Below are 70195 nucleotides of genomic sequence, written 5' to 3' on the forward strand. Positions count from 1 at the left end.
CAGCTGCCCTGAAGGGCCCGGGAGGAGTCCAGGCAGGTTCTGGTTCCCGACGATGGACTGGCACTGCCCGCGCCTGCTCTCCTCTCTTCTTTCCCGCGACGCTGTGATGAGGTCGCTGTGGTATTCTGTATTTTGTGTTCCAGGTGTGCAGCATCACGATCTGAGGTCTGCACGCGCTGCAGCGCCATCACCCCACAAGCCTGGCCGCCACCTCCTCCATCCGACCACCCCTCCCCCACACCCAGCGCCGGGTGGGGGGGCACAGGCCCCAGCAGAGCGGGGGCACCAGGTGGGGGGCACAGGCCCCAGGAGAGCAGGGGCACCAGGTGGGGGGTGGGGGGTGGGGGGCACAGGTCCCAGCAGAGCGGGGCCACCGGGTGGAAGGTGGAGGGTGGGGGGCTTGGCGCCCACCAGCAGCTCCCATGTCACTGTGCAGATATAACCTCAGTGGAGAAGCCAGTGACACCCTGATGTTCTTGGGGAAGGAGTCTGGCCCAGGGGCTCGGGGACCTCTGGACTCACGGGGCCTCGCTTGGGCTACTGTTGGTCTGAAGGAAGGTCTTTCCGCATGCAGGAGGTGGGGCGCGGTGTCCTGGGCAGTGAGTGGGGGTGAGCGGGCACTGAAGGGGCGACAGTTAAGTGAAGGCCACCTTCGCAGGAGAAGTGGCCACGTAAAGGCCCTGAGCAGAAGGGCACAGGCCTGTGGGGGGTCAGGGAGCCTGCAGTGAGGCGGGGGCCCTCAGACCCAGGGCTGCAAGCCCACCGTCAGGTTCCAAGGAGCACCTCTGACCCGCTGCTGGGGCCTGGAGGCCGGGGATGGTGCAGGGAGCCGTGGGTGCCGGGGGCCGGGTGGACAGAGCGCTGGGCGCGGCGACGCGGCGGCAGGTCACCAGCAGCGGCTCTCGGGGGCCTGCACCGTGAGTCCACCTCCGCTCGGAGAGGCTAGATTTTACACAACCGCCGTTCACTCCCATCGTGACGTGCTGGGTTTCACGCTTGGTGTTGGCACTTGGCCACATCTTCATCATCTTCATCTCGGTGGGTGACCACCAGAGGGACTTAAAAAAAATCAGCTGGGCATGGAATCTTCCAGAAAGATAGGACTTACTAAGGCTTCATTTACTTTGTTTTTAATTACAGTAAAAATATGCATAGGGCTTGCCACGGTACCGTTTTAGGTGCGCAGCTCCGCGGCATTAAGTACACTCCTGTTGTTGTTTGACCTTCACCTGCATCGCCTCTGTTACTGACCTTGGACATGGGGCACCTCCTCTTGGCCGCTCACCGGAATGGGCTGTGAGGAGATTCCCCTCGTCCAAGATCAGGAGCAGCGACGGCGCTTTGCTGGAGCAGCTGTGAAGAGACACCCCACGTCCAGGGTAAGAGAAACCCCAGTAAGATGGCAGGCACTGTGAGAGGGCATCAGAGGGCAGACAGACTGGAACCACAATTACAGACAGCAGGCCAATCTGATCACATGGACCGCAGCTTGTCTAACTCAATGAAACTAAGCCATGCCATGTGGGGCCACCCAAGACGGACGGGTCATGGTGAAGAGGTCTGACAGAATGTGGTTCACCAGAGAAGGGAATGGCAAACCACTTCAGTATTCTTGCCTTGAGAGCCCCATGAACAGTATGAAAAGGCAAAAAGATAGGACACTGAAAGATGAACTCCCCAGGTCAGTAGGTGCCCAATACGCTACTGGAGATCAGTGGAGAAATAACTCCAGAAAGGATGAAGGGATGGAGCCAAAGCAAAAAAAATATCCAGTTGTGGATGTGACTGGTGATAGAAGCAAGGTCCAATGCTGTAAAGAGCAATATTGCATAGGAACCTGGAATGTCAGGTCCATGAATCAAGGCAAATTGGAAGTGGTCAAACAGGAGATGGCAAGAGTGAACGTCGACATTCTAGGAATCAGTGAACTGAAATGGACTGGAATGGGGGAATTTAACTCAGATGACCATTATATCTACTACTGTGGGCAGGAATCCCTCAGAAGAAATGGAGTGGCCATCATGGTCAACAAAAGAGTCCGTAATGCAGTACTTGGATGCAATCTCAAAAATGACAGAATGATCTCTGTTCGTTTCCAAGGCAAACCATTCAATATCACAGTAATCCAAGTCTATGCCCCAACCAGTAACACTGAAGAAGCTGAAGTTAAATGGTTCTATGAAGACCTACAAGACCTTTTAGAACTAACACCCAAAAATGATGTCCTTTTCATTATAGGGGACTGGAATGCAAAAGTAGGAAGTCAAGAAACATCTGGAGTAACAGGCAAATTTGGCCTTGGAATACGGAATGAAGCAGGGCAAAGACTAATAGAGTTTTGCCAAGAGAACGCACTGGTCATAGCAAACACCCTCTTCCAACAACACAAGAGAAGACTCTACACATGGACATCACCAGATGGGCAACACCGAAATCAGATTGATTATATTCTTTGCAGCCAAAGATGGAGAAGCTCTATACAGTCAACAAAAACAAGACTGGGAACTGACTGTGGCTCAGATCATGAACTCCTTATTGTCAAATTCAGACTGAAATTGAAGAAAGTGGGGAAACCACTAGACCATTCGGTATGACCTAAACCAAATCCCTTAGGATTATACAGTGGAAGTGAGAAATAGATTTAAGGGACTAGATTGAGAGCCTGATGAACTATGGACAGAGGTTCGTGACATTGTACAGGAGACAGGGATCAAGACCATCCCCAAGAAAAAGGAATGCAAAAAGCAAAATGGCTGTCTGAGGAGGCCTTACAAACAGCTGTGAAATGAATAAAAGCGGAAAGCAAAGGAGAAAAGGAAAGAAAAACCCATTTGAATGCAGAGTTCCAAAGAATAGCAAAGAGAGATAAGAAAGCCTTCCTCAGTGATCAGTGCGAAGAAATAGAGGAAAACAATAGAATGGGAAAGACTAGAGATCTCTTCAAGAAAATTAGAGATATCAAGGGAACATTTCATGTAAAGATGGGCTCAATAAAGGACATAAATGGTAGGCACCTAACAGAAGCAGAAGATATTAAGAAGAGGTGGCAAGAATACACAGAAGCACTGTACAAAAAAGATCTTCATGACCCAGATAATCACGATGGTGTGATCACTGACCTAGAGCCAGACATCCTGGAACGTGAAGTCAAATGGGCCTTAGGAAGCATCACTACGAACAAAGCTAGTGGAGGCGATGGAATTCCAGTTGAGCTATTTCAAATCCTAAAAGATGCTGCAAAAGTGTTGCACTCAACATGCCAGCAAATTTGGAAAACTCAGCAGTGGCCACAGGACTGGAAAAGGTCAGTTTTCATTCCAATCCCAAAGAGAGGCAATGCCAAAGAATGCTCAAACTACTGCACAATTGCACTCATCTCATATGCTAGCAAAGTAATGCTCAAAATTCTCCAAGCCAGGCTTCAGCAATACATGAACTCTGAACTTCCAGATGTTCAAGCTGGTTTTAGAAAAGGCAGAGGAACCAGAGATCAAATTGCCAACATCTGTTGGATCATAGAAAAAGCAAGAGAGTTCCAGAAAAACATCTACTTCTGCTTCATTGACTATGCCAAAGCCTTTGACTGTGTGGATCACAACAAACTGTGGAAAATTCTGAAAGAGATGGGACTACCAGAGCACCTCACCTGCCTCTTGAGAAATCTGTATGCAGGTCAGGAAGCAACAGTTAGAACTGGACATGGAACAACAGACTGGTTCCAAATAGGAAAAAGAGTACGTCAAGGATGTATATTGTCACCCTGCTTGATTAACTTCTATGAAGAGTACATCATGAGAAACGCTGGACTGGAGGAAGCACAAGCTGGAATCAAGATTGCCAGGAGAAATATCAATAACCTCAGATATGCAGATGACACCACCCTTATGGCAGAAAGCAAAGAAGAACGAAAGGGCTTCTTGATGAAAGTGAAAGAGGAGAGTGAAAAAGTTGGCTTAAAGCTCAACATTCAGAAAACAAAGATCATGGCATCTGGTCCCATCACTTCATGACAAATAGATGGGGAAACAATGGAAACAGTGTCAGACTTTATTTTCTTGGACTCCAAAATCACTGCAGATGGTGACTGCAATCATGAAATTAAAAGACGCTTGGTCCTTGGAAGGAAAGTTATGACCAACCTAGATAGCATATTCAAAAGCAGAGACATTACTTGGCCAACAAAGGTCCATCTAGTCAGGGCTATGGTTTTTCCAGTGGTCATGTATGGATGTGAAAGTTGGACTATAAGGAAAGCTGAGTGCCGAAGCTTTTGAACTGTGGTGTTGGAGAAGACTCTTTCTCAAGACTCTTGAGAGTCCCTTGGACTGCAAGAAGATCCAACAAGTCCATCCTAAAGGAGATCAGTCCTAGGTGTTCATTGGAGGGACTGATGTTAAAACTGAAACTCCAACTTTGGCCACCTGATTCGAATAGCTGACTCATTTGAAAAGACCCTCATGCTGGGAAAGATTGAAGGCGGGAGGAGAAGGGGACAACAGAGGATGAGACGGTTGGATGGCATCACCGACTCCACGGACATGAGTTTGGGTGAACTCCAGGAGTCAGGGATGGACAGGGAGGCCTAGTGTACTGCAGTCCATGGGGTGGCAAAGAGTCAGACATGACTGAGCGACTGAATTGAACACATCATCTCCAGAACTTTTCCATCTTCCCATACTGGAGCTCTGGGTTCAGTTCAGTTCAGTTCAGTCCCTCAGTCGTGTCTGGCTCTTTGCCACTCCATGGACTGCAGCTCGCCAGGCCTCCTTGTCCACCCCTGACTCCCGGAGTTTAATGAAACCCATGTCCATGGAGTTGGTGATGCCATCCAACCATCTCGTCATCTGTCGTCCCCTTCTCCTCCTGCCCTCAATCTTTCCCAGCATCAGGGTCTTTTCAAATGAGTCAGCTCTTTACATCAGGTGGCCAAAGTTGGAGTTTCAGCTTCAACATCAGTCCTTCAATGACTATTCAGGACTGATTTCCTTTAGAATGGACTGGTTGGATCTCCTTGCAGTCCAAGGGACTCTCAAGAGTCTTCTCCAACAGCATAGGTGAAAAGCATCAATTCTTTGGCGCTGAGCTTTCCTTATAGTCCAACTCAGGGCCAAGTTCCTCATCTCCTGTTCACATCACCCCTCCCACCCCCCACTTCCCAGTTCCTCCAGGTGGAACACACCCATGCTGTCTGCACGCCCATTTCTCCCCACCCCCACCCCCACCACATCCAGCCAGCCTAACCACACAGAACCAGCCTAACCAGAAGCAACCACTCCCAACCACACCCAGCTACACCCAACCACTCCCAACAGACTCAGCAGCCTAACCACGTTCCCCTGTGTCATGGTGTTCCACCCAGAGCATGGGAGGGCTGCGTCTAGAACCACCCCGGTCAGATCTGGGCAGAAGAGGCCCCCTGAGGCTGAGTCCCAGAGTGCCCGCTGCCCCAGAGAGAGGCAGGGGCGGGACTTCCCAGACCTGGGGCCTTGGTGCTCGGTCACCCAAGACGCTTCTGGAAGTCAGCATGACGGCCGAGGATGCCGGAGCACATTCATTTATCCAGGTGGCCTCTTCAACTGTTCTTCAAATGGGAAAAACTGCGGGCACTTTTCTGCCTCTTTCCTGGGAAACACCTGACTGAAAGGTGGTGGATATTCGCCTCCCAGTCTGCTGTTTCTCATTAAAATATTTTATTCTTGCTTTTGTTTTCAAGCCCACAATGTTAAACACACAAATTAAAAATGTTTATTGACATTTACTATAAAAGCCCTCAACGGTGAAGCGGAAATGAATATTGTGGGTTAATTTAGCATATATTCCTGCAGACGCTCTGAGGAGAGACCCATCTGCAATCATGATTTACGAGGTGCGCTGGAAGGACCAGCTGATGAAATCTGATAGGAGGAGGGCGGGAGGCCTGCTGATCGCGCGAGCCTGGGAGTGAAGCTGGAGTGCGCTCACTGATTACCAATCACAGGGAAGTCACTTACTCTCTACCGTCCGGAGCCTGTTTAGGTTTTGCTGGCAGGGTTTGCAGGATGCTGCTGCAGACAGATCTAAGGCCGCGGGGAACAGGGAGTGTCTCCCGTGGGCAGACATGTCAGCGGGTCGATTTGCTGGGAGCGTGAGGCCCTGCTCCAAGCAGACAGGATGTGTGTATACAGACAGCGAAGAGGACCCTGCGAGTGCCTCCCGGCAGCTGTTCTCGCGCTTTGCCTTGAGGGGCGGGGGGCTCCCTCAGCAGGCGTTGCTTCGGGTGCCTCGGGGTGGGGGCCAGGCGGATTGTCCCGACCCCAGCAGCTGGTCCACTGAAGCTCTGCGGAGAGGCAGGCCTGGGGGCAGGGGGCAGCCACAGCTGTCCTGATTGTGCCCATGGGGACCGGGGCTCTGGGCTCCGCACCGCGCCCACCGGTGGGGCGATGACCCCAGAAGGGCTCCCAGGGCCCACGGTCTGGCCCGTCGCCTTGCAGCCGCCCAGGGCCATGCAGTCTGCACCCCCGTTCATGACAGCTGGGCTCAGGCCTTGTTTACTTGCAGCAGGGCACAGCAGCTCTGGGCCGGGGCAGCCTGCTGGACGGCCAGACGCCGGTGTCCCGGCCAGGCCTTCCCAGAGCAGCCTGCCACCCGCCGAGCCCCAGACATGGGGCAGGGTCAGCTGTGGGGGGCAGGGTCAGCTGTGGACAGCAGGGCTGTAAGTTCCCACTCACAGCTGACCCCACTCACAGCTGACCACCCCCCACAGCTGACCACCCCCACAGCTGACCCCCACTCACAGCTGACCCCACTCACAGCTAAACACCGCCAAGCTGACCCCCACTCACAGCTGACCCCACTCACAGCTAAACACCGCCAAGCTGACCCCCACTCACAGCTGACCCCACTCACAGCTAACCACCGCCAAGCTGACTCCCACTCACAGCTGACCCCACTCACAGCTGACCCCATTCACAGCTGACCACCCCTCACAGCTGACCCCACTCACAGCTGACCACCCCCCACAGCTGACCCCACTCACAGCTGACCACCCCCACAGCTGACCACCCCCAAGCTGACCCCCACTCACAGCTGACCACTTCCCACAGCTGACCCCCACTCACAGCTGACCCCACTCACAGCTGACCCCATTCACAGCTGACCCCACTCACAGATGACCCCACTCACAGCTGATCCCACTCACAGCTGACCCCCAGTCACAGCTGATCACCCCCCACAGCTGACCCCCAGTCACAGCTGACCTCAGTCACAGCTGACCCCACTCACAGCTGACCACCCCCCACAGCTGACCCCACTCACAGTTGACCACCCCCCACAGCTGACCCCACTCACAGCTGACCACCCCCCACAGCTGACCCCACTCACAGCTGACCACCCCTCACAGCTGACCCCACTCACAGCTGACCACCCCCACAGCTGACCACCCCCAAGCTGACCCCCACTCTTAGCTGACCCCACTCACAGCTGACCACCGCCAAGCTGACCCCCACTCACAGCTGACCCCACTCACAGCTGACCCCACTCACAGCTGACCTCCCCCACAGCTGACCACCCCCACAGCTGACCCCCACTCACAGCTGACCCCACTCACAGCTGACCACCCCCCATAGCTGACCCCCACTCACAGCTGACCCCACTCACAGCTGACCCTCACTCACAGCTGACCCCACTCACAGCTGACCCCACTCACAGCTGACCAACCCCCACAGCTGACCCCCACTCACAGCTGACCCCACTCACAGCTGACCCCATTCACAGCTGACCAACCCCCACAGCTGACCACCCCCACAGCTGACCCCACTCACAGCTGACCCCACTCACAGCTGACCCCATTCACAGCTGACCAACCCCCACAGCTGACCCCCACTCACAGCTGACCCCACTCACAGCTGACCCCACTCACAGCTGACCCCACTCACAGCTGACCACCCCCCACAGCTGACCCCACTCACAGCTGACCACCCCCACAGCTGACCACCCCCAAGCTGACCCCCACTCACAGCTGACCACTTCCCACAGCTGACCCCCACTCACAGCTGACCCCACTCACAGCTGACCCCATTCACAGCTGACCCCACTCACAGATGACCCCACTCACAGCTGATCCCACTCACAGCTGACCCCCAGTCACAGCTGATCACCCCCCACAGCTGACCCCCAGTCACAGCTGACCTCAGTCACAGCTGACCCCACTCACAGCTGACCACCCCCCACAGCTGACCCCACTCACAGTTGACCACCCCCCACAGCTGACCCCACTCACAGCTGACCACCCCCCACAGCTGACCCCACTCACAGCTGACCACCCCTCACAGCTGACCCCACTCACAGCTGACCACCCCCACAGCTGACCACCCCCAAGCTGACCCCCACTCTTAGCTGACCCCACTCACAGCTGACCACCGCCAAGCTGACCCCCACTCACAGCTGACCCCACTCACAGCTGACCCCACTCACAGCTGACCTCCCCCACAGCTGACCACCCCCACAGCTGACCCCCACTCACAGCTGACCCCACTCACAGCTGACCACCCCCCATAGCTGACCCCCACTCACAGCTGACCCCACTCACAGCTGACCCTCACTCACAGCTGACCCCACTCACAGCTGACCCCACTCACAGCTGACCAACCCCCACAGCTGACCCCCACTCACAGCTGACCCCACTCACAGCTGACCCCATTCACAGCTGACCAACCCCCACAGCTGACCACCCCCACAGCTGACCCCACTCACAGCTGACCCCACTCACAGCTGACCCCATTCACAGCTGACCAACCCCCACAGCTGACCCCCACTCACAGCTGACCCCACTCACAGCTGACCCCCACTCACAGCTGACCCCACTCACAGCTGACCCTCACTCACAGCTGACCCCCACTCACAGCTGACCACCCCCCATAGCTGACCCCCACTCACAGCTGACCCTCACTCACAGCTGACCCCACTCACAGCTGACCCCATTCACAGCTGACCAACCCCCACAGCTTACCCCCACTCACAGCTGACCCCATTCACAGCTGACCAACCCCCACAGCTTACCCCCACTCACAGCTGACCCTCACTCACAGCTGACCCCACTCACAGCTGACCCCACTCACAGCTGACCAACCCCCACAGCTGACCCCCACTCACAGCTGACCCCACTCAAAGCTGATCCTCACTCACAGCTGACCCCACTCACAGCTGACCAACCCCCACAGCTGACCCCCACTCACAGCTGACCCCACTCACAGCTGACCCCATTCACAGCTGACCAACCCCCACAGCTGACCCCCACTCACAGCTGACCCCACTCACAGCTGACCACCCCCCATAGCTGACCCCCACTCACAGCTGACCCCACTCACAGCTGACCCCCACTCACAGCTGACCCCACTCACAGCTGACCCTCACTCACAGCTGACCCCACTCACAGCTGACCCCACTCACAGCTGACCACCCCCCAGAGCTGACCCCCACTCATAGATGACCCCACTCACAGCTGACCCCACTTACAGCTGACCACCCCCCACAGCTGACCCCCACTCACAGCTGACTCCATTCACAGCTGACCCCCACTAACAGCTGACCCCACTCACGCTGACCCCACTCACAGCTGACCCCCCCACATGAGCAGAGCAGCCTGTAGCCCCTCTGGCTCCTGAGCAGCGGGGCACTTCAAGCTGCTGAGTTGGGGTGTTTGTTTGCTTTGCAGTGACAGGAAGTGATCCGACCCCCAGCCCAGGGGACCCTGGTCTGCAGGGTGCACTCTCCAGAGTGCACCCGGGGGAGGACAGGAAGGGAGAGGCCAGGAGGGCGGTCTGGTCCGGGACGGGCTGGGAGTGGCTCCCTCCACCTGGCTGTCTCCGCTGGGTGCCCCGCGGCTGGGTCTCCGCCATGTGGACCGAGGGCTAGGTGCCTTGGATGCTGGATGCCCGAGCATCAGCGAGATTCCTGTCAGATGCTGGCAGCAGGGGGGGAGCCCGAAATTGCAATTTGGAAATTTAATTATGTCTCTGGAAGACATGTATGCTCCTTAGAATGATTGTATTTAAAGAGCCCTCAAAAAAATAGAGCCTATTTTTTTCCCATCTTGTGATTAATTCAAACCAAATAAAAGGCACCAGTGCACCTCACTGACAGCCTACGGGTAGTTTTCATTTGCAGTATCTGTAAACCTTGAAATCTCAATTTGTGTCAAATAAGCTCCTACAGGTACAGTCCTGGGTTCCAGGGCTGCGTGTCACATTTTGTTCCGTTTAAGTAAATTACATACGCGGCCACTGCAGTGTTATTCCAGCTTCTAATCAAATTGCCAATCTGTGGAGCGCGGGGCTGCGCGTCCCCTGGGGGCAGGCTGCTCACGCTGACGGACGCGCTTGGCCCCCAGAATGAAGTCAGGATGTAAGCACAGCTGTAAAGGAGGGGGTCGGCCCTCAGCCCCAGGCGATGGGTGCTCCTCACCTCTTTAAGGGGCTCAGCTACTTCTTCCATTACAGGCCAGATTCGCTTTCCTGCCTCTAGAAGCAACAAGTGTGAGCCTGTGTGCAATGGCTGGTAGGGAGCAGCCCCGTGGGGACACGAGTGCCCGTCGGCGTGGGGGTGCATCCAAGCACAGAGGCTGCTGACCTGCCCGTGGACTTGTGCACGCATGTACCTGAGTGCAAGTGTGTGTGGACGCATTTGTACACGTGTGTGTTTATGTGTTTATGTGGCATGTATGTGTCTTTGTGGGTGTGTGTGTGCATAGTTAGCTATGCACATGGATGTGTGTGTTATGTTGTATGAAAACACGTGTGGTATGCATCAGTGTGGGCGTCCCTGAGGCTCAGAGAGTAAAGAACCCACCTGCCGATGCAGGAGACCCAGGTATGATCCCTGTGTTGGGCAGATCCCCTGGAGGAGGAAATGGCAACCCACTCCAGTATTCTTGCCTGGAGAATCCCACGGAGTGAGGAGCCTGGTGGGCTACAGTCCATGGGGTTGCAAAGAGTTGGACACGACTGAGCCGCAAGCACAGACGCAGATGTGAGTGTGCGTGTCAGTGTCTCTGTGCGTCAGTGTGCAGATGTGAGTGTGCGTGTTTATATGGCAGTGTGTGCACGTGTGTCTGTGTCCATGTGTGCAGGCGTCTGATGCACGTGTGTGTGACCGTGTCTGTGTGTCTGGGGATCAGCGCTGTTATCTTCCACTGGCTTCGCCTCCACCGGGGTCCTCGTCCCGTCTGGGTCTAGTTTGGAGGTGGTGTCTGCAGTCCCTGCAGTTCTTGGGCCCAGCCATGGGCCACGTCAGAGAGGGGCCCCCGAGGAGCCCATGGTGATGCTCTCTGGGCACTGGGCACCCACCATGTGCCACGCCTGCCACCCCCACCAGCACTCGGGGGACACAGAATCACCCCCACTTTACCCTCAAGGGAGCTGACGCTTAGATAGGGTGCGTGACTCCCAGAAAGCAGGGAGTGGGCAGAGGGAGCTGCAGGAGACCCTGGGGACATGGGGGTGGGGTCATGTGGTCGTGTGACTGTGGTGGGGGTCATAGGGTCATGTGACCGTGGTGGGGGGCATAGGGTCATGTGACTGAGCAGGGACATGTTTGAGACCCAGCCTTGCCCAGGTTGGAGGGCCGAGCAAGGCTGGGGGTCAGGCCCCCACGGACAGCTTCCGGACCCTCGGGGACTCCCCTCCTCCCTGGCTGAGCGTCCTGCAGGAGCCCTGCACACGGGCTTGTTTCCCTGCCCTATGCCCAGCACAACACCCTGCTGGTGGCTGAGCCTGTGACCCGAGGCCGTGGAGCCCCGTCTCTGCCCCGTGGTGCCTGTGAGGAGACGGCCCCGTGTCCTGCCCACCCCAGACCCTCCTGGACAGTTGCGTGGAGGCTCAGTGCACTCAGGGTGGATGAGGACTCTGTCTGGGCCGAGCTGGGGGCTGGGTCCTGGGGACCTAGAAGTGGACACCCAGGTGGGCCCTGCCCGTGGGGAAACGGGGGATCAGAAGCACCTCTTGTCACTTGCTCAGTGAGAAGTGACCTAAGGAGAGGCCGGCCCACCAGGTGATGGACGGAGGCTGGCGTCCTCGGGGTAGGAGGGTGGCTGAGCCCTCCGATCCAGCCCGCGCCACGCTCCCGTGTCCAACGGACCATCCAGGTGCTCTGATCTCTGTGCTGTGAGGTGATTTAGTATGACAGCAACACTTGGCATTCAAAGAGAAAGATCGTGAAACTAGAGAGAAGACCATTGTAAACACAAAAGACAAAACCCACGTATTGGAACAACAACAGCAGAAACCACATCTGAAAACACAAGTGGCTCAAATAGCTGCTAAAAAGTAGCCAGGACCCCAGTAGGACAGCGGGCAAAGGCCTCAGGAGCCTCTGCTGCTGCTGCTTCTAAGTTGCTTCAGTTGTGTCCGACTCTGTGCGACCCCATAGACGGCAGCCCAACAGGCTTCTCCGTCCCTGGGGTTCTCTAGGCAAGAACGCTGGAGTGGGTTGCCATTTCCTTCTCCAATGCATGAAAGTGAAAAGTGAAAGTGAAGTCGCTCAGTCGTGTCCGACTCTTATCGACCCCATGGACTGCAGCCCACCAGGCTCCTCCGTCCATGGGATTTTCCAGGCAAGAGTACTGGAGTGGGGTGCCATCGCCTTCTCCTCAAGACCCTCTACGGGGAGGGAAATCGTGACCATGATAAGCCCCCAGGTGAGCCGCCCAGCCCGGCTCCACTGTCCAGAAAAGCGGGCTCTGGGTCCCAGGGTCCCAGCTGGCCCCTGGGAGGAGGAGCGTATGCCTCACTTGGTTTCGTGTCCTCTCCGCCACTTCTGACTCACTCTCATGGCTGAGACTGTTTTCCCTGAGTTCTCGGTATTTCACGTAAGATTCATCAGATTTACTCTTTAGAAGTCCTTTATCTCTGGGCCTGGTGCTTGAAGATTCAACTAAAAGTAGGTTTGTTAAGCAGGTCCTGAAACATCCAGAGCCCACTCTGGTTAGAGGTTTGCCCTTCTTAATAGGATTTGTGCCTTTAGCAGAGCCTGATTTCAAGCGCTCAGGAACATCTGTGCATTCACACCTGCAGACCGAGGGCCCTGGGTGCCGGGGCTGAGCCACGCTGGGGACCCAGCACGCTGGGGACGCAGCAGGGCGGTGGGCGTCTGGGCCTGGGGCCGTGGGTGGGGGTGAGTTCTCTAGCGTAGGGCTCAACAGTGCCCAGATGAGGGAAAGTCTTGGATCTTGTAACACTGACTGACACAGTGACTTTTTCTTGGCCTCAATTAAAAACATGTAAAGATATAATATACAAGTGATGCGTGCTTATGTAACAGAATTTGAAAAACACTTAAAATTAGAAAGGATTAAAAAAGTTATTTATAGCTCCATCCACAAAAGATAGCTTCTGCTATAATTTCGTCTGTTTCATCCTGATATTTTCTTCTACAAACATTTTAAAAAACATAGTCCTCGTTATGTTCTAAAGGCATCGTGCAATTTTTAACATTTTGCCATTAGCCTGGCTCTGCTATTTTCCTTCCACGGGACTTTTAGTGTGTATGTGGTCAAATGGATGGATATGTGATTATTTACCTTTTTCCTTTTGCTGATATTGATGTTATATCTGAGTTTTCATTTCATAAACGATACTGCAGTTGTTATCTTTGAGCCCAAGCTTGTAGTTTGGGACATTCACTTTAAAAAATGGGTTAATGGAATTCCTCGGTGGTCCAGTGGTTAGGGTCTGGGGTTCCATCCCTGCTCTGGGAACTAAGATCCCACAAGCCTCACGGTGCGGCCAGAATAAAAGTGGATTAAGGGGCACACAGATGTGCTTGACTGATGCCGCCAGAGCACCTGGCTTGCCCCCGGCCCCTGCCAGGTGGGACGCGCCACCTGCTCCCCGGTGTCTCCCAGGTGGGCGGGGCGGGCTGGGTCCCTGCCCGGGGCTGAGGCAGGCTCTCCTCTCCTCGCTTCTCCCAGGGTCTTTCCCTCGCTGTCTCTGAGCAGAGAACACGCTTTCTGCCTCCAGGTCTGACGCTCCTATCTTCTGTCTCCTCTTATTTCCCCTGGAGCATCTTCGTGGTCTTGGGCCACCTGCCTCTGAAGGCCCGGAGAGGGTGCTGTGCTGAGGATCCCTGAGGCTGCTGCTCACCGGGAGCCCCCGCCAGAGGGGCAGGGAGCAGGAGAACCCCCTTTCCTGAACTTTCCAGCCCCGCCCCCCACCCACCAGAGCATCCTCTGTCAAAATCAGCAACCTGGAATCTGCTCATTGCTTGAAATTAGGGCACAGTGTTCTTAGATTCACTTGGAAAAACTGAAAATACGACCATGGGGGAAATACAGCCAGGTGGGAAACACAGCCGTGAGAAACACCACAGCAAAGGATGGACAGGATGCAGGGTCCTGGGGGAGGGGCAGGCATCCGGAGGGCTCCATGGGCCTCTGCCGGCCCTTCAGGTGGACGCCTGCGCTTCACCCGGACTTGTCATCAGGGGAAAGAGGTGCCTCATTCTTTCTTTCCTCAAAGGCCCGCTCCCCTCTGCTGGCGGGCAGCCCTGTGCCCCGAGGGCTCTGACCCCCACCTTGAGGCTTGACTCCAGGCTCTGGGCAGAGCACCTACTGTGCGGGGTCCTGGGGGCCTTTCACCTGCCCCTGCGCCAGGACAGAGGGTGGGCGGCGCCTCTGCTGCCCTTAGCCGCCCTGGTGCCTGGCGGGCCTCGAGTGGCAGGCAGTGGCTGCAGGCTCAGGAGGGAGCCATTGACCCTGGAGGAGACGCAGGCCCACCGCGAGGTGGGCGCAGGGCCAGGGGCTTCGTGGGAGGACCTCCTCTCTCTGCAGCCCTCCCCCCGCCTGCCCCAGAACTGGAGCAGACTGCGGCCCGCCGGGCGGGGAGCGGCCATTCCTGCTGACTGCTCTCCCCCGAACCCCCTCCAACCTCAGGAGCCGCCGGCGACTGGCAGGGCGGTGGGCACAGGCCGTGAGGACAGGACAGAGGAGCTGCTGGATCCGTGGCCGAGCCCACCCGCTGCGGCGGCGTCCCTGGCATCACGGCTGGTGGAGGGGTGTCCAGGCGGAGGGCGGAGAGGGCGGGGCTCAGGGGACTCCCTGGCGGCCACTCCGCCTCCCAGGGCTCGGGCCAGTGGCCAGTCTCCCGGGACTGACCGGGACCCTGGGCTCCTGTTCCTCCCACCCCCGCGGGACGGGTGCCCTCGAGGTGGGGCCGGGCCCTCCCCGGGACCACCTGTGACCCCGCGGCCCGTCTGGCCGCTCCCGGAAGGTGGGCCGGGCCGTCGGTCGCCCTGCAGCGGGGGCATCTGTGCCTGGTGGTCCTGCTGTTTTCGGGAGATCCTGGAGGCTGTATTCGGGCGTGAAGACCCGAGGGCCCCCCAGTGGGCGCCGAGCCTGCGGGGGGCTGGAGGGCGCATCAGGGGCCGCTGGTCCCGGGAGGGCGGGGCCCCGCCGAAGCCGCTGGGAGGGCGGGCTCTGCGGGTCTCTGTCCCCACCCCGCCGTCCGTGTAACCCCGCCGCCCAGGGGTCCCCACTGATGGTGCTTCCAGGGCAAGCCCCCAGTGGACACGGTGGGGCCTGACCCTCCGTGTACCGCTCAGGGCGCGCTGAGCTCTACCCCGGGGCGGGGCGCTGCGGGCACTTTCGTCCTGGGCTTTGGGACGGGGATCCGGCCGGGTGTGGGGTGAAGGCAGGGCCGGGCTGAGGGCGGGGCACACACGACGCAGGACTAAGCCCTGGGGTCCAGCCGACAGAGGAGCGGTGAGCAGCTCCTGGGGGCTGGTTCAGGGCAGGGGCGTCCCGGGCTGCAGTAGGGGTGCCGGACGGGGAGAGGAGGCCCCAGCCCGGAGCCCAGGGGGGCTCAGGGGCCGCGTTGAGGGCCTTCTGGGGAGGTGATCAGAGTGCCCCCACCTCCATCAGGGGCCCCGTGACCCCGCTGGACCCGGTGAGCCTGGCTGTGGGCTTGACAGCTGTGTGTGGAGGGGTCAGTGCAGTGAGCTTGGGGCGGCGGGGAGCTGGGGGTACTGGAGGTCCGCTTTGTCTGCATGTGTGGAGTTGGGTAGACGGACAGCCATCGTGGCCTGCGAGAACCGAGCTCTAATGGGCCTCAGACGCTGACCCCCACGCTGGGCTGGGCGGGGGTCACAACAGGCCTGCGAACAGTGTGCTTCCCTGACTGCAGCTGCCCCCGCGTGGATGGACTGGGAGGACGAGCACCTCACTTACTGGCCAAGGGACCCCCCTGGAGAGGATGGAGGCCCCTGAGTCTTGCTGGGGAAGTGGTCCCAGCAAGGGGACGCCGCCCACAACCAAGCCTCTCCTTTGTTCCCGCCCTGCAGCAGCCACGGCCGCTCTCAGCTCCATGGATGCGCTGGCCAGGTGACCAGGAGCCTCCCTCCCCTGAGCTCATCACCAGCAGTGGGTGGGCAGTGGGTGGGGCTCAACTGCCTTTGGGGATGGCTGCTCCCAGGGGGGAGGCTGTGGGGGTGGGGGGTGGGAGGCCGGTCCCTGCTGCCCAGGCTCCGGCTCACAGGGCTCCCTCCCACTTTCAGGGGAAGGCCTGGTGGAGGCCTGCTCGGGGCCCGGAAGGGACCGTCTCCGGGACTCGAGCCCTGTGGGACCCCAGGGTGTCCACCTTCCAAACATGTGCCCACAGATGCCCCCACATGCAGCCGGGCCCCGGCCTCCCTTCAGGTGCCCCCTGGGTCCTCCTCAGGACTTCAGTGGCTAAAATTAGATCCCCCACCCCTAGTCTCGTCTCCCGGGGTGGGGAGGCTTTTAAAAAATACAGTGTTTTCTGTAAGTAATTGATATGTAGGTTAAAAATTGTGTTTAGTTATACTCAGAACAGAAGTCACAATTCTCCATAGAAATACATTTTGGTGCATAAACAAAGCAAACCACCCCACGCGAGAGAGTGGCTGGAACAGGGGGTGCGTGTCTTGCCAAGGAGCCTGGGATCCCGGGGTGATGAGGGAGTGTCCTGATTATTGGGGCTGTGATGACATTGTTTCACTGAGAAGTTGTGACAGTACCGTGAGTGCCGACTTGTGACTCATAAAGGATCTCCACCTCTCAAGCCGTTGTGGGGTTGAGTTGCACGATGCGTCCTCCTGGGGAGAATTCAGATGAGCAGCTGACAGCTCCAGGCCCGGCAGAGGCGCTGGGGCGGGGCTGGCTGCCGCAGGACCGGGCTGACCCAGCTGCTTGGAGGCCGTGGGTGCTGCGTGGGCATCCCAGCGGTCACTCACACCCTTCTCCAAGCACTGTTTTGGACTCCAGGCCCCCAGGCCGTGAGTCCTGTGACCCCCCCGAGCTTCGGAGAGCACAGGCCCTGGCCCAGCCTCCAGGGCTCAATGGGCCCTTGTGTCCAGCCCAGCCCTCCAGCCCACTCCCCGCAGGCCTCCTGCACGGCCCGAGGGGGGCCTGGAGCCTGGGAGCGCCTCCCCTTGCAGGAAGACGCTGGCCTCTCAGCCTTCCTGGGTGTCGGGGGGGGGGGGGGGGCGCGAGTGCTCCAGCTCGCTGAGGACAGGGCACTCAGCATCGCCTGGTGTGCCGTCGGCTGGGGTGTTACGCGCCTGTTTCATAAGAAAGCAAGACCCAGCTCTCTGGAGGCTGGAGAAGGATGAGAGACCGCCACCCCTTCCTGGCCCCTCCCCTACTGGGGACCACCCTGACAGAGCACCCGCGGCCGGTCACTGGCAGACCAGAGGCCCCAGGGTCCCGGAGGACAGGGAGGAGGAGGGCCAGGCCGCTTGACCCAGAGCTCGGCCCCTTAGGCGGGGTTCCTGGGGGAGGGGTGTGGGGGGGACGGGGCTCAGAGTTTTCTAGTTTCAGTTTGCTGTAGTAGCAGAAGCCACTCTTCAAAGCAAAGGGAACAGTCGGTTAGACGGTGAGAAACCCCGAATGTTGTGCCCTTGATGGGGGCGGGGCGCAGGCAGAAGGGGCTGCAGACCCTTGCTTGGCCCCCTGCCCCGCCCTGTCGGCTGTCCGCCTACACTGCTTGTGGCCACTGTGACATCTCCAGGGCCACAGCCCCATCAGCTCCCTGGACGTCCCACCAGGAAACGTCGCTGACCTCCAGGGGCAGAGCGGGGTCTCCTCCAGGGGCAGAGCCGGGGCTCCTCCAGGAGCACGATGGGGGCTCCTCCAGGTGCAGAGCCGGGGCTCCTCCGGGGGCACAGCAGGGGCCCATGGCACCATGGTATGTGCACGCTTGTGCACTCGCGTGTGCACACGTGTTTCCAGATCGTGTTCCATGAGCACATGGGGGTGTCTCATGCAGATTGCTCCAGGGGCTTCGCTTGGCCCATGCTGCGGGTGGCCCCTGGGCTGGGCTCCAGCTCTGGGTGCCTGGGTGATCTCGCCCTTCCCTGGGCCCACGGGGTGTCCGCCAGGACCTCCCCTGCCTGGCACCTCTGCCCCGAGCTGAGGGCTGGGTGAGAGGGTGGGACAGGAGCAGCTGCTGCAGGACTGGGGGCACCCTGGGGGGCGCTCTCTGAAGGTCACTCATCACTTGGGGCTCCCTGCCCTGTGGATGGACATCGTCACCCCTGATTCCTGGAGACCTTGACCCCAGGGAGCCTCTGCCGTCCACCTTGACCGTGGCCTGAGGTCCTGGCCTGGGTGGCCGAGAGCCGGGTCTGGGGGAGAAGGTGGGCTTCCAGACCGTGGTGTGGAGGCGATGGCCCAGATGTGGACGCAGGGTCTGGGGCCTCCCACGCCGCCCAGCCTCCATCCTCCAGCCTCCCCTGCAGTTCGGGGTTGCATTAGCATCTCAAAGCCTTCCCTCTGGGTTTTCAAAAGCACCTCTTTCCGCCTTGGAGGGCTAACCCTTGTTATCGTTTCTGGCCAGAAATCGATCTCTCCTTTAATTGTGCTCCCTAGTGAGACAGCCTCCTGACAGCGGCCTGCGACTGCCCTTCTGGTGTTAGGCTATCGCACCTGAGCTCTCTGGGGGGTAGGGGGATGGCGATCAGGGGGCTTGGGGAACAGGGTCGGGGGAGCACGTCTGAACTGTCCGGTCGGGATGACCACGGCCTGCGCTGGGGCTCCTGGGGGAGGGCGCCTCGGAGAGGAAGGGCGTGCTGCCCCGGGGTCTGGGCGGTCGTGGGTGAGGGCAGAGCTGCCCGTGTTTGGGCCCAGGGCCTTTGGGGGGTGCCATGGGGGCAGAGCACTGACGGTCACGCAGGGTCCTGGGAGGCTGGTCCTGGCTTTGGGTAGAGACTTCCAGCTTCATGATCCCAACCTGCTGGGATCTGACCTAGGTGACCCCAGGCTTCAGGAGTCGGCACCTCCTCCTGACCGCCTTTGGGTGACCCTGAGCTGCGCGAGGGTGAGGATGGGTGTCGAGGTGGCCGGGTCCAGCCCTCTGTGTGCCCAGAGCGTCGCTCTTTCCAGCGTGTCCCCGTCACGCCAGGGGGACCCCAAGGAACCACACTAAGCAGCACTGGGGCCTCGGCCCCCGGACGCCAGGCGCCCCCCAGGCTGGGCGTCAGAAGCAGAAAGGTGTCCCGGGGGAGTCCTGCTCCTTGGGATCCTGCTGCTCAGTCACTGCGGCCAGTGGCTGCACGGCCTGCTGACCACTCTGGGTGAATGGCCTGGGCCCAGCATGACCCAAGCGCGAGACTGCATGAGGGCTCTGAGGGTCCAACTGGGGGCCTCACAGACACACACAAACACATGTACACCCATGGTTGCAGGTCACACACAGTCACAGGTCCACACACACAACACATGCAGTCACACCAGCGTGCTCCAGACACTGCACACACGTACACACGTGTGCACGAGGCATACCTCAAATGCACAGACATGCACACACACACTAACACATATGCGTAAACATGCAGGCTCATGGATGGACTAATACACTCGCACACACACACACACACACATGCACGCAGACACACACACACGCACACACACGCACACGCACACACACACACCCCCCTGAGTCTCTCTCTGCTCCTCACAGGGGCTCTTGTCACAGCTCTGAGAAGGCTAAGGAGATGGGGCCAAGTGGACGGCATGTCCTGGGTGAGTCCCTGACCTGGCCCTGCTGATCCCTCCCAGGGGCCTGTCCCTTCACCTGTGTGTGGTCCTGGGGGACAAGGAGGCCCGGGACAGCTCAGGTGAGTGGCTGGGTCCTGGTAGACGAGCTCAGCCATCTGGCATGTCCTGCTCTCCAGCCCATCTGCCTGCCGCCCGGGAACCCCCTAGGACCCCACCAGCATGCCCTGGCACCCCTGGGAGCCACTGTCTTTGGGCAGGGATATGGAAATTTCATCATTTCCATGAAGAAAGGAGGTTGATTTTCCAGCTTCTGGAGAAACTTCTGATTGAGTTTGTGGCCTGTGTTTCCCACAGATGCCTGCTCAGACACTCTCCCCTCTTTTTAGCAACTTTCCTGTTTGTGGGAGGAGAGCTAGAGGCTCTCATAGAGGGAAAAGAGGGGAGCAGTGAATGGTGTCTGGACAGACGCTAGACAAAGGTCTCCCCAGAGTGAAGCAAGCATCCTCTGCTCCTTGAGTGAGTGAAAGCAGACATGCACCTCGATCATGTTGACATGAAATGGTAGAACATTAGAGATGCGTGCACACACATCCACACCCACCCACATATATACACACGTGTGCACACACATCCACACCCACACATCCCCACCCACACACACACAGACCCACACACACACCCATCCATACACACACCCACATACATACACAGACAGGCACCTGCATGCCTCCACACCACATCTGTCCACCCACACACACACGCACACCCCCATCCATATCTGTCCATACACACACCCACACATATACATACAGACACATGCACACACACCCATCTACACACAACCATGAAATAAAGATACCTGTTTCTTGGAAGAAAAGCTATGACGAACGTAGACAATGTATTAAAAAGCAGAGACATTACTTTGCTTATAAATGTCTGTCTAGTCAAACTGTGGTTTTTCCAGTAGTCATGTATGGATGTGAGAGTTGGACCATTAAGAAGGCTGTGCACTGAAGAGCTGGTGCTTTTGAACTGTGGAGTTGGAGAAGACTCTTGAGAGTCCCTTGGACTGTAAACAGACAAAACCAGTCAATCCTAAAGGAAATCAACCCTGAATGTACATTGGAAGGACTGATGCTGAAGCTGAAGCTCCAGTAACTTTGCCACCTGATCCAAACGGCCGACTCATTGGAAAAGACCCTGATGCTGGGAAAGGTTCAAGGCAGGAGGAGAAGGGGGTGACAGAGGATGAGCTGGTCGGATGGCATCGCCGACTCAATGGGCATGAGTTTGAGCAAACTCGGAGACAGTGAAGGACAGAGAAGCCTGGTGTGCTGCAGTCCGTGGGGTTGGCTGCAAAGAGTTGGACAGGATTGAGTGGCTGAACAACAGTCCGTCCACATCCATCCATACAAACATGCACACACACACATACACACACACACAAGGCAAATTCACAGATGTACACACCCACACACACAAATGCATAAAATATACTTCACCAGAGAGTGAGAATGTTACCGTCCAAAGAAAGAGAGGTAATCAGAAAGGCTTGCATCAGCAGTAGTGCAGCTGAGGGCAGTGGGCTACCTCGTATGTGCTGACAGAAAGTCACCGTCGGTCCAGATTCTATACCCAGCTAAAATGCTCAAAACTGACAGTCTGAGGCCAAGACCAGGAACTTGCTTTCACTGGAGGAACTCAACAGGGTGTATTTCAGGATGAAATGCCAGAAAAGACTGTGATCAATCTGGCGTTGTGATTGAACCGGCAAACCTGATATGAAGTCTGAATGACAGTGCCGGGTGAGGAGGTGGCTGATTCAGGGGTTTATCCCAGTGCCGTGTAAGGAGGTGGCTGATTCCGGGGTTTATCCCAGTGCCGTGTGAGGAGGTGGCTGATTCAGGGGTTTATCCCAGTGCCGGGTGAGGAGGTGGCTGATTCAGGGGTTTATCCCAGTGCCGGGTAAGGAGGTGGTTGATTCAGGGGTTTATCCCACTTCTGGATGTCCACACCCGGCCGTGTGGCTAATAACGCCCTGAATATAATCTGACCACAAACAACGATAAATGCCACAGGCCATCTGTGTGAAGCTTCTTTTCATCACATCACTGGACTATCAGGCAAGTAAGGAGGCCTCCTCTGGAGGAGGACATGGCAACCCACTCCAGTATTCTTGCCTAGAGCATCCCCGTGGACAGAGGAGCCTGGCGGGCTACAGTCCATGGTGTTGCAAAGAGCTGGACATGGCTGAGCAATGAGCACAGCACAGTAAGGAGACTTCAGAGGCCACTGCGCGGAGAAAGTGCAAATCGTGGGTGATGAGATTTTACTGTGGGTGCAGAGGAGCCCTGGCGGCCGAACTTCACTCCTGACAATGTGGAGAGTCTGAGGAGGAAGTGATGATGTAATGTGTGAAGTAACGTGTGATATATGTGGGATGTAGTATCTGCGTGATGTGATATGTGTGGGATGTAGTATCTGCGTGATGTGATATATGTGGGATATAATATCTGTGTGATGTAATATGTGTGTGATTTCTGTTAATAACAGAGATGGCCTTGCCCCTCAGTGGGGAAAGGAGGTGTTTAGTAATTGATGCTGGAGAAATTGGTTAAAATCTTGAAAAAGAAAGCAAAGGGGCTCTTACCTCACTCCACACATAAAAATCAGTTTCGGAGGGATTAAGCACTTAATGGTAATATAAATGCTTGTAACACTTTCATGAGACAATACAGGAGAACATACCATGACCACCGACTAAGAAATTGTTTATTAAAACCGCAGAAGTGAAACAAAAGGGAAGGACTGACAAATTCTGCTCCATTAAAATTCATCAACAGCGGCATAAATAAGTGGACACAGGAGCCACCAACTGGGAGGAGATGTTTTCAATGCATTCAGCTGACAAAGGATTAGTGTCCAGAATGTGTAACTAACTTCCAAATCAGTCAGGAACAGACAGATAACAAGATAAAAATGAGCGAAGGATTTGAGCCTGGACGAGAAACAGGAGCGCTGAGTGGAGAAGCTCCCGGTGCTCAGTGAGAGCAAATTAAAACTGTAATTAAGAACGCTTCCCACACCTGTCCACAGTCTGATGCCATGGCGCACTGGTGCGGCGGCAGGAGGCTGGACTGGGGTGTAAACTGAGGGGGGATCTTTGAGAGAGACTCTGTGAAAAGGAGCAGGCTTGAGATGCGGACCCACGCAAGTGACATCCAGACTCCCCGTCGTGGCCCGCGTGGACGAGCGTGCACGTGAAGTGAGCGGCAGGGCACCACGCCTCAGCCCCCCGGGCACCCGGAGGAACCCTGAGCTGGGGCGGGTGTTGGACTCGTCCTCGCGGTGACATCTGTAATTCTGCAAACTGCCTGGCATGGTGGAGTGGACAAGCCAGGTGTGACAGGCTCAGACAGTGGGGACACTCAGCTGTGAGGGCGGGCGGGTGAGTGGCCGGGAGCGTGGGTCCAGAGCCTCCCTCGGGCTTCCTTGCAGGTGTGGGGAAAGGACTTGAAATTCCAAAGAGCAGGAAACACAGAACTCAGGGTGACGTTTCACCCAGGGGTGGGTTTGAAGAAGGTCACTCAGGGGGCTTCAGAAATTGTTTTTTTTTTTTTAGCCTGGGTGGTAGATAATCCAGGGTTTACTGATGGTTAATACTTGTATCTTACATATAGTCTGAACAGTCTTCTTATCTACTGAGTAAAAAAGGAAGCACACCCACCCAAGTCCCACGTCCCTTGTATCAGTTAGCCTCTGCTGCGTAACAGATGGGTCCCAAAGCTTCCCAGCTTCAAGTGGCTCATGCTACCCAGTGCCTGCAGACCTAGTGGGCACCACTGATGGGCACTGGCCTTTACAACCTTCGAGATGGGGCATCCGCTGGGACCTGTGTGGTCTGAACTCAGCTTCACCTTTACAGCCTTGGGGGCCTTCCCTCCTCAGCGTGTCCTCCTCCCACTGTGGGCCTGCATGGTGGGGACCGTGCATGGTGGGGACCCTGCGTGGTGGGGACCCTGCGTGGTGGGGACCCTGGGTGATGGGGACCCTGCATGGTGGGGACCCTGTGTGGTGGGGAGCCTGCGTGGTGGGGACCCTGTGTGGTGGGGACCCTGCGTGGTGGGGACCCTGGGTGATGGGGACCCTGCGTGGTGGGGACCCGTGTGGTGGGGACCCTGCATGGTGGGGACCCTGCGTGGTGGGGACCCTGCGTGGTGGGGACCCATGTGGTGGGGACCCTGCATGGTGGGGACCCTGTGTGGTGGGGAGCCTGCGTGGTGGGGACCTGCGTGGTGGGGACCCTGCATGGTGGGGACCCTGTGTGGTGGGGAGCCTGCGTGGTGGGGACCCTGCGTGGTGGGGACCCTGCGTGGTGGGGACCCTGGGTGATGGGGACCCTGCGTGGTGGGGACCCGTGTGGTGGGGACCCTGCGTGGTGGGGACCCTGGGTGGTGGGGACCCTGCGTGGTGGGGACCCGTGTGGTGGGGACCCTGCGTGGTGGGGACCCTGTGTGGTGGGGACCCTGCGTGGTGGGGACCCTGTGTGATGGGGACCCTGCGTGGTGGCGACCTGCGAGGTGGGGACCCTGTTCGGCTCCCTGGACTCCTGCCAGCGCAGCTCCATCTCTCCGTCTCTGTTTCTGAGGGTCTGTCTCTTATTCTCTGTCTTTCTCTATCTTTCTGTCTCTGTCTCATCCTCAGACTCCAGGTACTGGGAGCTGACTGTCCCTGTCCCTGAGGGGTGATCAGTGCCCACTTGGAAGACCCTCTACGACAGTTTAAAACGGAGGAGAAATCTTTCCATGGGTTCCTAAGGGCCAGCTGCTGTCCTGTTTGAGGGAAGAAATATTGATTGCTAATATCTGCAATAATGAACCCCAGCAAATGACACAAATTACATTTCAGATGGCAACTTGACAGATGACACCTCCAGAGGAGTCCGCAGAAACGTCATTTGCCTAACTCGTATTAAATGTTCTCTGGAGACAGATTTAAAATAACTTTGGGGGTGAAAGTCTGAATCGCTCAGACGTAACAGTGACAGCACGTGCTAGCTGGAATTATATATTTGTGAACTAATTCTCGCATAAAATTAGAATTTGAGGACTTGATGGCTAAGCTGGCCGTTTTCATTGTTAGCAATTATCTTGCAACCAGTTAGAATCTATACCCCCAAACCTCATTTAAATCTTTCCCACAAAGCGCTGCGTAAGGAAAAGCAGCCCCTACAGAGCATCTGGGGAAGTTTCTCTTTCTCAGATGGGGGGGCTGCCTGTAACACTGTGAGTTGGCGGACAGCCCTGTGTGGGCGGTGCGGGGGGGACGTGCGTTTAATTCACGAGGGTTACGGGGCAGCCCGGCCCTCTGGGCATGCCTGTGGCTGGACCATGCGTACGAGGTCACACACGGCTCTGATTTCACGGCCCCGAGATGGGAGACCCTTCTGTTCAGACCTCCAGGGGGCAGGAGGAGAGGAGAGAGATTTGGGGTCTTCAGGTACAAACCTCAGGGTTCACGCCGGGCTGGGCTGGACACTGACGGCGCTTTGCCCTGTCCGCTGTGTTCGCTGCAGCCCAGCTGCCCCTGTCGGTGTGTGGCTGGGCAGGTGGGGACCGCGGGAGGGCACTATCTCTGAGGCCACGGGGCAGGTCTGGAGCGCTCCAGCAGACGCAGTCGGCTCCCCATCCACATCCCCAGGGCCATGGCTGTCACTTCCTCACCTTGATGGCTGCGAGGGGTGCCCAACCGCGTCCTGCCTGCCTCGCTAATCTACGCCGAGGTCCTGGACGGGAGCCGGGGTCCAGGCGCCCCAGTGCCTGCCCACGGCTGACCGGCTCTGGATGCATGCCCTGTAGCCCTTGGTGCCCTTCTCAGAAGGACCCTGCGAAGGGTGAGCTGGCGTGAGGTCTGCACTGGGCCGCGCCCCTGCAGGGAGACCCCCGGGCGCTGGGGCAGCTAACCAGAGGGGCTTCGTGGCTGCCTCGCTGCAGGGGCTGTGAGTGTTCCTTAGTGCTCTTGGCCCTGGAAGGGCTGGGGTGGGCTCTGCCCGTCCTGGCCCCTCTGAGCGTCTCAGTAGGAGTTGGAGCCCTCACACCTCACTTGCATAGACCACTTTGTACAATTCTACTTAAAAGGCTATAATCCCATGAGTACTTAGGGATCCAGACCGTGGTTCCGTCTCAAAGCATCCATGTTTTTCCCCACCTGCAACCAGGCCTGCTGATTACTCCGGACCCTCACCAGCAGCCCAGTGGCCTGCACGACGTTTCCTCCGTGGGTCATCACCCTTTGGACCAGCCTCACTGGGAACCCTCCCAGCGGCTGGCTGAGATCTGGGGCTTTGGGACACAGATGTTATCTCCTGGCTAAGCCTTCTCACCTGTGACATTTTCACTCTGTTTTACAGACTTCATACCAGCTTCAGCTCTACCTAATCTCCCCGAAATGGCTTCTGGTTCATCACTGAAAAGCCTCCCGGGGGAAGGGCTGTGTGTTCACTGTCAAGCTTGCACCCTGCCCCCCTGTGCCTTGCGGGCACCTATGGGATGAACGGTCACAGGTCAGCCGTCCGCATCAGAGGAGGGCTCGCCCTGCGCTTACGTGGCTGTGAGGCCGTCCTCACGGGGCCAGTCCCTCTCGGGTTTCTGCTCGGCCGTGCGTGGCAGCGTGGTGGGGAGGTGCCCGTCTTGGGGCCAGGCTGTCTGGGTCCAGTTCTCAGCCTTACTAGGTACTGCTGTGTCATCTTGGGGAGTTTGCTCGATCTCTCTGTCTTCCCATCTCTAAAGCAGGGCTGAAAACTCTAGCTGCCTCAGGCTTGGTGTGAAGATGAGCAAGTTAGACACAAGCGCGTGTGTGTAAAACTGAGGGACTGTGAACAGGGTCAAAGGAGTGTGCTGGCACTGCCGTCGGACGTGAGGCTGCAGTCAGGCGCCTTTCCTGCCTGGTACCACGGGAGCAGCTGGGCGAAGCGGGCAGGGAGCCCTTTATGACCCCTCACCACTGCATCTGTCGTCGTTCAGTCGCTGAGCTGTGTCCGACTCTTCATGACCCCACGAACCACAGCAAGTCAGGCTCCTCTGCCCTTCACGACCTCCCAGAGTTAGCGCAAACCCATGTCAGTTGATTCAGTGATGCCATCCAATACCTCATTCTAACCTATAAGTATCTCAAAATAAAAAGTTAAACAAGAAAACCCAACCTTGATGGCTTGACTGGTGAGGTCCAAATTTTCAAGCGCTGGTGCCAACCTCACACAGGCTGTCAGAAAACAGAAAGAGCCACATCCGCCCTGCTCATTTGATACGCGTCGTGGGATCTGGTAAATTACAAACAGATTAAGTTAGCAAAGGAATAGAGATTTCTAAGCTCATTTCATCGATGAGCATAAATACAAAAATTCTAAAAAAATAGGAACTCACCCAAACTGACACATTATACAGCATAATCCCTCATTAAGGAGCTGAGATAACCAGGAATGCAACGATGGTTCTGCATCAGATAAGGCAGTTCACAACGGGCCACGTGCAGGCGGTCACACCCTTGCCTCGGTGTGTAGCTACCACCTGTAATGGGGTTCTGCACGGATTCACCATACTTTGCTCACAGATGTTGTGGATTTAATCGCTTTTCCCAGGAGAGTGTTGGCAGAGTGAAAGAAGGGGCACATGTCGCATTTCTTTTGCGGGGAGGGGCCGGTCTTGCGTACTTCCTTGGAAGCTTGGAGGCCCTAAACCCCACCTACTGCTCAGAGGGGAACCTGGCGCTTTTATTCTCTCTTGTGGGGGTCTCGTCGGTGGACACGAGAAAAGGAGGCTTGGCGTTTACAGTCTCGCGGCGATTTTCTGAGGATCATCTGTTCCGATTCCGCGGAGGGAGCTGCGTTCACACAGGCGGACTCAGACCACAGCCTGGGGCCCGCTGGCGGCCCGAGGTCCCGCGGAGGCGAAGGGGCTGAGCCAGGCCGGGGAGGGGCGCGGGCCCAGGACGGCCTTCAGGTTCGTCCACGCGGACGCCTGGCCCGGCTCGCCCGGCTGACTCTGTGGGTCGGTGAGGATGCTGCGTATTTGAATCGTGAACATCAGGCCAGCGAAGAGGAAGCCGTTCAGCGCCACCACGAAGAGGAAGAGCAGCGAGGGCCGCAGGCGCACGGGGGTCTGCAGGTCCCACTCGCCGCGCGCGTAGGCGCGCAGGGCCGGCGCGGAGAGCAGCAGCAGCACGTGCAGCGCGCCCAGCGCCGTGTAGAGCGTGAAGAGCACGAAGAACTTGCGGTTGTCCTCGCCCACGCAGTTGTTGACCCACGGGCAGTGGTGGTGTGCCCTGCGGATGCAGCGCTGGCACACGCCGCAGTGGTGCGCGCCCGGCGTCTGGGCGGCGCCGCAGAGCGGGCAGCGGGCTGCCAGGCCGGGCGCAGGCGGGGCGCCCACCGGCAGGGCGCCGGGGTCGGTGAACATGGTCCGCGCGTGGGAGGCCAGGGCCAGGGAGGCCAGCAGGTGGAAGAGCGAGCCGTGCACTGCGCTGTAGGCCGGCCGCTGCGCCGGGAGCAGCCAGGCGCTCAGCAGCAGTGCGCCCTGGCTCAGCGTCAGCACCCACGTGGCCGAGGCGCACACGATGCCCAGGGCGTCGGGCACGAACCACACGCGCAGCGCGGCCGGGCTCCGCAGGGCCAGGTCGGCTGGTCCCTGAGCTCCTGCGCCTCCTCCCTCCCCTCCCAGGCTCCTCCTGGGACTCCCCTCCTCCCCACCGCAGTGTTCTAGAATGTGCCCTCCAATGGGGGCTTTGTGAACACAGAAAGGGCCCCCCCTTCGGCCGGGAAAGCCCCTTCCCGGCGGTGACTTCTTTGTTTGGGGCGAATGGGGCGTTGGACCTTGGAGGAGGCGGAGGTGCTGGCTGGGGGCGTGAGCCCGGTGTTGCACGCGGCCCTTTTAAGGTCCTCGCAGGAAATGTGGGCGAGGAGGAAACACCGCAGCTCCTCTTGTGTGTGCGTGCGTAGCGCACCTGTGTTTCGGGGGGCAGCACTTCTCTGTACACTGGCTCATTGGTACTCACAACTCTGACAGCACAAAGGTTTACTCCCCAGTTTGCGCATGAGAAACAGCTGGGGATTAGATGAGCGGCCTGTGAGTGACCGGCCAGGATTCCAGCCCGCAGGTGGTCTCAGCGGGCTCTTCCGGCCCCCAGGGGAGCTGGACACAGCTGATGGCAGGTCGGCCCTCCGCCCCGTCTGCCTTACGCGGTCAGGACACCGCACTGGGTGCTCAGCTGCCGGGGATCAAGAGGTTAAGGATGGGTTTGGATTGAACCAATGGCCAGCATTCGGGAAGGTCAGCTCTAGACTCTTGGTCTAAGAAGTGGGTCCTGAGAAAAGACAGCTGCACAGAGGCCAGCATGGCCGTCCCCCAAGTGCCCACAGCAGACAGAGAGTGAGGAAGGCGGGTGGGTCTGAGCTGGAAGGAGGCTGCCTGTGAAGGGCATGCCTGCCTGGCTGCATTAATGAGAGTATAGCATCCGGGATGGTGGAGGGGACACAGCTGGGGGAGCATTACCATGAGCAGCACTCCCGGTGGGAGGGGCTTGTGGGGCAGAGCCGCTCAGGAGAGGCCGGCTCTGGGGTTTGGAAGCTGCGAGAAGGGCAGCGGGGAGCAGCCAGTGGCCGGCTCTGGTGCAGACACAGGTGGGATGGGGCTGGAGCCCGGGGCGAGGTGCAGAGAGGGGGTCCGCGCCCACAGAGGAGGACGTTGCTGGTGACCCAGGGGCATCCCAGGGTGAGTGGACGCTCTGTCTCGAGAGGAATTCTGGCGCTTTCTGGGTGCCCTGAGGACTTCCTGGTGTCAGACAATGAGTCGGACAGGACGACGGTGGTGGTCTCGCTCAACTGCAGGGGCTCTGAGGCCACTATCCAGCTTTCCTGACAGTCACCGTGCTGACCCGAGAGGCCCCGGAGCCCACGTTGTCACACCTGACACCTAGGTGTCAGAGAGCCGCCGGGCAGGGGAGGGGTGTGCCTTGCCTGGACAGCTCAGCCTCGCTTGCTAGGAGGGCCTGATATGCCTGTTTGTTTATTCTGTCTTAAAATAATTACCAGACTTCACAAGAGTGGTTTTTGGTTCACAGCAGAACTGAGCAGAAGGTGCAGAGACGCCTCGTCTGCCCGCCCCTGCCCGCTGCACAGAGAGCCGCCCCACCAGAGGGGACGTTTGTCACGACTGATGCGCCCGCGCCTCCGTGCCGTCCGTCTGCACCCAGAATCCATGGTTTCGGTCGGTTCCCTCGCGGAGTGGGACGTTCCGTGGGTCCGGGCGCGCGTGCAGTGATGCGGGCCCACCATCGGGCAGGGCGGTCCTAGTGCCCTAGGAAGCTCTGTGCTGGGCCCTTGCCCCAAGCCTGGCAGCCCTGGTCTTTCACCGCCTCCGCAGTTTTGCTTCTCCAGAAAGGGCTCCCGTGGGAGCCGTGCAGCGTGTAGACTTCTCAGATGAGCTGCTTTTGCCCACTGGCGAGCTGTTAAGTTCCCTCTGTGTCTTTTCATGGCTTGATATCTGCTGTGGTTTTTAACTGAAAACCAGATGCTGAAAACAGAACTAGGTGTGAGCAATCATGGCAGGTGATTTCGGGAAGAGAGAACAGAGGACTCCGGGAGAAGCCGGGAAGGGTCAGGCCCCTGCCTGGAAGGGTCAGCTCTGGGTGGAGAGGAGCCGGGAGGGGCAGGGAGGGGACTGGGAAGCAGGGGCGGCTCAGCAAGGCCGGGGGAGCAGAGCTCCTGGGAGCAGAGCCCCTTCGGAGCCGCAGGATGGCCTGACGTGTAACTGAACAGGACCCTGTGGGGTCTTCTTTCTTGATAGACCCCCACCCATGTGCTCCACCTACCTTCGGTCTGCAGAAAAATTTTAGTCCCAGAATACATTCAGTCAGAGAAGTGAGAAAACGCAGAAAGGAAATCCATCAAGCAAAACAAAATAATGATACTTTAGCTATTAAGCAAAGTCAAGGACCTTTAGTGCCTCTTCAAGGGCTTTAGATAACGCAGCAACCCAATGCCCTCTGCAGACCCCTGGCTGCCTGTGGGCTGTGGGCGCTGCTCAGCTGGACCAAGGTGTCCCTGAAGAAAGGAAACCCCAGATCCAGGGTCTCTGAGGGCTGGGGGCCGAGGGCAGCCTTGGGAGGGGAGGACCTCAGGCCTGTCCGTTTGTCCTGCTGCCCCCTTGGGATGCAGCATCCCGTGCTGTAGCTGTGGGCGCACCCACCTGGCTGGAAGGCCATCCTCGGGGTGTGTCCAGGAGGGACAGGAGCCCCGGGAGGGAGGCTGGGGGGTCAGGACCCTGGGCTTCATCAGGAAGCCCCCCACACCCATGCTCTGGGGTGTCCCGCCCACCCTGCCAACCCCACCCCGCCTCAGGGTCCCATGTCAGCCTCTAAGCCTCTACTTCTCTGCTAAGTGGGAGGTCTCCCTGCTTCCCACCGGATGTGGATCCTGGCCCAGGTGAGGCCGGGTCCCCGGGGTATTGTCCCCTGGGTTTCCTGTCCTTTGCCAGCCCTGCGTGTGAAAGGGCTTTCCCCCATGTATATGAGGAAGCCCAAAATGGAAAAATAATACTTGTAATTAGGAAAAGGCTCTTTTATCCTGAGCTTAAAAAAGTCTTCCTTTTTCTTCATCAGGAGATGTTAATTGTTACCAGATAGCTTTTATGAATCTGATGGTGTCCCCACAGCTCTCATCCAGCTCTCAACGTCCCCCGGGTTTTCTGTCTGCTGTGACCCAAGACGACCCTCAGGTCGGCGCACAGGCTCCGTCCGCTCCCGGCCTCCACACTCATTGCAGCACTGCGCGTTCAGTTGCTCGGGAGCGGGCTTGGGCTGCGGCTTCCCTCTCGCCTCTCTGTCAGGTTTGGGGATGAGAGCTGTCCCAGCCTCAGATGCTCTGGGGCCTGTTTCCTATTCTTCCAGCTGCAGAACGGTCCTGTCTTGTGGTTGAATATTTGCAAGCTCTCCTCAGTGAGGCTCTGGGCTCGCAGCCATTGCCGAGGTGGGTTTGGATCGTTTTTCTGCCTGGCTTCCTGCCCGCTCCGGCTCTCTGTGTGTTGAGCCTCTTTTGGAAGATGGCACTTGGCTCCCCGGGGGGACCCCTTTCCTGGGATCAGCACGCTGGCTGCGTGTTCTGTTGTGATGGAATGTCTTAGCGATTTCAGGAGCTCTGTTTTCTTCTCCATTGGTTTTCGGAGCTTTACCTACTGTCTTCTCCTCCTCCCTCCCCCGGAGAACTGGCGATTTTCCAAAAATCTAGAGGAGTTCTGGTTGCCCATGTCCCTGTGAGCACCTCCTTCCTGCTCCTCTCTTCTCCTGGTGACTCTAGGAGTTTTGATTCAAAACCGCCATTTCCCTTTCTGCTCGTTTAATCTGCAGCCTGGGGCCTCCCTCGGAGTGGACGGTGGCCGAGCCGTTTCATTTCCACTCACTAAACTCTTCTTGTTGTAATTTTCAGAAAACTTACTGTGTGGAATATTGATTTCCTTTTTAGACGCAGAATTATTCATGTATGTGTTCTAAATTGCATATGGTTGGACTTTTTGCTTAAACCTTATTCATTTTTGGGCTGTTTCCTGGTGTTAATTGTACTGTCTAGAGATAATAAGACTTGCAGTTTCTCTCTGCAGCAATTTATTGTGGTTTTTATTCTGGGATCTTATTTATGATCAACATTTGCAAACCCTTCATGAATTTTGGAGGAAAAGTGTGTGCTTCGTCTGAGCGGGATATTTATTAAATCAACCTTATTAATCATATTGTCCATTTTTCCTACAGTCGTGTCTGTTTCTGTCCATTTCAGTGCTTGAAGATTGAATTGTAGGTTAGTTTCTTTCACACTAATTGCTTTTCTGTCAAACCTGAAAATATTTTTATTCATCTTGGCCTCATATAAGAATTTCAGTGCCTTGCTCTTAAGCTCATCCAAGTTCACTGTAGTGGTCTCGTTATTTGGGGTGTAACTTTTGTCCATATGAACTGGTTTTTGCTCCATCCGCTGCTTCTGCCTCTGGCGGTGGGTGGGGACACCCGCCCCGCGCGCGTCCTGGTCCCTCGGTCTGTGCCTTTGTCGGCAGAACCCATGTGGGTTTTGGGTGGGACCTGACGTGTTTTCCTGAGGTCACTTAGTGGTGCAAGAAATACTTTAAAGTCCAGTGGCTCAGTGAGCTGCCCTTATGAGTCCTTGTTTTGTCCTGAGACTGAAGGGGTCTCATCACCACGGTTCTTCCAGGTGCCGCGTCTCTTTCCTGGGTCGGCTTCTCCATGCGGCTGTGACCCGTGGGCGTCTCGGCCCTCGCTGCCCTCCTGCGGGTGCGGAGGGGCCAGGATGCGTTGTTCCGAGCAGACGCCCCCCCCGCCCCTCACCCAGGGAACGCTGGCAGAGCCCCAGCTCGGTCCCAGGTGTGTGAGAGGGTAGTCAGGTGCCCGACGGGCGTCTCTGACCCGGGCAAGACCCCCACTCTCCTCACGTCCTGAGCCCCATCCCCTGAGGCAGGAGTGATGCATGCCCTCGCCTAAGGCCACTGCTCCCCTTCAGCTTCCCAGGGTGGGCAGTGCCCCAGCCGGAGCTGTGCTGCGCTCGCTGATGTCCAGGGCGTCTGGCCGCCCAGGCCCAGCACTTCTGCTGCTCACAGAGTCTCCGGCCTGCATGTGGCTTTTGGGTCCAGAGAGAGGCGGTGGCTTGGATTCCCAGATGGCCTGGTATCGCTGATGAGCCAGGGCCTCCCTCCTCGCCCACCACCACCACCGAGTGGCAGACAGGCTTCCGAGAGCCACCCGCCCTGGTCTGACTCCCTCCACGACGGGGTGCTGCGCTTCCCACCTGCACGAGCTCAGCTTAGCTGGGGAGGGCTCTGCTCGGGGTCACATCTGGAATGTGCGGTGTGTGGATGAGGACGTGTGTTCGCCAGAAGTTGCTTCTAAATAGTTTCTCTGAAATGAAGATACACAGGTATTAGATTTCCGGGCGGTCCCCAGGCTTGTGGGTATTGTGTGTGAACACTTGAAAGACCCCACGTGAGATGCAGACGGGGACTTGGTCCGTGGCGTCTGGTGTATCTGAAGGAGAGGACCCCTCCCCAGGAACCAGCCAGGTTGGCAGGGGGTGCGAGCAGACAGGGGCAGCTGCTTCCAGGAGACTGCTGAGCCTCCCGGCGGGGGTTGAAGGGGAAGGGCAGGTCCTGACGGGGTGAACAGACCTGGGGCGACCTCGATGCATCCCAGCTCTCGACGCCTGCTTCTCCCTCCTTGGGGGGCACTCCACCCAGCTGGAGACTCAGCTCCCACCTCCCGGCCCCAGGCAGCCCTCAGCCCCCAGAAGACGGTGCTGGGGTGTGGCCCCCGCTCCCTGGGCCCTGGGTGCTCGGCACCCAGCAGGGTCAGCGGTGGCCTCGTCACGGGACCCGGCTTCTCCTTGTGTCTGCTTGCGTCCCTGCCACCCGTGTGCTCCCCAAGCCCCTCTGGGCCTGTAGGTCTCCTCCTGGGGCGGCTGCTTGCTCTTGGGGTCCGTCTGGGGCCGCCTTGGGGACTCGGACACTCAGGTGCCCTAGGTCGGGTCTCTGTGTGGAGCCCCTGGCTTCCTCTGGAGCTGCGTCTCCAGCTGTGTCCTGAAGGCTCATTCTGGGCTCCACTCAAGGGGTGGGTCTGCCAGCCCTCCAGACGGGCGACCCCTGGGGCGGGTTGTGGGCCTCAGGGTGCTGTCACGGGTCAGGGAGATGGTCTGTCTTCCTCTCTGGGGTCGGTCACGCTGGCTCTCGCGAGGCAGATGGCTCTGAGGGGGCTGGGGTGAGGCTTGGGCATGAGGCGAGGGCCTGGACGTGGGGGCATTGGGGGCTACAGCAGGCAGGTGGCCTTAGGAGAGGTTGGGTGGGGTGGGGGACAGTCCTGGATGTGACTGGAGGGTTAGGGCGTGAGGGCTGAGCTCCGCGTGGACAGACGGGTTTGCCTGTGCGTCACCACGCAGGGGACATGCCTGGACGCTTCTGTGACGTACAGAGCGAAGGCCAGGCTCACAGGGGATCTGGGCATCGACGTCGGGACGTGGGTGGAGACACCTCTGAGTTGATCATCCTGGCCCCAGAAACTGTGCTTGGAGAGGGAGTGTCCTTGTGGATAAAACTTCTCATGTATTCAAGTTTAGTCCCTCAGGACAGATTTCCAAGAGTGAAATTTATTTGAAAATTTATCAAACCTATTGTCAAAATGTTTTCTGGAAGGGCCTCCCACTTGGCACACCCAGGCAGGCGTGAGAGAGTGCCATCTCCACTCACCGGGCCAACGGCAGAGTCTTGATTCCGGGCAGAAATCACATCGATGCCCTTGTCTGCTTACCCTGAGCTGCAGAGAAGGTGAAGTGGGAAGGCTTCTGTTCAGAAGACACACTCGTGTCCGGGATCCTGATCTGGGGCCGGTGTGCAAGGCTGGGGCAAGCACGGGTTTCACCACCGGAGGGGCTCTGCGGGCCCTCACGGCTCACACTCGTGTGCACGGAGGCTTCTTCCTCCTGTTAGGAATCCCCCAGAGGCTCGTCCGCTCTGTGTGTCTCTTTTGCAAGCGCATCCTGCAGGGATTTGGGTGACAGCTGTGTTATTTACACAGTCGTATTTGTTAATTATCACGTTTACAAGGAGACTGACGGAAATCGTATACATACGCTGTCGTTCAGTTGCTTGGTTGTGTCTGACTTCTTGAGACCCCATGGACTACAGCTCGCCAGGTTACTCTGTCCGTGGGATTCTCCAGGCGAGAATGCTGGAGTGAGTTGCCATTTCCTTCTCCAGGGGCTCTTCCTGGACCAAGGATTGAACGCATGTCTCCTGCATTGGCAGGCGGGTTCTTTACCGCTGAGCCGCCTGGGAAGCCCATTCATATGTCAGAGCCCCGATTAGAGCATTAAAGTTTCAGGTTATAAAGACATTTGCTCTCAAACAAGGCAAGCCCCCGCCTTCCCCTGGCAGCTCTCCCCCGCCTCTCTCGGAGCTTAGACGTCCCTGACGCGCCCCACAAAGCCTCTTGTTTATAAGCGTTTCCTGATTGTTCCAGAGACGTGTGTGCACTGTCTCCCGTTCCTGCGCTCCCCGAGTCTCTGCATCACTTGACTCCGCCTGGTGCTTGCCCTACCTGTCACCTCTGCCGGCTCTGTTGTGGGCAGGCTGGGCCAGGAGAAGCCGTGACCGAAGCTGTCTGGGACCCACCGTCCTAGGGTGCCTGCGGGCGGACGTGGCCCTGCTCCCTGGAAGCCTCCAGAGCAAATCACCACAAACTGGGGCTCAAAACAAGAGAGACTCGTTCCCTGGCAGCGTGGAGGAGTCCAAGGTCACAGGTCCCCAGGGAGGGTCCCTTCTGCCCCTCCCAGCCTCTGGGCTTTGCCTGCAGCCCTGGGGGCTCCTGCCTGTGGCCATGTCTCCCCACTTTCTGCCTCCATCGTCACCTGGCTCCTCCTCCCTTTTCTCTTATGAGGACCCGTGTCCCTGGACGTAGGGCCCACCCTGAACCCAGAGTGCCCTCGTTTCAAGATCCTCAGCTAATTATACCTGCAAAGATCTTGTTTCCGAATAAGGCCGAGTTCCAAGGCTCGGAGTGAACGAATGCGGGGGCCGTCTTTGATCCCCGCAGTCCTCAGCCCTGCCTGGGCTCTGTTTTTGTGTCTCTGGAGGGTGTGGGGATGTGAGCCCTTGTAGCCTCCCGGGCCCTGGGTCCATCCTGTGTCCACCAGCAGCGTCTGAGCCGGGCCGGCCCCTCTCCCGGGAGCTCTGGGTGCAGGGACAGGGCTGATGTTCGGGCGGCTGGACACGGTCTCGTCCTGTGCGGGTCCCTGCAGGGGTCCCGTGTCCCGTGATGGCCGAGTGTTCCGTGGTGGCTCACTGTGCAGGGCGAGGGGGGCCCCGCTTGGACCTGGCCCCCTCCCTGCGCTTTGTCTTCGTTGGGAGCAGCCGTGAGCGGGAGCCAGACCCGTCCGTGCCCCCAGGCTGCACGTCAGCAGGTGAGTCATGGATCATCCGAGTCCTCACTGCTTCACAGTTAATTTACCTGAAGTCTCCAAAGGACCGGCCGGGCTCAGACTGAGGGGGCCGCCCCATCACATCCTCCTCGGAGGCCCCGGGCTCCCCGGGAAAGCGCCTTTGTGCGTCGGCGTCTTCAGCACCGTGGCCCCAACGGGGGTGGCCCCTCAAGGCCTCCCTGTGCCTGTGAAGCTGCTCCTTGGGGGGGGCCACCTCTCCAGGCTCTGGAGGACGCTCGCTTCCCCAGGCCTGCAGGGCACGGCCCTCCCAGCCACTTTCTGCCCCAACAGCTTTCAGCTTGGTCTTGGCCCAGAGAGCCTCTGACCAGGCAGGCGTGGCTCCTGGGGCCCTTTGCTGCTCGAACTAGTTACAGACGTGACACGCTGGCATTCTGGGGCCTGTGACCCCGTCGTGTGTCCGTGTGGCTCGTGTGACATGGGCCAGGGCATCTGCCTGGGGCTTCCTCCCCGAGAGGGTAGGGAGAGGCCGGGGCCATGGGCCTTGCTTCTGGAGGAGGTCCTGCTCCTGAGGACTCACTGCAGACACGCACCCGAATGTGTGTGTGTGTCCACAGCCCACATACACATACGGCACACACAGGAACACATGGACAGGCACGCATGCATGTTGCATGCACACACACCTGTGTGCAACACACAGACCCGAGCACACACACGTGTAAAGGGACACAGACCTGAGCACACACAGACCCGAGCACACACACATGTGTAAAGGGACACAGACCCGAGCACACACATGGGAACACACAGGCACACACACAGCTGCACACGCGCACACGGACCCGAGCACACACAGTCGTGTAAAGGGACATGGGCACAGTTCATGCACAGGAACACACATGCACACACACAGATGCACACGAGCACACAGATGTGAGCACACAGTCGTGTAAAGGGACACGGGCACAATGCACACACACGCACACACTCATGCACACACACAGCTGCACACGAGCACAGACACAGGAGTGGGTCGCCCCGCGCCCAAGGCTGAGGGCTCATCTCCCCGCTCCCCTAAACGCACCAGCCACTGTCCAGCCCTCAGACTGTGTCAGGGAAACGAAGCTTCCAAGCACAGCTCGCCAGGTGCTGGGCTGGGTGGCGGGGCTTGGGGGGGTCTGCTTCCCCAGGAGAGTCTCCCCTGCCCTGGTGCCTGTCAGCTGCTCCTCCCACCCACCACTTAGCTCTTTTTCTGGGACCCTGGCTGCTGAGTCTGGGGTGATAGAAACCTCAGTCCCCTCTGCAGGCTGCTTGCCCCGACCCTTACACTTGGGGGGCTTTTTCTGGGGCTCTGGACACGGGTCCCCAGGCTGCTGCCGACTCTGCAGTCTGGCCCCCCCCTGCCCTGGGCTGCCCCAATGGGCAGGCTCACAGGAGGACGGGTCACCCCCTCTGCAACCTCCTTTAGGGTGGCAGGTGGTCGGCGAGGCAGTGTGGGGGGTCTGACCGAGAAGGGGCTAGGCTCTGGGGACCCCGGTGCCGGCGGGGTCTCTGCCGCCCCCTGGGGACAGCGCCTGGGCCCTGAGCCCTCTGCTGCTGCTGGGCTGCGACGTCGCGAGGCTGGAAGCGAAGCCGGGGTCACATGCTCACGGGTTCCCACGGTCTCCTCAGGGCGAGCGGCCCGCCCATCGGAGCAGCGACTGCAGGGTCTCAGAGGGAGGACACGGGGGGATCCGACTCTGCATCCGTGACGCGGCCACATCTCTGGATCTCTTCCCTCCTGGTTGCTGGTTTTAACAGAGTGTTCACACCCCCAGGGGCGCGGGCGCTGTATTTCCTGACTGCGGAGCAGGGTGTTAGGGAAAGAGCTGCCTGCCTGGACCCGCGTTCTTTCTGGATCACTGCACCCTCATCGCCCACGCAAACAGCCCCGCACGGCCAGTCAGCTCAGCGCAGCACCGTGTAGTCAGACGTGGCAGCTGTTGGGTGCCTGGGCCCGGGGACGGCGTGCGGCCCGAAACGATCCGATCCGCCCAGAACATCTTAATGGTTTAGATTAAGTGGGCATGCGGGCCGAGCCTGCTCAGATGGCAAACCCAGGCTCGCCTGTGACCGAAAGGGACTTTCTCTGAGACCAGAAGAGGGAGAGGCTGCCCCGCCGGCCCCACAGACAGACAGACATACAAATAATTTGGGACCACGAACAAACTCTTGAAACCATAAGCCAGTTCTCTGATGCAAGTGGGAAGGACTCATGGCAGGTGAGACTTGACCTGTACTGGGTTATCAGGCATCAAATGAGAGCTCTGCGTATAACGGGTGGGGGTGTGGGGAATGGCCAAGGGGGTCAGCGGAGGGGGACCAGCATTCCGCCTGCTCTCAGCCTGCTGAGCACTGACGTCTGTGTCCCTGCCAGACTGAGTTAGTCTGAAGGGGCAAGAGGCCATCATCAGGATGCCACCCTCGTGGGGATCAAGCCTGGGGGACGCGGGCCATTGCCTGGAGTCAGGGACTGCCTGCACCTTGGCCTGGGGAGGCTTCTGAGTTTGCACACAGCTCTGGCAGTTCTTAGGATCATCTCCGTAACTTCCACGACTTGTTTCATTTTACTGAAGTGGGATTCGTGTAACACGACCATTTTAAAGTGAACGGTTCGGGGGTGTGTGGCACACTCATGGTATTTTGGGACCACCACCCCTATAGCGTTCTGAAACACGTCATCACTCCAAGGGTTCCTCCCTACCCGTGCAGCTCTGACGCCCCTCCTGTCTTCCCCCAGCCCCTGGAAGCAAAACCTGCTTTCTGTCTCCGTGGGTTTGCCTGTCCTGACATTTCCCATAAATGGATTCACACAGTATCTGCCCTTTGCATCCAGCACCCTTCACTGAGCAGACTGTCTGCAGGGTTCACGGTGCTGCAGCGAGCGTGAGGCTCCATCCCTTCTTAAGGCCGGATGGTCAATCCACGCACTTCATGGACAGACTGCCTCTGTGTCCTCAGCTGAGGATCCTGGGGCTGTCCCCACCGTCTGCTGTCCCATGTCTCCCGGGTAAAGCCGAGGAGTGGAATCACTGGGTCGTGCGGCATTTCTATGTGTACCTTTTGGAAGAACGGCAACATCACTCTCTAATCCGTTATTTTCTTTTTCTTTTTTTTTAAATTTCAGTTAATCACTTTATTTGACTGCACCGGGTCCTCATTGTGGTGCGTGAACTCCTGGTTAAGCATGTGGTTTCCTGACCGGGATCAAACCCGGGACCCTGCGCTGGGAGGGTGCAGTCTTAACGTCTGGACCACCACAGAAGTCCTTACTTTATTTCTAATTTCCCTTCGCTTGCTCTTTCCTTTGACAGCTTAAAAAATGGGAAGACCTTTTCAGCAAAGCAAAAGAAACAAGTCACAACTTAGGTGTGAATTAAATGCGACACATTTTAAATACACGCCAACCACGTTTGATTTTCCCCTTGTCTTTACTTCTGCATACAGCATTAATTTATCAGAAATCATGATACTGTGGCTTTGACTTGGCTTTGTCCTAAAAAGATTTCTCGTTCAGGGCCCTGGAGGCTGCCCCAAGGCCCAGAAGGGGAATCTGCTGGACACTGACCCCGGGCCTGTCGGCCTGGCCGGCCGGGCCTTGCCTTCTGCGCTCCCTGTAGGTGGTGAGTCTGCTGGACGGTGGGCCTAGACACTGACCCTGGGCCTGTCAGCCTGGCCGGCCGGGCCTTGCCTTCTGCACTCCCTGAAGGTGCTGAGTCTGCTGGACGGGGTGGGGGGCCTGGACACTGACCCCGGGCCTGTCAGCCTGGCCGGCGGGGCCTTGCCTTCTGCGCTCCCTGTAGGTGGTGAGTCTGCTGGACGGTGGGCCTAGACACTGACCCTGGGCCTGTCAGCCTGGCCGGCTGGGCCTTGCCTTCTGCGCTCCCTGTAGGTGGTGAGTCTGCTGGACGGGGTGGGGGGCCTGGACACTGACCCCGGGCCTGTCGGCCTGGCCGGCCGGGCCTTGCCTTCTGCGCTCCCTGAAGGTGGTGGTCCAGGAAGACGGGCCCTGACGCCTCCTCTTCCCAGACGCCTTTCCCCGAGCTTGAGCCTCTCTCCTCCGTGTGCTCTGCGGGCTTCCCGGTGTCTTTATGTGGCTTTGGCCGTTTACCCTGTGTTGGTGACCGCCGTCTCTGAGAAGGGGCCTGTGTCCATGTTACCGCCTGCCGTTCTTTGTTTGATTTTGGTGGGGCAAGTGCTTTCCTGTGAATCTTCTTAAAAGTATCCTTAACTATTTTAATATACGTATATTTATTTTTTCAGATTCAAAGCCACTCCTTCAGAGTGAAGACATTAAGGTTGACCTGACTGCCCCCAGGAGTTTCCTTGTGCAGCAAGCTCAGGGATTTCCCTCCAAATCCTGTGAAAGCCGCTGGGTCTCCGAGGACCAGGCCTTCTTTCAGAGGAGAGGAGCTGCTTGTCTCTGAAGCAGCTCAGCAGGGGAAGGACTATTTGCATTGGGTTTTGTTTAATTTGCCCGAGCCAAGCACACCGAGTCCATTTGCCATCACATTATCTAAGACAGCTCCAGAGCTTCTCATTCTAGGATCAATTCCATCCCGGAGTGACATCCACTTAACACCCAGGGCCCCATGCTTTTAGCTGAATAAAGGTCAGGCCGTCCGCCGTCTCGGTGGCCGCCCATCATCGCAAGGGACGAGAGGCCCCCCAGGGAAGGTTAACGGATGCAAAGCTCCGGGCTCACCTCCGCAAGCAGGAGACATTTCCATTTTTACTCCCTTTGGTGGGTGGGTATTTATGCTTTTCACTTTTAACCACTCTGTTTAGGGCGTTCACCTGGGAAACACCGTCTTGCAGGGGACCAAAGCCGTCCTTTGCCAGAAATCTCCGCTCTGATGATCTGCAGATGTGTGAACCCCGCGCCCAGTGGAAGTGGAGACGATAAGTTAATAGACCACAGCCCCCCTTCCAGTCACTTCTCGGAACCACATGCGTTTTAATTAACCCTTGTTGATGGAACAGGGAGGGGCTGCAAGGACCCTCCTGGCGTCTCTCCCTGGGGTGAGGGGGCGAGTCTTTGGCTGTACCTGGGCCAGGAGCCGGCCTAACCCGTCTGCTAAGTCAGAAGTCCCGAGGGAGTCGTCGGTGGTCCAGGGCAGTGAACAGCTGGGGCTGAGAGCAGCTGCTGTGCCCCTGAGCTGCTGAGGGCGAGGCGGTCTCTGTGGAGGGAGGGGTTTCGGGCTGCAGCGTGGGCTCGGGAGGGACGTCGCCATGTCTGGGCTATGGGGAGGCCAGCCTTATGCTGGTGGCTGTGCCCTTGGCCTCCAGGCCCGAGCGCACTTCGGGGCAGCCTGCTCCCCCACTGCGGGGGCCGGCCCGACCGCCTGGCTGTTGGCAGGATCCCCAGCCTACTCCAGAAGTGCCAGGGGCCAGACCTGGGGCTCTGAGCCCCTTTGAGATGACAAGCGGGGGCGTCTTCTGAGACCCTCCAGGAAGGAGACTGGAGAGGGCTTTGCTTTGTTGCTCTAAGTTCCCAGCCTGGAAAGTGGCCGTGGCCTTCAGCCGGTCAGCGGCCATTCCTGGCGTGGGGTCAGCCTGGAAAGTGGCCGTGGTCTTCAGCCGGTCAGCGGCCATTCCTGGCGTGGGGGTCTTCCGGGACCACTGGATGCAGCACTCTGGGCTGGGGTTGGGCAGGCGTCTGGGGTGCCCGCCTGGGCGAGCAGGGCGTGCCAAGGAAGCAGGCGGGCACTGGGAGAGGCCGCTGATCTGCCGGGTGGTGTCTGGGGCCGGAGCACGCTTGTGCTGTGACCCTGCAGCCGCGTCACTGCCGGCGGAGGACAAGGGGACAGGCCAGCAGAGCCACGCTGTGTCCTCCGTCTTCCCTGGGAACAAAATGGGATCATTGCCATGTGTCTAGTTTTTTAAAGAAAACCTAGATTAATCACTAGTTTTACTGGATATTGAATAAGTATCAAACAGATGTTAGCAGCATGTGGAAGACAAACAGCGCTTGTGTAGAAAATAAATTTATTCTCTTTATCGTGGTGTCTATTTGGGTTTCATAGACTCACTGAGGGAATGAGCCTGCGATGCACAGTGAGGCTGCAGCTCCTCCGGGGACCTGGCATGCCCGTGCCCTCTGCAGACGGCGGCACGGCCTTGGTCCTCTCTGCCCGCAGCTGAGCATCTCTCTAGTCCACCCGCGGGTGCCGTTCCAGGCGGCGCTGGGCCCGGAAACTCCGAAGACTCGCTCAGGCTGCAGGCTGGCGTCCTGGGTTCTGCCTCGGCGTCCAGGGCCGCGCGGGTGTTTCTGCGTTTGCCTGTGACCGCGTGTCCTCAGGAGGGCTGCGAGAGGCCCCTCCGCAGGTGTGGGGTCCTTCCCAGAGTCCACTCCAGAGCTGACCCCCTTGTCTGGGCCGACCATCACCTGGGCTTCCTTCTCCCACGCTGGCTTCTCATTCGTGACCATCTGTAATAAGACGATCCGTTTTCATGTTTTAGTTCTGTTTCCCAGCCATCTTCGTGGCAGTTCTTCCCGTCTGATTCTCGTGGGTTTCCCGGGAGCCTGGGGGTAATTCAGCTCCTTCTTCCTGTTTTAACCCTCTGATCTGCCCCCCACCCCCAACAGACAGTTCAATAGGGTAATGGCTCCACTGGGGGTGGCACAGCCCCCCGACCACCACCGGGCTCCTGGGGGGGAGTGGTCCCTGAGGAGGAGTTGCCTGCCCCTCGTCCCCTGGATAGCGCCTGTCTACAGCAGCAACAGCCACAGAGAAGGGGGCGGGATTCTTCTCCTTAGGCCTCCCGGATTGATGACTTTTAGAAACAATTTTACTTATTTGTTACTTTTGGCTGCGCTGGTTCATCAGCGCTGCTGGGGCTTTTCTCTCCTTGCTGCACGCAGGCTTCTCATTGCAGCGGCTCCTGTAGGTTTGCAGTGCGGGCTCTGAGGCAAGCGGGCTTCGTAGCTGCAACACGTGGGCTGAGTGGGTTCGGCTCCCAGGCTCAGGATCACGGGCTCAGGAGTTGTGGTGCCTGGGCTCAGCTGTGCTGGGCAAGTGGGATCTTCTAGATCAGGGATCGAAACCCTGTATCCTGGGCCACCAGGGAAGCATATGGATTGATGAATTAGAAAATTTTTTTATACCGTTTTTAAAGGTTACACTTCATTTATGGTTATTGCAAAATACTGGCTATATTCTCTGTGTTGCGTAATACATCCTTGTAGCCTGTCTTATACCCAATATTTTCTACCTCCCATGTCTGTTCACATGGGGCCAGGTTTGCAGGGGCCTGGCTGTGGGGAGACGGGAGCCTGGGAGCCTGGCCTGAGGCTGGCAGGGGGGCTCCATTCTCAAGGTCTCCTGTCCGGGTTTTCCAGGTCCTAGAAGGGAGCCTGGTGAGGTGCTGACTGACCCAGCAGTGGACCCCGGGCACCCGGGGGGCCTCAGCAGGGCCCCAAGCCCCTGCCACTCTGGGAGGGATCCTGCCCTTTAGGAGCCTGCCTAAGCTGTTCCTTTCCCCCCAGGTTTCTGGATGGAGCCTCCCTGTCCAAGGTCTCTGAGAGGGCCCTGGACCACGTGTGGGGTGCTGCCCTCCTGGACAGTGCCTTCTTGGGTCCATCACTTGCACCCTGGTCCAGAGCACCCCGGTCCAGAGCACCCCGGTCCAGAGAATCCCAGTCCAGAGCACCCCGGTCCAGAGCATCCTCCAAGAAGGTGCTTTCTTCGGTTCTCCCCCTTCTCTCATCAGTCAGCATGCATGCAGCCTTCTTGGTCAATAGGGTTGGATTAAAGGTGTCGGGGATGAATAGATGGGGATATAGTGTATAATCAATAGTGCATTTGGAATGAGGGGATAGACTGGAGTGTTTAATACGCGGTTCAGGTCCATTGGACCTGTGATTAGAGAATAAAAGTCAAGTCGCAGGTCTTGGCCCAAACCACCTAGAAGGAACGTGCTTTCTGGAGCTGGCCAGGCGGGGTCTTGCTGCTCGCTGGAGGAGGAGAATTTGTGGGGTGTGAAGTAGGGGCCTTCCTGAGCAGGATGTGGTTCTGGAGTTGGGGCAAAAGGAACAGACCTGCATATACGGATGTAAAGCAAGCATCCAAAAGTCTGTGAAAAATGCATCGTAATCAACAGCCTCGGAAAGAAGCCGAGGGGCAAGTAGATTTGCCGAACATAAAATGAAGGGCAAACCTCTAGTTACTGAAGCCAGCCTACCAACTTCCAAGATAATTGGTAACAACAGCAATAATAACTTGATAGAAATATGGAAAAGGGGTGAGATTAGATAAACAAGAGAATGAAGCAAACCTCCTCCACTGGGCAGAGGTCTGACCCGAGAGGAGACATGTGGTGTCGAGGCCGAGGCCCTGCCTCACACCACGAGGCGTCCGCACAGGATGCAGGGCAGGGTGGGGCGCGGGAGCCTGGGAGCTGACTCGGGGCTGGGAACACGCGGGCTCCGGGGTTCTGGTTTTAAGCTCAGGGCAGTGTGGACCCAGCTCGGGGAGGGGGGCTTCTGCCCGGCGACAGGCTCCCTGCTGCCCCCCGAGGCCTCCGCCCGCCCCCTGGTTCCAGCTCGAAGCCTGAGCCTTCTGGCCCAGAGGCCCCTCTTGTTCTGCGTCTCTGAGCCTGAATCCTGGCCCCTGCTTTCCTGCTGTCTCTCTTTGCCTCCATCAGCCCTGTGTCCACAGTAGGGACCAGAGTGGGTGGCACCAGGGGGGCTCCAAGCACCAGCCCTGCGCCCACCACCCTCTGCTCCCCTGGGTGGTCGCCACAGGACCAGCATCATGGGCCCCGAGGACAAGTCCAGGCTGGATAGGAGAACGCTGGACGAGGCGGTGGGGTGGGTGCTGGGAGTCAGGGGGGCAGCTAAGGGCGGTGCTGGGGCTGGGTGTGGAGACCAGGACCAAGGCTCGGGGAGGGACGAGGCCCAGCGGAAGCGGGGGAGGTGGGACAGACCCAGCCCTGGAGCAGTGCAATCGTGTGCCTGCGGGCACAGCCATGCTTCTTGCCGGGGCACAGGCCAGGGCTCCGGGCTCAGCCAGGTGGGGTCACTGGCAGAGGGACCCCCGAGCCTTGCAGACCAGGTGCCACGGAAGAGCTGGCGCAGAGGAGCTGGATGTTTCGGAGGCCTGCGGTGCCCACGGAGCCCAGGAGTGGGATCTGACGGGGCCAGGGGACAGGAGGTGGTGAGTGGAAGGCCTGGAACCGGCTGGGGGGCCCACCAACTTTGTGACTGTCTGAAAGCCCCGCCTCTGAGCCCCGCTGGCTTCAGCAGGGGGGTGTGTGTGAGGGGCAGGTGGGTGAAGCCCCCTGAGTGTTGGCGATGGCAGGCTGGAGACAGAACACAGACCCTGTAAATGCAATGATCTCAAGCGTCACCTGCAAAAACCCAATTACAGAGCAGATTAACTCAGAGTTACAGACGCAATCGAATAAGCAAGGCGCGCTTGGCTCACACACAGCCATGCTGGACGGCGGCCGAGCTCGGGCGCCACGGCCTGGGGGACACGTGTCCAAGGTCGTCCTTGGCCAGGGCAGGGTGACCCGCAGGCCTGCCCCGCGCCCTCAGCCACTCAGGAACTTCGCCGATGCCTGGTGGTGCGCAGCGCGCTCTGCCGGACGGCCCGGAGGTGAGCTGGACCCGACGCGGGGTGGAGACTTCCCACCACAGCACGCGCTGCGGGACAGCCTGGAGCTGGACCCGACGCTGGTGGAGACGTCCCTCCTCAGTGTGCACTGTGGGACGGCCGCTGGCGAGCTGGACCCGACGCCCGGCGGCCAGCGGGCTCGGCTGACCGCTCCCTACGGCTCTGCGGCGGCTGCTCTTTTGTTTACAAGTTAACCCGGGGTCCTCTGAGGGCCGACCGCAGGCCTCCAAGAATGGGGCGTGGTTTGTTCTGGGCGTGGTTTGTTCTGGGAGTGGTTTGTTCTGGGCGTGGTTTATTCTGGGGCGTGGTTTGTTCTGGGCGTGGTTTATTCTGGGGCGTGGTTTGTTCTGGGCGTGGTTTGTTCTGGGCGTGGTTTGTTCTGGGCGTGGTTTATTCTGGGGCGTGGTTTGTTCTGGGCGTGGTTTGTTCTGGGCGTGGTTTATTCTGGGGCGTGGTTTGTTCTGGGCACCGATGGACCCCGAGAGGAGGCGGAGCCCAGGGAGGCTGAGAGGAGAGCTACCCGCTCAGGGGGTGGGCCTGGAAGCGCCTGTGCAGCCTCTTCCTTGCCCAGAAGCTGAGGGGGGCTAACAGCAAGAGAAACAGATACGCGCTGGTGTCTCCGGGGAGTGCCGAGACGCTCCTCCGCCCCCCGGCCCTGCGGCAGGATCTCACCAAAGCTGGGAGCCTGGTTAGGGCGGTGCAGGCCAGGGGGACTTCCAGGAGGAGGAAAGGCGGGGGTGATCAGGGAGAGCAGAGAACAGGCGGCGGGGAAGCAGTGGGGGGCAGAGGAGACTGGGCTGGGTGCCTTGGGGCCCTGGAGTAGGGTCTGGGGTAGGAGAGAGCCCAGAAAGCGGGGTCTCCTTGAGGCACGCTGAGGAGGGACCTTGGGGCTGGGAGAAGGTCAAAGCCGGTCTTGTCTAGTGACCCTTCTTGGTGTGGGGGAGGGAAGCCGGGGTGACAGTGATAACCATTTATTTATTTTTTGGCATCTCACATGCGGGATCTTAGTTCCCTAACCAGGGATCGAAACGGCAATCCTTGCATTGGAAGTGCAGTCTTAACCGCTGGACCACTAGGGAAGTCCCCTCAGAACAACATATTCTTGTTTTAATTGACTTCTGACCTTTCTGAACTTTGCGTTTCCTGCAGAGCTGAGGGGAGGACTCCGTCCCTGGAGCCCGCTCGGAGATTCTAGAACAGATGGGACGTGCTGCGAGGCAGGCTGTCTCAGGCGGAGCCTCGGTTTTCCCGTCGCAGAGACCGTGTCCCCACATGGGTCCTTTCTGTCCCCAAATCCATCACAAAACACGTCAGTAGGACTTTGAAATTTCCAAGAAGGGACGGCTGTGACGCAGGAAGTCAACCAAGTCACTCTGTGGGCAGAATCTCATGTTGAAGAGCTAAACCCGATCCAGTGGTGGGTTCTGATGGTCCCATGGCCTGTGTGCACAAGGCGGGGTCTCTAGAGCTGTGCCACCGAGCTGCATCCTGATAGACCCTTGTTCTGGCTGAAGGGCGCTGAGGACAGGGTGTCAGGCACGAACATTCTGAGAACAAACTCGGGCCTGGGGCCCGGGAGTGTCACCACCACTTGGGTGTGGGCGGTCCATCCAGACACACGAGCAGGAGAGACCTCGGGCGTCTGCTGCTCCCTGGGTCCCCAGTGTGCCTGCTGCCCCTGCCTTAGCTCTCCTGCCTCTGTTCATCTGTAAATTGGGGACGGTAAGGATTCATCTGAGACTGTTTTGAGGTTCCAGTGGGAAATGAATGTCAAACTCTTGCATGGAGGCTCATGCACGAGCAGTGTGCTGACCCGGAGCTGTCCACACTTCACTCGCAATACAAGAGCGTAAGACACGGCTGTTTCTCACGGGCCAGAACTGAGCAAACGAATTTTTGTCAAACCTTTAAACACTGTTTTACTCTTGGTTACCACGTATAAGGAAAGAAAAAGCAGTTCAATTTACAGTAATTAATTTAAAACACTGGACACCTTGAGAATTAGAGTAGTTTCTGTGCTAATGAACTCACCAAGCCCAGCCTGCGTAGGGCAGCCAGCCCCCCAGCCCAATCCCATGACCTGGGTCCCGGGCGCCTTCGGGGAGCCGTGGTCCCCTCTCTCAGCTGTGACCAGCTCCCAGGCCTGTGTCTGGTTCTTCCCGTGTCGGGAGGTCTCTGAGTTCCTCGGAGGTGGAAGGTTCCGTGGGCACCACTCTCTCTGGACCCGACCTTCTCATCACACCCTTTCCTCCCGGCCGAGTCGCCCCTGTGGCTGCATGTCCGGTGTCTCCCCGCTGCTGCGTGCGCATCCCTCGGCCGGCCGCCTTCTCCATGACTCGTGTGTTTGCTCGGTCCTCACGTCGCTCGCAGTACCCGCGTTACCCTCTCTCTGCACTCCCGTGCTCCTGGCTGACTCCTCTTCTGACCGTCAGACACAGCCACACGCTTTGCTGTCTGTGCGGGGTTGGACTCGCAGGGCCAGCGGGGCCAGGCTTTGCAGGGAGTGATGTGGGCGGCACCATCCCTGCGCATGTCTGTTGCTCCACGTGGGCTGGCGGGCGCAGCCAGTCTGTGCTTCGAGCCCTGAGGCCGGGTCCATGTCCCTGGCTGTGGATCTGACCTGCGCTGTGCGGGTCAGCGTTGCTACTTCCCTCTCCCACCCGCCCTCCCTTTGTTTTTCATTAACAGTGAAGCCCGGGCGGAGGTCCTGACCCCGAGGAACTTGTCAGAGCCTTGGAACTGTAAGTAGCTTCCGACTCCCAGCAGGAGACCACGTCGGTGTTCCTGCCCCTCAGCTGCCCAGACGTGTGGCGGGAGGCTGGGGCGCTCCGCAGGCCCCTGGTCACCACCTCCAGCCTCTCTGTGCTGACCAGGTCCTTGGGGAAGTTGTAACCTCTGGCCCCTGAGCTTTCTGGGATCCTGCCAGGTGGGTGGTTCGCCCCTCCAGGTGGAGGAGGTTCTTCTGGGACCACCTCCCTGGAGCCCTGGTCCACCTGCTGGCGGGACGCTGTGTGTTATGCGTCAGTCGCTCAGTCATGTCCGACTCTGCGACCCCGTGGACTGTAGCCCGCCAGGCTCCTCTGTCCATGGGATTCTCCAGGCAAGACTACTGGAGTGGGCACCCGGCTTCTGTACAGATTTTGCTGGTGGGCTGGTGGGTTCCTGTCTCACCAAGGAATTGTGTCCTTAAAGAAAATGTTCTCAGCGTGGCCCCTCTGACGAGGCCTGTGGCTGCAGGAAGCCAGTCTGTGGGGCGGGCCAGCCTGCATGTGGGGGCACCCACAAACCTCTCCTGGGCTCCCCTCGCCTTCCCCCTCCTGAAGGAGGGCGTCTGCCTTCCCTGCCCCCTCCTGCTGCAGGCCCATCGCTCCCTAAACCCTGAGGTGAGTGGACGCTCCCCAGACAGCCCAGGGCCTCAACTAATTTCACAGGGAACATAGCTCAATTTGAGTAAAGCCATCGGTGAGGAATTCATACTTTCCCCATAAACCTGCGGCCCTGGCAGATGTCAATACGGGTGGGATGGAGGTGCCATTCAGACTCCAGGTGCATTTAGATGAAAATGTCTAATCAGAGAAACATGGGGGCTTAGGCGAGATGGACCGTGCAATTCCAAAACAGTTTATCTTGGGTATTAACTCCGAGGAAAAGTTTACCCAGGGGGCTGGAGCTTTAAGTTTTGTTTTCAATTTATTACAACCCCAAGGCCTCATTTCCCGCCAGCTCCGGGGTTAGCACAGCTCTGGGGTCACAGCTCTGGGGTCAGAACAGCTCCGGGCAGAACCTCTGACTCAGGCCGCTGCACATGGGCTCCCTTCCCGCACGTCCCAGGCTCTGCCGTCCCCGAGATGTATCACCAATTCTGTGGCTCTCAAGCCCTGGGAGCTCGCCCTCTGGGTCCCCGTCTGCCTCCGGGCTTGTCCTCCATCCCTCCCACGTCTGGAGCCTCCGCCCGGCCCCATCCTACCCGCCGCGCCCCTGCATCTGCCATATCCGCGCCCCATCCCTGCAGCGGCTCTTGGCCGGGACTGCGACCTTCAGGCCTTCACCCCGTCCAGAGCTCGGCCAGTGGCTGCATAGCCCGGGGCAGTCGGGCCAGTTCTGGAGCCAGGCTGCTGCTGGAGGGCTATGTGGCCTCAGGCAAGTCGCTGCCCCTCTCTGTGCTGATTAGAGGACAGAGGGGATGGGAACAGTCCGCTCAGGAGCTGTGGGAGGACGGGACGCTTACATTCAGCGCAGGCTGTTTGGAACATGGAGACATGGGGAAACCACATCTACAGACCCAGCCAGATGCCCTAGGGGGTTCACGCCCAGGCTGGGGAGGGGGCGGGCAGGGGGCAGAGGTCCAGAGCGGGGCACGGTCCCGGAGTCCGCTCACCTCGCAGTGGGGGGCTGGGGACACCCTGTCCCTGGGTGGTGAGGAGACCCCACAGAGCTTCCGGAAGCTGGGCGGGGGTCTGGTGGTCTGGGCGCCTCCCACTCCTGCAGGTCCAGTGAAATATGAGCTCGGCCTGTGGGCTTGGAGCCACTCTGGTTGGGAATCGTGTTTCTTGGTAAACAGAGAAAAGAAGAAATTTTCAAACCACTAGAGATTCAGATAAATTCTCAGTGGGTAATAAATGGAACCATTGGGGAAACTGAACCTGGCTTTGCTCCCTGAGACCGGTGTCGCTTGCTTTAACCTCTGAGTGTTTATTTTCCCTGTTTCCAGGTGTCTGAGCCCCTGCTGCCCTGGCGGGGGTCGGGCCACCGGGTTGGGGGACCTCTGCAGGGGGGGAATGCCAGGAAGGGAAGCTGCTGGGGTCCTGCAGGGACACGCCCTGGGCTCACGGACACTGTGAAACGGACAGTGAGCTCCTGCTCCTGGGCTCCTGCCTGGACGGGGCGGCTCTGGGTGTCCAGGGCTCTGTCGGGAGCTCCCCTCCCCTGCTCTGCGCGTTCCTGCAGGCAGAGCCCCTGAAGGGCAGGGGCCGCGGAGCACAGGCCTGGCCCTGGGTGGACACACTCAATGGTCAGCTTTCCTCCTGGGGCCGGTCAGAGCGAGGGTCTCCCAGGGGCCCAGCTGCCTGAGGGGTGTGGATGCAGAAGCTGTCAGGCCGAACGTGGGTGGGCCCTGGGGTTGCCCTGGAACGCCGTGGGCCCCGGGGGTGGGCTACAGGGGCTAGGCCACTGACGGGGTCTCCATGGTGGGGTGGGGGCTTCCAGGGCCCAGGCGTGTCCTCTGGGACAGCAGATGGGCGTCTGGTCCCCCGACACCCTCTGCTTTCTGTGAGGACAGCGCGTGGGTGGCGGGTCCTGCCCTGCGTCCGCCTCCTGCGCCCCAGGTCAGGCTGCTGGCAGGAAGCTCTGCGTTGCTTGACCGGAGGGCACGTTTGGGGGTGGGGGCAGGATGTGGGGAGCCTGTGTCTTCCCGGCTGACCTCAGCGTCGCTCACTCGCAAGGGGACCCGGGGAGCTCTGTTCGTGGTCTTCACGTGTGAGTGGGAGTCGTGCCCGCGGCCCCCCAGCTGACCCCCTCCTGCAGGAGCCCCAGCCGCGGTGGGTCAGCGGTGGTCTGCGTTTACTGGTCTGGGCATGCGGTGGACCGGGGTGGGGGGGGGGCGTTACCGCTGAGTTGACAGGGCCAGGGTGGCCCCCCTCTGACTGGAAGCAGCCGCACGTGGGGGTCCCAGGGCCCTGGGGGCACCTCCGGGCTGTGAGCCCCCCAGGCCAGCTGGGAGCTCACCTCTGAGCCTGAAATCGGCCGTCAGCTGAGCCGCTCTTCAGACAGTGAAAACCACGTTCTGCTAGATAAAAGCTCTCATTCAAAGAGTTTCCTCCTTGCAGATGATTCCGGGGGATTCTGAGCGCTTCGTGTGGTTTCCTGACAGAGGCGGCCCCCCGCCCTGCGTGCAGGCAGAGGCTCCGGCCCGGGACCGGGACCCGGCCGAGGGGCTGCACCGCCAGCAGGGGCCGCTGTGTCCCCGCGTTGCTCCCGTTGCCGCCCTGACTTCGTTTTCCCTCTCGGGCAATGATGGGCGGAACCCGCTGTTGATCCCGGGATGGGGGTCCTGAGTTAAGGCCGGGTAAACTCGGAACAGGGCGTCTCTGCCTTGCGACGTGACTGTGTCTGTGGCCGGCGCCCAGGGTGATGCTGGATCCGCTGTTTCTCAACCACGGTCCTTCGCCCACATCCCAGCAGGGAAGGCCCACCTGGCCTCGGCACAGGGGCGGCAGCTGAGGCTCTGCCCGGCCAGTCCTGAGGGGACACAGCCTGGACGCGTCTGCAGGAGCCGGAGCTGCTTGGGGACAAGGGCGCGGAAGGTGCTGGGGGCGGCGGGCCTTCCAGGTGGACGGACGCCCCCACCTGCGCCTGGAGCCGGACCCCCGCTTTGGTCCTGGACGTGGGGACACGAAACTCTGACGGGGGGCAAAGGCCTCAGGCCCTGCTCTGAACCACACCTGTCTGCAGGAGGGAAGCGTGCTTGGCCCCCCACCAGCGGCATATTTCCTTAAATTATCTTCCAGGGCTGCTCATTCCAAGGACACTGGGCTTGAGGAGCAAAGAGCTGTGCCCCGGAGGCCGGCTTCACCGGGGTGGGTCGTGGGGAGGTTGAAGGCGGCGACCGGGCCTCTGGAGCCCTTGTCGGGCCTGTGCTGCTTCTAGGCACTCAGCCCAGGTGAGCAGCTGCCTGTTTCAGAGCCTCAGGGGAACAGGATCTGGGCGCCTTCTCCCCAGGCTGGTCCCTTGCCAGCCGGGGCTCGGTGGCTTCAGGGCACTGGGCAGGGAGGTTGGAGGTCAAGGAACTGCCCAGGGCCTCCCGTGGGCCCTGCTGGGCGTGGGGAGAGGGCCATGCCCTCACCAGACTCCTCTCCTAGTGGGGGCTCTGGGAAGAAGTGGGGGTGGGAGTCTTGTCCTGACCCCTTGGCCCCTGGGCCCCTGCCTGGACGGCCTTAGTGGACTCGGACGCACACCTTCACTGACACGGGGGCTCCCACCCCCTCCTCCCTGCTTGTGGCCCGCCGCCCTTGGTCTCGGTTTCCTTCGGGGTCCTTCTCTTTCCTTCTACCGGCTCTGCGTTTAACAGCCTTTCACGTGACTCCCACTTCCTCGCCTCTCTTACACATCTTAATGCACTTTTTTTTTTTAAGCTTTTTGGTAGTTGCTCTAGAGTTTGCAATAGGCTTTCATGAAATTCTCCAGGCCAGAATACTGGAGTGGGTAGCTGTTCCCTTCTCAAGGGGATCTTCCCAATCCAGGGATCAAACCCAGGTCTCCCACATTGCGGGCAGATTCTCTACCAGCTGAGCCACCAGGGGAGCCCTCCCAGGGGTACTAGGGGTAAAGGACCTGCCTGCTGATGCGGGAGACATAAGACTTGGGTTTGATCCCTGGTTCAGGAAGATCTCCTGGAGGAGGCCATGGCAACCCACTTCAGTGTTTTTGCCTGGAGAATTCCATGCTCAGAGGAGCCTGGTGGGCTTCAGTGCATGGGGTCACAGAGTCGGACATGACTGAGCAACTCTGCACACTGGCGCGCTGGAGTTTGCCATCCATTCACCGTGAACACAGGTCCAGTCTGCCCAGCACTCCCCACCTCCTGGGGGTGCAGGCACCTTGTCGTGGGGATGTCCCCAGTCCCCGCTTACGACCTGTGCCATCGGCCTCACTTATCCCAACAGGGTTACCACCAAACACGGCTGCTGCTATCGTGCTTTTGAACAACAAGCATTCGATCAGTTGGGGATTAGAAGAGGCAAGAGCTTACGTTACTTTCATTCATTCTCTGTCGTGTCTCTCCGTTGTAACTGAGGCCTAGGACTCTTGTCCTTTCAGTGGGTGACCCCGACTGTGCCGGACGGATGGTGAAGTGTGGGGAGGGGGTCCCTGGCAGTCCCGGCCCCTGGGGAGCACTTGCCGTGGACTGTGACCTTCACCTGTGCATCTGGATGTTTCCCCCCCTGACCTGGGATGGAGGCCCAGAGGGCGCTGGAGAGGGGAGGTCAGGAGTTGGGAAGGATTTTAACAGGGTTGGGGGGTGGGGGGGTGGGAGGGCAGCGCTGCTGCTGTTCAGTCGCTTAGTCGTGTCCAGACAGGGGGTTGGAGGGTGGGGGGTGGGAGGGCAGCGCTGCTGCTGTTCAGTCGCTTAGTCGTGTCCAGCTCTGTGACCTCAGGGACTGCAGCACTCCAGGCCTCCCTGTCCCTCCCCATCTCTTGGAGTTCACTCAAACTCATGTCCATTGCATCGGTGATGCCATCCAACCATCTCATCCTCTGTCTCCCCTTCTCCTCCCACCCTCAGTCTCTCCCAGTATTGGGGTCTTTTCCAGCGAATTGACTCTCCACATAAGAAGGGCATGCTGGACTATAATTCGGGCGTCTGCAAGCCCCACATCCACGGGGATTTGGTCGACCTCAGTGAGGGACTTTCTGATCCGAGGAAGAGAAGATGGTCTAGACTGCATGAGAGCGATTATCTGGGCTGGTCCCCATGGCACAGTCACGGAGAGAAGCCAGAGCCACAGTGGCCATGCTGAGACATTAGAGAGCTGGAGGAGACTTTCATAAAGCCTGGGGTGGGAGTGGAGTCCAGAAGTCACAGAGGAGACGGCGGATTTAGCTTCTGAAGAGCAGCAGGGTCCTTCCCCGGGGCCCGAGGTGGCGGGCACTGCCCCCGCCCACCTCTCTGAGTGGCCTCTGCTCCCAGCCAGGGCCCGGGCGGCCGAGGCCTCCACACTCCCTGAGGGCGGGCATGGATCTGTGTGTGGGGGGGGCGCTGCCCAGGGAGGGGTGGTCGTGGCTCTCTCTCTGGCCTGCTGCCTGGGGGTGAGGGGCAGCCTCATCCCAGTTCTCTCCGGGCCCCAGAGACCCCCGTGCCTGTTGGAGCTCACGGCGGAGCTGGGGGCTGGCTAGGCGGCACTTGCTGGAGCTGGAGGACGAGCCTTCCCTCTGCCCTGTGACTGGGCTTCCCCACCCCCATAGGAGGGGTCCCGTGGCAGGGGCCACGTGCAGACCTGCGTCATCAAGGCCAGACCCCTGGAGCAGCGGGAGCTGGGGGCTGGCCCAACGGCCAAAGTGCAGACCCCCAGGTGGAGCTTGGAGCCTGGCGGGGGGCAGGGCAGGGCCGGCGCCTGCCTGGACTGTGCCCATCATCTCTCGGAGTGCAGCTCCCGGGGGGGTGCTCCTCTGACCTGTGGATGGAACAGCCCGTCTGGGGTCACCTGTGACCTGATCAGGCCCCCATCACAGGGAACTGGTGCCGGTGACTCAGGGCCATGCAGGGCCGGGACGGATGGCGGGTTAGCCGGGAGGAGAGGGCCAGGCAGGGCGGGAGGCAGAGCCCTCGGGCTGTGACGGAGGGGCCTTCAGTCCATGCTGAGGCTGTGCGCCGCCACCAGGGACAGACCGGATGAACCCCAGTGGTGGGGGTGGCGGAGCTGTGGATGTCGGGCGCGACCAGAGGCGGCCAAGACAGATGACGGGGTGTGGGGGAGCGGGGGACACACCTGCCCGGGCGGCGTCAGTGCAGCCAGACTCCCGCTGATCTTGGGAATTACAGGCGACCCCTGTTCCTGGCGGGCTTCGGCCTCCTCGCTTCTCTGTGACGCCTCTGTGAGAAGACCAGAGTCTGTCCCGCAGCCTGGGCTACAGCCGGGAAGGGCCGAGGCTGCACCCACGGGCGGAACCCCTGACCCAGCCTGGCGGTCCCCAGAGGAGTGACTGAGGGCAAGGGGACCTGCGAGCCGGGGTGGGCCTTGGTGCTCCTGCTTTCAGTCCCAGAATTGCACTGAGAACATCCTGTGTGCGATCGAGGGTCCAGGAGGGGAGACCCACGCGGCCTAGGGCAGGGACCTCCCTCTACAGGGGGCGACCAGAGCAGGGTCCTGGGAAGAGGCCAGGAAGAGTCAGGCAGGCAGAGTCAGGTGTGCAGAGGTCAGGCGGGCAGAGGTCGGGTGTGCAGAGGTCGGGCGGGCAGAGGTCGGGTGTGCAGAGGTCGGGCGGGCAGAGGTCGGGTGTGCAGAGGTCGGGCGGGCAGAGGTCGGGTGTGCAGAGGTCGGGCGGGCAGAGTCAGGTGTGCAGAAGTTGGGCGGGCAGAGGTCGGGCAGGCAGAGGTCAGGTGTGCAGAGGTTGGGTGTGTAGAGGTCGGTTGGGCAGAGGTCAGGCAGGCAGGGTCAGGTGTGCAGAGGTCGGGCGGGCAGAGGTCAGCTTTACAACTTGAGCCGTCACACCACTGCTAGAGTGATGTCCTCTCTCCTCTGTGATTCCTCCTCAGAAAGGCCAGACCGTGTCCCACAGCCTGGGCTAAGCTGGCAACGGCCAAGGCTACCCCCACGGACGGAGCCCCTGACCCAGGAGGAGGACAATGGTCTCTGATGGGCTGGTGTGGAACATAACTCCTACAAAAGCCCACATTGGTCCTGAGATGCCACGGCCCCTTTCTACCCTCTGCTTTCCTAGAGTGTGGAGCTCTCACAACCTTTCCGATCCATCAAATGGGGCTTAAGATGCAATGACTTATTTATGAATGAAATTGGAGGTGGCGCATTAATAAATTATGTGAATCCATTTTTCTAAGAATATGATGGAAGAATTAGTTGATGTATTAGAAATGCTGTGATTTTTATATTGTGATTATTTGTTCTTTTAAAGCAGAATTCATTTTTAATAGCTCAAAAATGGTCTAATTAACCACTTTGTTTACATTAAGAGGTTGCCTTAAAAGTGGGGGAGGGTTTTCTCCTCCAGAATTAGTGGAAACAGTGGAAAGTTCTTTAGGAGTCCTCGTTCATCAAGGAGGCAGTTTCTGCTTATTGATAAATGGACGTTGGAGGCTGTGAGTCAGAAGCAGGTGAAGTGTGTGTGTCTACACTGGGTGCCCGAGGCCAGGACTCAGATCTGCTCCCAGGACGAGGTTAGTCTTTGGGGAAAATTCCAGACAACCCATCGCAAACAGCTCCGAGGGGCCTCTGCTGGCTTGCTGGGGTTTCCTGAGCACAGCTGGGCATGTGGCTGGGAGACCTGGGGTCAGGGCTTGCTCACCGCCTGCCGATGGCCTGGGGCGTCTGCTGGCCAAGGGGCAGGGGGCACTGTCCATGGGGCAGGGGGCACTGTCCACCCTGCCTGCTGGCGGACCCGGACCCTGAGTGGTGGGGCAGGGCAGCCCCTCCCTCAGAGCCTGAGGGCGGTCTTCTGTGGGCACCCCGCATATGACTGCTCCTGGGGCATCTGCTCTGTGTGCCTGGGACACGCTGGGCTGCTCCTCCGGGTCATGTGAGGTGTGGAGGGGACGCACTTGCCTGCCCGCCTTCGGCCTCTCGTGGGAGACGAGCCCTGCGGAGCTGCCAGGCCCCCGCGACTCGGGCTGGGGGACAGGGTCTTCTCTGACTCGTCTCCAGACAGCCGGCCACACTCAGCCCATCCGGGGCTCAGGCCTCCGAGGCGCTCAGGTGTCACTCACGGTGATGACGACCGGGTGTGACCCGGGAGCTGTGACGCCAGTCTTCAGTGGAGCACCGGCGGGTCAGGTGTGGGGAGGAGGGAGCCCGCGTGTTGGATGAGCGTCCCCATGGCTGCGTCTCCCTCTGAGTCTGATGACTGAGCAGCAGTGGAGGGGAACCCAGACAGTCTGAGGGCACAGCCTCGTGTGGGCAGTCGGATGCAGGAGGTGGGCCGGGCGCCAGGGCGTGGGGACCGTGAGCTTCCCGGAGCGCCCGGGCTCCCCCGGGAGAAGGTGAGGATGGGCGTGGGAAAGGCAGACGAAGGCTCAGGGGTGGGGGTCTGGTCCGTGTGGGGACAGGGCGCTGGGGTGGATGTCTTACACATAACAGGCCTCGTGGGGAGCAGGGGGGGCCCGTCCCCCTGGAGTGGAAGGTCTGTGGGTGCGCCGAGAGGAGACGGGGTCGGGGCGTGTCTGGGGAGGAGGGTGACAGGGACTGGGGGAGCTGGGGTGCGTGTTCCGCGGGGTCCCCAGCCTCCCTGCTTTGTCTCAGGCAGCGTCCCCCCCGGCCTGGGGCCACCCTGGTGCGGCACCTGCGAGCCAGGCCTCCGAGACCCGGATGCTCAACCCCTGGTCTTGGTCTCCTGCCGCTTTGGGTCTATTTTTTGACCGTTTTCCGCTGAGGCTGGAATGCCCCCAGGCTGTCGCCCCGGGATGTCCTGCAGGGCTGGCCCCCTCAGCTGTGTCCACAGGGCCTGGACTCGCTCTGGGCGTTGGCTGTGGGGTGCCTCCTCGTCCTGGGGGGGCTCCTGACCTGCGGCCGGGCCTCCCGCCCTGCGGCCGGGCCTCCCCGTAGCTGGAGACCCCGCCCGGCCAGCATGTGGTCTGGAACTGCCCTCCTGACCTCCACAGAAGTGCCGAGCATCTCTGGGGTCTGTCGTCTCTGTTGAGCATTACTCGAGGAGTCGAGCGTGGGGCCAGCTCTCTGGAGATGGGGCCACATGTGTCCTGGTTCACAGACTGATCCCTGAGAGGTCAGGAAGTGTCTTCCTGTGTTGTCTTTTTAGAAGAACGTCTGCCTGTGAAACGGGATCAGGCTGTGCTTTGGGAAGAATCCCAGGGCCGTCCCCTTTCCCCGGTCTCTGGCAGTTTCTCTGGATTCTGTCTCCGTGGGATCCGTCCCTCTCACTCTGCCCTGGGGGCATGACCTCCCTTCCTTCACGTCCCTGATGAAGACGCCGCAGGGGGCTGTTAGGAGTCTCCGGTGCACTGTGCCCGTCAGCCCAGAGGCTGGATTCGGTCCTTCCAGTCAACCGCATCCAGCCCTGAGAAGGACCGTCACAGGCACACACGCGGTCAGCGCGTCCCCCACGGGGCTGAAGTGGACTCCAGCAGAGACCCTGACTCCTCGCAAGGCTGCAGAATGAGCAGCCTTGTCCACACGGCTGGAGTCCACACGGAGATCCGGCAGGGAGGCCGGGGTGTGCGGCGGGGCTCCGGTCCCCTGTCCCTGCGGGGGTCGGGCGGACTCTGGACGGGCTGTGCAAACACTCCCTGAACGTCCAGCTTGTGTCTCAGACCAGAGTATTGGCACCAAAAGGTCCTTGGGTGGGGGATGGCTGGTCCTCACCTGTCCTGGCCCTTTGGGGTTGCTGCAACAAAACACCGCAAACCAGGCGGCTTGTGGGCAAAACGCTTATTTCTCAGGGTCTGGAGGCTGGAAGTCCAAGTTCGTGCTGCTGCAGACCCCGGCTCTGGCGAGGCCTGACTCTGAGACGGCAGTCTTCCTGCTGTGCCTCACGTGTCTGCCGGTGTCTGTCAGGTAACAGGGGCACGGATCTCGATCACAAGGGCCTCATCCTCATGACCTCCTCACCCCGCGCCCCGCCTCCCGTGACTGTACCCCACCCTGGGGACGCAGGTTTCACCACGCGATTCCGGGCACGGCTTCACCCTTCTCCTCCCTTTTTTTCCCGGATGAGACACCTGTGTTTTGGGAAGATTCCTTCATCGAGCTGGTGGTTTCTGACCTCAGATTTGGGGCTCCCCATCGCTGCTGGGGTCACCTTTGTGCTAAGGACGGAGCTCAAATTCAGAACGAGCACACGGTCAGGCTGGCGGTGTTCCTGCTGCCCTTGAAAGTTCTGTGGGGAGAAGTCTGTGTGGTGAGACGTTGGCGGACTCGCCCAGGCCGACACTGTAATGGATACACCTGGACGTTGACTTATCCCTTATTTTAAAACATGCCTTTATTATAGAGCTGAAAAATGCTCATTATAGAGGGTTTGGAAAACATTGAAATACACAGAGAAGAAACTTAGAAATAAATCAACCAGAACATAGTTGCCCAGAGACGATTCTTGTTAATTTTTTTTGATGTATTTCGTACGGAAGTCATGCCTTCCCAGGACTGCTGTGTATAGACACAGGGATCACATCCCGGGCCCACTCCTGCCTGAAACTAGGACAGTTGGTTCCTAATTACTAGCTCTCTCTTCTCGTCAGTGATGCGTTTCAGCCACACTCGCGTGTGTGGCTTGTGTATCTCTTACTTTCTTCTGCTTTTTGTGTTAAATTATGGATGCATGAATTCCTTTCTCTCTTCTATCGTCTCCTGCTTGAGACAAAGACAGCGGGCATGCCACGCGTCCGTGGGTCGGCAGGCTGAAATCTGAACGAGAGGGCGGGCCGTTGGCCGCTGGGAGATGGGGCCCCGGGCAGAGCTGGGCCAGTGATGGGTGGGGGTCCGGCCACTTTGCTCCAGGCACAGGAGCGGCCCACCCGGCATGTCGGCTCTGAGACCCCTCGCCAGCCCCCTCCGCATGGTCCCCCGAGACTCTCAGGGCCCAGGCCTCTGGGGTGCTGGTCTCGGGCCGTGTGGGTGTGTGTCTGCCTGCGATGGCCCTGCCCACAGGCCCAATGGACCAGGCAGCCCGATGAGGCGGAGGACGCACAGCCTTCCCCTCCTGGGACAGAGCTGCACGGACTGGCCACGGTCACCCGTGTGTCCACATCTGCTTGACTTGGGGAAGCACAGAGCGGGGCGGATTGTGGGGGCCGCAGCCGGTGCCCCTCCAGAGGGAGGGTCTGCACCCCAGCTCGGGGGCCCTGGAGGCCAGCTCACACGGACCATGGGAGGCATTCAGATAAACACTCTCCTGTCCACGACCACAGCTGCCCGAGAGGTGGCCCCATGAGGCCCGGGGCCAGGCTCCGGGTGAAACAGCCAACCGCTCCCGATTCCACCTGAACCTACCTGATCCCCGCTGACCTGCAGGTGGGGCCTGCGGGTTCTCTGAGCCCTGGTCTGGGGAGGGGGCCCCAGTCTGGGGAGGGGGCAGCTGGCCTGTGGCCCTCCCAGAGCCCGTGTCCCTGCAGGTGACAGGTCTGTCCTGAAGGAGCCAGGAGGGCGGGGGCGGTGCTCTGTCTGGGGGTGGGGTCCACTGCTCTCCCCTCTAGGAGCCCGCCTTGGAGGTGAGGGGCGGACGGCATGGCTTGTGGGTTGCCAGGAGTGAGAAAGCTGCCCAAGCTCCATGCCCAGCCAAGACCAGGCACTTGTGTTTTCACGGAAGGAGCAGACAACCAGATAGGGACTGTTTCCAGCTTTGTGAGCCCGGGGGGTCCCTGTCTGAATTCTTGGCCACTGCAGCCCCAAAGCAGCCAGGAAGATAGATGAATGGTGTGGCTGAGACCAATACAACTTTATTCCCCCAACAGCAGCAGCTGGGCACGGTTTACTCACCCTGCTCTAAGGCTGTGCACCCGTCTGCACAGCCAGGCCGTGCTGTGTAACAAACAGGCCCCATCCCGGGGCAGCCCTGGCAGTTCTCTGGGCAGCCCCTGCCCTGGGAGGGGCTCTGTCCACCCGAGGGCCTGGGGAAGGGGGGCCACGGGAGCAGCTTGGTGTCGGCATCGGGAGCTCCCAGTCCAGGGGAACCTGCCGAGTGTGGGTGGACGGGAGTGAGGCCTCTCTGGAAGCAGCCTCGAGGGGGCTGGGCGTGATGTTACTGTTTCCTGCTTCAGCTCCACACGTGGGTGTGTGCCAGGAACAGACTGTGATCACCCAGGGAGAGAGGGTGACCCCGTACGACCCCGTACTGCCCCGAGAGTGAGCAGCTGCCTCTCGGGTCCCGGGACGTGTCCATGCAGCACGGCCCCTGGGTGACCATTTCCCTGGACGGCTCCTCGGCCAGGGATGCCGTCATCCATGCATAGTGCAGGACTTCCAGGTCAACAGGGTCAGCCCGGAACGGCTGGCAGGCCTCGGGCTGCACGAGGGACGTGCCGACGACGGGAGTCTGAGCCTGCGTTAGCGTCGCGTTCTGAAGGCATGGTGCTTCCCCAAGTGTCTTATGAAATACACATTTAATCACATTGCGAACAGCTCCTGTTTATAGACGGCACGTGATCTATCTGTTTACATCTTGTTTGGTTCCTGCACAGAATTGTCAGCGTGCCCCTTAGGATCCAGGGAAGAGCGTCCCTGTCAGCGGAGTTATTAACGTGTTGTGCACAGAAGCCTCCCCGGGAACGACGCGGACGAGCCTGCAGTTATAAACGTGTCGTGCACAGAAGCCTCCCCAGGAATGATGCGGGATGAGCCTGCATGGGGCTGGGCACCGCCGTCGAGGGGATTGGCGCTGGTCCGGGCGCACGCTCCTGCCTGGTCCCGCCGGCATCCTCACGGTTTCCCGACACCCAGTGGCTCTCTGCCCTGAGTGGGCTCGTCCTTCAAAGCAGCTTTCACAGAATTGGCCGCTGTCGTGGAGACAGTGTCGAGGAGACAGTGGTTACATGCTGTGTTCCCTGGAAGGAAGGTGGGTCTGAGCACACGCCCACCACGCAGGTGGGGTCAGGGCGGGTGAGGCATGGCAGATGCGCGGTTGCATCTGCACCCCAGCCGGTGATGGGGGTGAGGCTGCCTGGTGCTTGATGCTTTTTGTCTGTGGCACGGAAGTTTCTGCACCATTTTGAGGGTTTCTCTCTGAGGCCCATTCAAGATGCCAGCAGGGGCGGTGGCCGAGAGCATTTCTGACCTAAAGACAAATGCCCTGAAGTGTTGACAGCTGGGGCCAGGCCGCCGAGGCTGCTTAAGAAATTAAAGTGTGTTTATATTTCATGAGTTTTAACAAGGCTGCCCTTGTGGCCTCTGGAGACCAGTTCACTTACTGCTTCCAAGGGTCCTCAGACAAGCAGCCCTGGCTGTCTTCCCGTGAATGCCCGTCCACAGCGGGGATAGCCAAGGGGTACCTCTGGCCCGTGGCCAAGCGTCCAATCCAGCCGGTGGTGAGACTCACCCTCTCGGGAACGAAGGTGAGGTCCCTGCGGGCTCTACAGAGAAACAGAACCGACAGACGCCCTGCAGGGCCTGGCTGCAGCAGGGGGCGAGGCTGTGGGTCCCGGGCCAGTGGTCGGCCAGCAGAGACCCAGGCCTGCAGGTGGGCTGTCCAGGCTGAGTACCAGGGCAGGTGGCGATGTGTCCCTGCTCAGGATAGGCAGGTGGAGAGCAGGCTCCCTTCCGTTCTGCTCAGGCCTGTGGGGGACAGACGAGGCCCGCACCCTGTGGGGGGACAGTCTTCCTCACGGGGGCCACCGACTCACGTGTGATCTCATCTAGGAACCACCCCAGACACGGCCAGGCGTCCCGTGCACCCGCGGCCCGTCGGGCTGACACACAGCCCTTCCTGCAGTGACTCTGTGTCCGCCTGCAGAATGCCCAGCTTTGCCGTGGACACACTGCAGCTTCTAGGACGTGGGACACAGGATTCAAAGCACGGCCCCCGGACCCCGGACACACCCCCGCTGACCAGGAGGCCTCCATCTACGGAGAGCAGAAGGCGGGGCGGCCCCGAACCACGGCCCCGCCCTGCAGGCCCCCCAGGAGGCTGCAGAGGGCCAGGCTGGAGTCAGGGAGTGCCCCAGGGCCCGGAAGGATGAGGGCCCGGGGCGCTCTTCAACTTCCCGGGTGAGCTAAGGGAAGGCGGCCTTCATCCTCACGTCTTCCCCCTCCCCACGCTTGGCGAAATACGCAGGGCCCTGGATCCAGTCCTGCAGGCGGCCCAGCGCGGGGCTGGCCAGAGGGCAGATCGCGCCTGGTCTCAGGCGTCCGCCGTCCACTCAAAGTTACGACAACAGTCCACCAGGAGGCGGGGCTGACGTCCGTCCCTCTGGAGGCAGCAGCACTGGGCACGCGGGTCAGCCCTGGGCGTGATCCCTGACCCGCCTTCGATCCCCCCACTTTCCCTGGAATAAGAGGAAATAACCCCAGTGGACAGCTTGTCCTCAGACGGCTACCCCCTCCCCCAAACTCTGCTTTTCCTCCCGGACCTGGGTCCCTGCAGGCGAGTCTCTTGGCTTCTCGGTTCTGAGTTTCTTCTCCCTCTCGCCCCTGCTAAGCCCTGTGCTCACGGGGGTCTCGATGCTGCCTGGGGGTCTGCAGCTCAGCCAGCGAAGAGCCCAGTCAGCGGCCACGGCCCAGATAGAGCCACGCGGGCAAAGATGGGGCCTGCCCGCCGCCCGGCTGTGGGAGGGGTCTCCCCGGCAGGCCATGCCGCTGCTGCCGGCCGTGTGTCCCAGGGCCCCAGGTGCTGCAGGCCCCGAGGAACTTTTTATTTGAGCGCAGTTGTGTAATAAAGTATTTAAATGGCTGTAGCATTCTTCATATTTTATTTTTTCCTCTTGGAGCTTATGACAAATAACTTGGATTTCATGAAATATATATTTTAAATGTCTTTACCCACCAAAAAGGCAATTCCCTCGCATGTTAATTAGATTGGAGAGATGAAATTGGAGGCACAAAAGCATATTTATAATGTGCTTTATTAATCATTGGCTGTTTCCAAGAAAATAATCACGTTGGACAAATGATAATATTTTGCTCTTATAACTGTGTCTCTGCATTTATTCAAAACTCTCAGGGCTTCCCATTTGCCTTCAATTAATTATTCTTCTTCGAAAGACTGGTCATTTTCCCTTTTTTGGGGATGTTTTCGCTGCTTTCGCTCCTGGGAAACGCTGCGGGAGCCCTGCCCACAGCAGCTAGGAGGATGCCTGATGCCTCCCGTCGCCTCGGGGTCCGGAAAGCCCAGGGGAGCTGGACATCCTGACGGACCCTGTGCACCCCCGTGCACACCACACCCCTGGCATTCCGCCCGGCTCTCACCCAGGGACGCCCTCCCCGGCCCTGGAGTCCCCGTCACCTCCATCACCCTCAGGCCTCAGGGCAAACTTGGGCTCCTCCAGGAGCCCCGCCCCGGCAGGCACATGCGCCGCCCTGGGGGTGACCCCCTCGTCACGCATGGAGACTCTGACCCTCCTCCTCTGTCCAGGAGAGAGCAGGCTCTGGTCACCTGATGGGATGTGGAGGCAGGGGTGCCCGGGGCCGCACAGGACGGCTTTCCTTCCCCCCGTGAGTCCCTCCTTCCCTGAAAGGACGAGCGGTGTGCAGCCTGGGGGTCACAGGCCGAGCGGCAGCCCCGTGGGGGACCCGCCTGGGAGCCTTGGCCCTTGGCCGGCTCCCAGGAGCCTCTGGGCAGCTCTGCTCGGTGCCACAGCAGGTGGAACTTTCAAAGCTGTGGATTAAGACTGACACTCGCAAGACACAGGCCTCTGAGCGCAGGTGTGGAGGGAGTGGCCGACAGGGCAGGGTGGGGGCAGGTGGGTGGGCGGCCGGGACTCCGGGGGCCTGGCTCAGCCACGATTCTGGGGTCCCTGCCTTCCTGGAGCATCGGCGCCCTCCCTGGCATTCTGCCTACGGCCCCCGCCCTCGCCCACCCCCTGTGTGCCCGGGGACCAGGAACGGTTGTCCAGACAGGCTTCCAGAACAGCAGGCAGACCCCCAGCCTCGCCCCATTGCCTGCCCTGGGAAGGCCGCCTCTGTCTCCACCTGGGCCCTTCCTGCCCGGCTTCCTGCCCAGCTTCCTGCCCTGACTGCGTAGCCCGGCGCCCCCCCCAGCCTCCCCACCGCTCTGCAGGCTCCTGCTGGGCCCCTAGAGGGAGACCCCGCGGCCCCACCGAGCCTGCTCCTCCAGCCTGTGCTGCCTCCTCTAGATCCCAGGGTAGCCGACTCTGCTGAACCGTAGTTATGCTCCTCGTGTTTACATCAGCCAGTATGCAGACTGCACACGGCAACACAAACAGAACATGGCATCTCCCGCTCACGAGGAAACAGCGCTCCTACGACAGCGCTCAGGGTGACTGCGTGCTAACCGCCGAACAAACACGGAGCAGCACCATGGCTCACCGCGCACTCTGAGGTGGAAGTCCCCACCGGTGGGTCTGGGAAACCCACTGCCCGCCTTGCACACAGCGCCCCCGGGACTTGGGGCCAGACTCGTATCTCCCCTGCTCTGAAGGCTGCCAGGTCGGGGTCTCCTTGCGTGGCTGTGCCAAGTCCATGGGGGATAAAACAGGAGCTTCCCACTGAAAGACTCCTGGAAACATGCCCACTCCGAGGAGAGTGGGGGCTCGCGGTGCTTAATGACTCCTGCAGAGCATCCTTGGGGCAGCGGTGCTGGAGGCCTGGACCAGGGGGGACGCAGGCCCTGGGGCGTGGGGCCCGCCTGCTTGCATGCGTCCTTCTTGGAGAGTTCCCGCCTTGTAGGTTTAAGGTCTGTCTAGTCAAAGCTTTTGTTTTCCCATTCGTCGCGCACCAATGTGAGAGCTGGACTGAGGTCTTGAAGGCTAAGCACCGAAGAATTGATGCTTTTGAACTGTGGTGTTGGAGAAGACTCTTGAGAGTCCCTTGGACTGCAAGGAAGATCCAACCAGTCCATTCTGAAGGAAGTCAGTCCTGAATATTCACTGAAGGACTGATGCTGAAGATGAAACTTCAATACTATGGCCACCTGATGGGAAGAGTTGATTCATTAGGAAAGACCCTCATGCTGGACATGAGTTTGAGCAAATTCTGGGAGATGGTGAAGGACAGGGAAGCCTTGTGTGCTGCAGTCCATGGGGTCACAGAGTCGGACACGACTGAGCGACTGAAAACTGAGAACAGACGAGCTCGGCGCTGGTCTTGCCGTCCTGTCTGTGCTTCTGTTGAAGCTCCCGTTTCTTTTGTCTCAGTTTACTAGAACCACTTGCCTTTTTTGTTACCTGTGACTTCAACAGTCCTGCTACTTCCCTATTTGTTATCTTCAATTAAAAACACACTTGTCTTCATTAAAGCACCGTGAGCTGTGCTTCGAGGGTTTCCTCTGTTGCAGACACTTCACAGGGCTTGATAACACACAAAACATGAGCATGTCACAAAGCATGCCGCAGACGCAGTCAGGAGAAACGTCTCGGGGGCCTCAGGACCCACACCCCCTGCAGGCGTGAGGGGGCAGAGCCCCGCTGCCGGGAGCCAGAGGCCGCTGGAGCACGCCACGTCCATGGGGCCTGAACTGGACGCGGTGTCTCACCCGCTTCCCTCCGTCTGCCCGCCTGGGGCAGCTGCTCCATGTGTACCTGGGCTCTGAGCACCAGCTCTGCTGGGGACCCCGACCTCGAGGGACCCAGCAACCCCAGACCCCCGGACGGGAGGCGGCAGGAGAGCCGGGAGGACAAGGCTCCCCAGCCCCAGTTCAGACGACTGCGCAGAGCAGAGGGAGAGAGACACTCAGACGGAAAAGCGGTGAGGCCAGACTCAGATGACCCAAGTGCCGGAGCTGCCGGGGAAGGGCTTTAAAATACTCCCTCTCTCTGTCTGCAGGTAGAGATGAGCAGGAACTGGCTAGGAACTCTGAAAACAAAGCTGCTGTCCTGGAAATACGAAACCTACCGCCTCCATGGAAGGGACGCACCCGACGGCCCACCCAGTGAGGGGACCTTGTGAGGAGTCCACCCTGGAACAGAGCCAGGAGGTTACAACAGGGTCAGCTTCGCTTCTGTCAATAGAGAAAAAGAAAGAGCTCGTTATTTGATGCTAGAGCTGTATCTGCAGGGAACACAGAGCGGCAAGATGCCTCTGTTGAAACAAGGCTTTTCCTTCACTCCTGTTTTTTTTTAGACCCAGGAAAATCTCAGAAAGGAGGTGACCCTGAGCTGAGGCTCTGAGTGGGGTCGGACTGGGACACAGGCACCTGTGGACAGTGACCTGGATGAGGGGATGTGTCATCCACTTCTGGGCGCCAAGCTTGACATTTGCATTTTATTTGCTGGGCGGCCGAACGTTCCTGTCCTCGTGGTGGGGGGTGGGTTTGGGAGGCTGGCGACGCCCCTCCCTGGGGTTGGTTGAGCTGTGACGGGTGTGCGATGCTGAGGAAGCTCAGATGCACAGTACCTACCGCAGAAGGCTTACGGCAGAGGGCTGGCTGAGGCCTCCGCCCCTGCGCGCAGAGACAGCTTTTTGTGCGCAGTGAGAACACCTGAGACTTACTTCCTTAGCAGCTCCGAGTGTGCAGAGCACTTTCATTAACTGTCGTCCCCGTGCTGGCCGTCAGGCCCCAGAACTCGGCCCTGAAGCTTGTTAGAGTCTGCTCAGCTGCCCTTCCTCTGCCTCCCGCCGAGCCCGCGACCTGGCCCCAGGCGAGCGGAGGGGTCACGCACACACCCGCACGCACGGTACGGCCCCTAAGCCACCTGGCATCACGCGCCCCACGGCCTCGTGCTGATGAGCCCTGGGTCCACAGAGCGCTTTCCACGGCGGCCACCCCAGGGGGTTCACGCACGGACGGAGCCACCCTGCAGCCAGCCCTGGTCACAGACCAGAGCCGGGATCTAGGGAGCAGCACGCGGTGTGTGGCCTGCAGACAGGGGTGACACGGGGCCTGTCATGTCCACGTGTAGCCATCTGGGGGAGAAACGCCCTCCCAATCAGCTGTCACCCGGGAGCCTGAAGAGCCACCAGTTGGGAGGCCAGCAGGAGCCACGGGCAGGCTGTCCTGCTCCGCCCCCTGGGACAGGCCACGCGCCTCGGGCCTCCTGCCTGCCCGTCTTTGACCCCCCAGCTCCCAGAGCTGCCTCTCTCCCTCACTGTGGCCTCAGGGTAGGGCAGGCGGCCCATCTCCTGGCTCCTGTTTCTTTCTGGGGGTCACAGCATCGGAGGGTGACAGTGTGGGCTCCAGCGTGGATGCACGGGGCTGTGGGCTCGCATTTTGCCAGCTGGACGGAGGCAGGCTGCATCATGGGGTGCGGGGACCCTCGTGTGGGAGACGGAGCCCAGTTTCTTCTCACCTCTGGAAGACCCCTTCCCCAGAGACACGTGTCCCCTGGAAGTGGAGTCCCCGCTGGCCACTTGTCTCAGCGCCACCGTGGATCCTACAAGACCCTTGTGTGTTCAGGCTGCAACTTCTCACTCGCTGGTCGTTTGGGGCCTCGCTTGCTGCATGGACATCGTGTCAGTGGTATGGTCACTGATTCTTCTGGACGTCAAGACATCGGCTCACCGTGTGACCCCAGAAGTGCCCTCGACCCCTGAAAAGACAGGGGTCATTTTAAATGGACTTCCTGCTTTCTATGCAAGGATCCTCCTACTTGCTGCCTTCTGTTGCCATGGATACACCCAGAAAGCTCCCACGATCCCACGCCTCTGTGTTAATAAGAGAGTTGCCAAAATTCCCAGGTCTGTGTTCTCGCCCGGGACATGGGTCCCCTAGGGCAGCAGCGTCAGGCACCCTATCCTCCTCTTCTCTGAACGGAGGCCGCGCCAGGGAACCTGTATGCCTCCCCGCTGCTGGCGGCTTCATCCCAGAGACCCTGCAGGCACTCGATGGACAGGTGAACGAGAGCGTGGAGCAATGAATGAGTTGATGGGAGAAGCGGGGCAGAGCTTAACCCTGCAGGGACTTGGGTCACCAGCACCCGTCATGTCCAGGGCCAAGCCAGGCCCAGCCCTCGCTGAGATTCAGACTGAGTTTTCCCTTCTGGCATTCCGTCGTGCCCCCTCCTCCTGGCCCCTCTCCAGAAGGCACGTTGCTGAGCTGGGTGTGGTTCCTCTGCAACACTGCCCCCAAGGAGGGAAGGGGGGCGAGGGGCCTGGGTCCTAAGAGTCAGCTCTGATTTCACAAGCACGGTTTTCATGTCACGACAGGGTCCACAGGAGCTTTAATTTGCCAGAGGTTTTCTCTCCTTGGGTTAAAAAAATGTTTGAAAAGTCAGAACCAGGGTGAGTTACACAGCAGGAAAATGTGCAGAAGATGGTATGAAAGCGTCTTTCTACCTCCACTCCAGTG

The 70195-nt window shown here is 59.3% G+C and overlaps 1 protein-coding gene across 1 annotated transcript; it reads right to left on the reverse strand.

The window, feature by feature from the left end:
* Positions 1-27882: 27882 nt before the first annotated feature.
* On the reverse strand, positions 27883-31240 carry LOC113893372 (palmitoyltransferase ZDHHC3-like). Its single transcript, XM_027543377.1, has 2 exons — positions 31225-31240; positions 27883-28658 (listed from the first exon to the last, which is right to left on the reverse strand). Exons 1-2 carry the CDS (start codon positions 31238-31240, stop codon positions 27883-27885), a joined length of 792 nt encoding a protein of 263 aa, XP_027399178.1.
* Positions 31241-70195: the final 38955 nt, after the last annotated feature.

Source organism: Bos indicus x Bos taurus, chromosome 5 (genome assembly GCF_003369695.1).
Source record: "Bos indicus x Bos taurus breed Angus x Brahman F1 hybrid chromosome 5, Bos_hybrid_MaternalHap_v2.0, whole genome shotgun sequence".
NCBI lineage: Eukaryota > Metazoa > Chordata > Mammalia > Artiodactyla > Bovidae > Bos > Bos indicus x Bos taurus.